We start from the raw sequence: 69,172 nt of genomic DNA on the forward strand, positions 1-69,172 counted from the left end.
TTATGGAGGACGCAAGTGCAAGTTTTTCTTCTGGGAAATGCTAATGTTTTAGGGAACTTGAAATGGATACCGCGAGAAACCCAGCAGTCTGTTCACAGGGCAGGGGAGAAAAGGTGTCTATCCATTAGAGGGAAAGCAACAAAGACATAATCCCCGTGACGGGGTGAGCTCCCGTTGCTCGGTCCCTGCTCCTGCCCACCTAGCGGTTCGGAAGCACATCAAAGTACAAGTAGATAAATAGGTACCGCTCCGTTGGGAAGGTAAACAGCGTTTCTGTGAGCTGCTCTGGTTCTGCAGAAGCGGCTTAGTCATGCTGGCCACGTGACCCGGAAGCTGTACGCCGGCTCCCTCGGCCAATAAAGTGAGATGAGCGCCGCAACCCCAGAGTCGGTCACGACTGGACCTAATGGTCAGGGGTCCCTTTACCTTTTAACAAAGACATGTGAAGCCAGCCAGCCTTTCCTCCGTACTTTATTGTACAAAACAGTCGTTACACACTAAATGGAGCAATATTCAACCAGTCCATTCCCAAACAGAGCCTCAGTCTTTGCTGAATTCTCTCAGGGCCCAGCGCCTGTTCTCGATGATGGCTTGCAGCCGGGCATATTCCTTCACCAGTTCTTCGAATTCTGGGCCCAGTGTCTCATAGTTGGAGACGATCTTGCGAGAAGTGGCCAGGTCTTGCTCCTCTTGGCTTAGTGCCGCCTGCAGTTTGTCCCTAGAAAAAACGAAGAATGAAAGACTGGCGTGTTGGACGAGCTTTTGCAAAATCTATGCCAGAGACACACTTTTCCAGCCTCCTAGCAGCTACCCAAAACCCAGCTTCTTTCCACAATCCGTGCCTGTCCGTCCGGAAAAAAGTCCGACTAGAGTTGTGTTACTGAGAAGGTACTTCCTTGCCTTTGGCCTATCTCCATAGGTAGCTGCAAGGAGCCTCTTCAGAGTTATCTCCTTGTGCCCTCCAAGCCTCAAGAACAAATATCATTCCTTATATTTCTGGTATGGCATATTGGTTAGAGCAGGGGTTGCCAACCCAGCGCCCGTGGACACCAGGGTACCTGCAAAGACTACCTTCTCAGCCTAGCCTGCCTCTCAGGGTTGCTGTGAAGATAAAATGGGGAGGTACACCACCTTAAACTCCTTGGAGAAAAGGAGGGATAGAAACATAATTATTTAATTACTGTATTATTTTATTGTTGTTAGCCGCCCTGAGCCCAGCTTCGGCTGGGGAGGGTGAGATATAAATAAAAAATTATTATTATTATTATTATTATTATTATTATTATTATTGTACTCAGGCTGTGAGTGCTATTGCTTTTGACAAAGCCAAAAATGGCACCACACACACACAGAAATGAGACGTATTGGCAGGCCAGGGGAACCCCACGGTGTACAAAAAAACCCCCCAACTAGAATGAAGACTAAGAATGCTCAGAGTCCCGGCTGACCTTGAGAGGTAGCGTATGGAGGAAGAAAGAGAATGAACAGAAAGCCAGCCAGGAGGAAGAATGGACTGGATCAGATGGAATCCTGAACAGCAACATTTTTGTTGCTGGTCCCACTTCTCCAATTCTCTATGTAGGGCTGGACAGAGACCACAAACAAGCAAGTTTCCTGCACTGCCGGGGGTTGGACTAGATGACCCCTGAGGTCCCTTCCGACTCTACAATTCCATGATTCAATAAGATCTTGGCATTACCCTCTAGTGCAGATGCGAAGTCAGCAAAAGCTCTGCAGCACAACTCGTCGTGACTTAGGGTACCTCAGAGATTTTTTAAAATAAATAAATAAAAGAGACATGCCTGCCAACAAAACACCATTTGCTGGTAATCACCTTCCAGCTGCTATCTGTATTCACACCTGCCACAGCAGTGGGACCCACGGGAGTCTCTGTGTTTAGCTTTACGGACATAAATAAAGACTGGCCGCCTCAACACACACACACACTTACCTCATCATCCGATGCACATCCACTTTCTCAGGCGTGTAGGTTTCCAAAAGGATGCTCAGCTCCTCAAGCCTGCGGCAGACAGAATTATTTGGAGGAGCAGGATTGACAGACAGAGTCCGCTTCCTATAATGCCTCCCATGTACAGCTTCTGCTCTGCCCCTCGCTCACAGATGACCGCAACACTCCTAACCGCTGAGCTGTATCCGACTTCCTACTCGCAAAAGGCCTGCTCAAATTAACAAATCCGAGTCAGTCACGTCCCTTTGTTTCAAAGGGTCTGCTGCAAGTATGACCGACGTTATGTGCAAACCAAAGTTGCAAAGCGTCTCCTGGATTCTAATTCTCTCTTGGGAACTACAGAAAACCTCCCATTATGTCCTTTAGGGACATAATGACTTGCCACCCTATGACAGACACCCCAGGTTGGATACAAGGCAGATCACTAAACCATATTCATCAGACAGATCTGTTCTGGGTGAGAATAGGAAGTTGCCTTACACCGAGTCGGACCATCGGTCAATCAGGCTCCATAATGTCTGCACTGACGGCCAGTGGCTTTCCAGGATTTTCAGGCAGGGTTCTCTCCGCACCCTACCCAGAGATGCCACCAGGGATTGAAGTCAGCATAGCTTACTTGTGCTGAGGAATAAACCTTATCAACAGAAGGGTGTCAGGCTTTGGCCGTAGATAAGCAGGACAAAGCGAAAAGATTCGCTTACCATTTAAAGAGTCTTTAATGATCACAGCAAAAGAACAAAGCAGCCATTCTCGGAGCGAAGGTGCTCCCAATTAAGGTTTTCACCCACTTTCCCCCTTGTCACTTCTGTGCCTTGCAACCTGATCTTGCAACCACTGTGCTTTTTGTGTAGCCACCTTATCTGCTCTACGTGACCTTGGACTGATAGGCTGGACACTTTCCAGTGAGAGAGAGTCTGTTAGCTCAGACTCTCTCCTTGCTGTTCACCCCTCAGTACGTCCCAACTTTTGTCTTCTGAACTATGCCCCTCAGCAAACCACTGGTCCAAATCTATACTGTTCCATTGCTCCTGAGCAGCTTCAGGATCCTGGTCAGGAGAAAGGGGAGACACAGGTAAGGCCTCACCGTATCTTGAAGAACATGGCATTGCACTTGGTCTCCAGGTACTGGGTGCTGAAATAGTCGAGTTCAGACTGAGCATTAAGGCGGAGCTCACGGGCCAAGCGTTTCAGGATGGCCAAGCAGCGTAATAAGACCTGCGGCACATGGGAGAGTGAAATTAGTGCTTAATCGATTAATCAGTTGCTTGCTACGTTAAGACTTTCTCAGCAACTTACGAAGCTTTAAAAACATAGGGCTGTGTTGGACTAAACCCTGATCAGAGCATTGAAATTAATGGACCTAACTTAAGTCATGATATATACAGGCAGAAGCGAAGTCTGAACAAAAAGTCCAGCTTGTTTTCATCAGCCAAAAATGAAGTGCCTCTGTTTGATATACAAGGGGTAAATATGCATATTTAGGCAATGATAAAGCGCAATGTTATCTGGCAGAGGCATTGATTTATTTTAAAGATTTGCTGTAGGGCTAGCAACACATTTATTTCCAGGTTATTTAATATTTACCTGGTTACTAATTATTCAAGAGAAACAGGGTATTTTGCACTTTAAAAAAATCAAAGCAGTCGGTTGTCTCTAACATTTTTGGAATGCTCAGAAAAAAGACTGGACTCATTGAAACATTCTGATTTTTTTAAAACAAGGTTCTCCACTTAAACAACAAGACTTTGCTTTCCTCTCCTCTCCCCATGTCCCCCAAAACCTGCCCCAAGGGGTCCTTTGTCCTTCAGGAGCAAATTTTGAGAGGGGGTGAGCACAAGTGAGAGGTGGGAGAAATTTCATTGCAAAATATTGTTTTTAACTGTGTTATCAATTTTATTCTCCCCGTTACACACACACACACAATGTGTTTTAAACTGTGCAAGCTGAGTGAATATATACCCCTTTTTTCCTTATTTGCACATTTTTCTTGGCAAAATGCACACAGAGACTTCTGGCACGCCTAAAGCCCACACTGGCAGACTTCCCTACTCCAGCTGTTACCTGGGGATAGGCAGCTTTCTGCTGCTCCAGCAACCCCACCAGTTCCTGGTGCCGAGCCTGGCTTTCTCGCAGGCGCCGCTTCTCTGCAGCCAAGCACTCTGCCAAGGTCCCCAGCATCGCTGCCCGTGCAACCTCTCCAGCGCCATCTGAGAAGAAGAGAGGTCAGGTCAACAGGCAGCCCCGACCCACACGGCACCCTTAAATCCCCCAGAATTGTCATGGGCTTTCCCACCCCACACACACCTGCAGGGGGCTCCCCCCTATTTGTATTTCAAGTATTTGTACCCTGCTCTTCAGCCAAAAAAAGGCCCTCGGGGCAGTTCGTACACAATCCATTAAAACTAAACGGTCCCTGCTGCCCACAGGCCTACAAACTCGAAAACACGACACGCGAGGGAGAGGGGACAGGGAGGGAAGAGGGGGAAAGCAAGCTCGGGCAGCGCTTCCTCCGATAATGACCAGCTGGCGCAGAAACAGCTCAAGGGCAGAAGGCGCCCGCTGGAGCCGGTGTCTCGGCAAAGCTGATGGAACGAGAGAACCTCTCCTGCTAAGGCAGCCTGGGGGGAAGAACAGCATCTCACCACTCTCAGGGAGGTAGTAACCGAGTACGGCAAGGCATTTGGACTTAAGGCGTTTCTCCAATTCCGCAGGGAGGTGTTTTCGCATTTGCTCCAGCTCCTGTGGCAAAGCGCAGAAAAGAGAGGACTATAAATGTGAACGAGCTTAACTGTCGCCGGGGTTTTTTTTTTTTTTGAGTGCTTTCAGGTAGCGTTGGGCACATTGGATCTGTACATCAAACACTCGCAAGCCACATGGACTGAAGTAACAGGGAGAGAGGAGATAAAAGCCCCTAAAGGCGCATCCCCTCATGCAGTGACCATACTAATAGTAATACAGTGGTACCTCAGGTTACAGACGCTTCAGGTTACAGGCTCCGCTAACCCAGAAATAGTACCTCGGGTTAAGAACTTTGCTTCAGGATGAGAACAGAAATCGTGTGGCGGTGGCGCTGCGGTAGTAGGAGGCCCCATTAGCTAAAGTCGTATTACAGGTTAAGAATAGTTTCAGGTTAAGAACGAACTTCCAGAACGAATTAAGTTCTTAACCTGAGGTACCACTGTAGTTTATTATTTATACCTGCCTATCTGGCTGGGTTTCCCCAGCCCCTCTGGGCGGCTCCCAATAGAATATTAAAAAAGCAATAAAATATCAAACATTAAAAACTTCCCTAAACAGGGCTGCCTTCAGATGTCTTCTAAAGGTCAGATAGTTGTTTATTTTCTTGACATCTGGTGGGAGGGCATTCCACAGGGCGGGCGCCACCACCAAGAAGGCCCTCTGCTTGGTTCCCTGTAACCTCGTTTCTCGCAGTGAGGGAACCCCCAGAAGGCCCTCAGAGCTGGACCTCAGTGTCTGGGCTGAACGATGGGGGTGGAAACACTCCTTTAAGTATACTGGGCCAAGGCCGTTTAGGGATTTAAAGGTCAGCACCAACACTTTGAATTGTGCTCAGAAACGTACTGGGAGCCAATGTAAGTCTTTCAGGACTGGTGTTACATGGTCCCGGCGGCCACTCCCAGTCACCAATCTGGCTGCCGCATTCTGGATTAATCGCAGTTTCCGGGTCACCTTCAAAGGCAGCCCCACATAGAGCATATTGCAGTAGTCCAAGCGGGAGATACCGTATTTTTCGCTCTATAACACGCACCCGACCATAACACGCACATAGTTTTTAGAGGAGGAAAATCCGTAGGCATGCCACCCGTAGGCATTCCCTCCATAACACGCACAGACATTTCCCCTTACTTTTTAGGAGGAAAAAAGTGAGTGTTATGGTGCAAAAAAATACGGTAACTAGAGCATGCACCACTCCAGACTAGTAGGCCTTTCTTTCTTGAAATATAGCTTCACTCACACCTAGTTTGGTGATAAAAACATGGATTGTGGGGGTGGGAGGGAATACCACTTGGAAGCATTTTTAATTTCTCAAAGGCTCTAAGAACTCCCTTAGAGAGCTAAGATTCCCAGGGTTTATCGAGAGAAAACGTGGCAAGTTAAGCCATGTTTTTTTCTGGTAAAAACGCACCTTTTGGGGGAGGTGGGGGTTTCACGTTGGCCCTGCCTGTGTCCTGGGACAGGATCTCTCATATATTAGCCCCTGCCCTACAGATGAATCTTCACCAGGCACCCCCAAACTCAGCCCTCCAGATGTTTTGGGACTACAATCAGGGCCGTCTATAGCATATGCAGCGCCGGGATGCAAAGATCTCCCCAGCGTCCCCAAATGTTCATTTTGCTGCTGACGCCGCCACCTCCAAAGCAGTAATAAATGCTACTTTCACAGAGGGAAGACAGGGGGTGTGGGGTCAGGGAGGGAGATGCTGCCTTCCCGCAGGGGAGCCTGGGGGTGTGGGGTGAGGGAGGGAGGCTTGGGAAGGAAGCTGCATGCCAGCCAGCCATATAGTTGGCGAGGCACAGCTGGCGGGCGTGCAGGGAAAGGGGAGGCTGCCGGCAAAGCCGTGCAGTTCCCCACTTGCTGGGGCGCTCCTGAGAGGCCAGTGCCCTGGCGCAACGAACCACTAAGCCCTATGGGAAAGACGGCTCTGACTACAATTCCCATTTTCCCTGACTCCTTGTCCTGTTAGCTAGGGATGATGGGAGTCCCAAAACATCTGGAGGGCCGAGTTTAGGGATGTCTGATCTTCATGCACATTAAGCCTATCCTGAACAGGAGGGAAAGGCCATTCGGGGAATAACACGCCCTCTTTTAGCAGTACATTATAAGTTTCGTAACACGATCTAAAAAGGAAGGATTGGGCCTCTACACTTGGGTCTCTCAACAGCTCTACTTGTGGGAAATTCTCCTGCTTATGCCCATCTTACTTGGTTAGGGGGAAGAAGCTCCTGTAGATCAGAGGCCTCCAAACCCAAAAGAGATGGTTGTGCGTCTTGCAGAGAAGGGCCGAGATCAAGCATCCGTTTCAGCTCAGCTACCGAAAGCTGTTGCTCCAGGACCTCAAGGAACTGAGGAACAGAAATGAAAGAGGTTGGGGGGAGAAGCAACACCCCCCCACACAAAGCCCCTCATCAGCGTCGCCAGACCTTCCACACACACAAGGCTGTTCTCTGAAGCTTGCATAACACCATCACATTTCACTGGTTCAAGGCTTGATGTTCCCGTTTATCACCCCACGTTTCTTTCCCCGACAAGAAGCAGCCAGGAGTTGACCTGCTCCTCTAAACGGCCAGAATCTACCCAGAGAAAGCTTCATCACTTCATTATAAGAACTGTAGGTTTAAGCTCGTGGGCTTGAGCTCGCTTCTCCTTTCCTCTCTCTCCCATCCCATTTTCCTCATATGTCACGGGTTTCTTAGATAGTAGACAGGCAAGATCATCTTAGTACTCATTTCTGTAAGCTACCAGAGTCTTTCTTGCTAAAGGGCACGGTGTAAATGCCTTAAACAAACAAACCGAGATCTCGCTGTCTGTTTCTGAGCCTTGTTAGAGCGCTCCACGAAGCCACTTCAAAAGCCGACTATAAGCACAACACCATTTTTCTTCAGTAATGCTTATTGCCAAGCGCTTTAGCCAGCCTTTCTCAAAGCTCTCTGCCTACTTCAAGATTCCTGCCGACAGCCCCTCACTCACCCTCCAATTCTCCCCCCCCCTTCCCACTGTTTCCCTTCAAGCGTTACTTTTTGGTCCCGTGGAGACAGGCCAGTTCCCAGTTCCCGTAGCGCCTCCTGCAGAAGCCGATGGACCACTTCCCATTTCAACCAGTTTCCTCGGCACCGCTGCAATTCCTTTCTTGCCTACGAAAGAGGAAATGTGTGGCCATGGGGGTGGGGGGAGAGAGACAGCAGTGAGGATACCTCCTTAATAATAAAATAAACACACTCTTCCAGTCATCCACTGCAGTACAAATCCTCCATTAGGCAATGGCGGAGGGAGAGAGGACCAATGCAGCTCAGAGCAAAGCCAAATCATGCAGCCTAAATTCTATATAGGGCAGGGCAAGCAGGTCTCATGGGGCTGGGCCACTGAGCCTTGCCATAATGGCTAGTAACCATCAGTAGCTATTTCGTCCCTGAATTTGCCTAAACCTCTTTCATAGCCGTCCAAGTTGACAGCCATCATTGCCTCCCCGTGGGAGCGAGTTCTATAGTTTTAACTATTCACTGCATGAAGAAATACTTCTTTATATATCTGCCCTGATGCGACCGAAACTGTGCACAGGATTCCAAATGCCGCTGCACCATAGATTTGTACGAGGGCATTCCTTGCTTAACAGCACAGCTGAGAGTCGGCATGTCAAATCCCTGCCACTTTCAGGACTCAAACGTCTGTCGCCATCAACCCTAGAATCTAACCACAGCAGAGCCAGAAGGGACTCCCACCCTTCTAAAAAGGAGAGGTCGGATTTGCAGTCTGACGGCTTTTCTTGTCCAACACCGTGGTCACGAAGCACAGACTAGCCTGGATGAGACAACCTGCTCTTACCTCCTCCATTTGTTGTGCCAAGTGTACACTGAGCCCACTGGAGTCCATATGGCTGGTCAGGCCCAAAAGGAGGTTAGCCAAGCCAGGGTAGGCAGCCAGGTCCTCATCGGTGAGTGAGCAAGGGGGCAGGCAGCTCCCACAACCTGTGGGGACGGGAAACGGCAAAAGAGAGTAAAGCTCTGTGCCAGGAGCAGAGAACCTTTGTCCCTCCAGATGTTGTTGAACTACAACTCCCATCAGTCCTGGAAAGAATAGCCAATGGCCAGGGATAGTAGGCGTTGTAGTTCAGCAGCATCTGGAGGGTCAAAGGTCCCCCACATTTGCTTTACGCCTCCGTCTCCCCTCAAATAACCCCAATGAAGTTACCTGGCTGCCGCAGCAACTGAACACCAACGGTCCCTAAGGCAGATGCCATTGGCCCTTTACCAGGGAAAATCAGCTAGAAAAGAAAAAGGTGAGATGAGAGCTGTTAGCAGGCAGAAAGATAGACAGGTCCCTCGGGGAAAATATAGACTTGCTGCCATACAGAAACAGCCCCTACTGTCTTGTGTGGCAACAAGCAAACCTGGAAGCACAGCTGGTCTCTGGCATATCAGTGCTGGCTGAAGAAGGAATCTATATACCTCTGCCAGCCAGATAAGCATATGTAAAAGGTGTCAGCGGAAGGGAGGGTTATGAGTTTGTCTCAGGCCAACTTAAGGAGATGCCTGTTGGAAGTGTGCCCCAACATATGTATAGGCACTGCTATGGAGGCATCTACTGCACAGGAATACATAAACTCCTCCCCTCCATCACCCCCAATTTCAGGAAAGTCATGCTAATCCCTAAAGGAGATGCATACATATGCCAAACTCCAACCTGACACTCTAAACTGAGGAAGACCATTTTTGTTCTCTCCTTACGGAATCGGATAGTTGTCAAGTTAGAAGGGACCTCAAGGCTTATCTAGTCCAACCCCTACTTAAAAACCTCCAAGGAAGGAGAGTTCACAACCTCCCAAGGGAGACAGTCCCACGGTCAAAACAGCTCTTACTATCAGAAAGTTCTTCCTGATGTCGAGTCCTAATCTCCTTTCTTGTAACTTGAACCAAGTTGGTTTGGGTCCTAACCTCCGGAGCAAGAGAAAACAAGCTCGCTCCAGCCTCCAGGTGTAAGCCAGGTGTCCCCCATCTTATATTTGTGCAGCTGGTTCTTCCTGCCTAAGTGCAGAACCTGTCATTTGTCCCTATTGAAATTCATTTTGTGAGCTTGGGCCCGGCTCTCCAATCTGTTAGGGTCACCTTGCATCCCAATTCTCTTTTCAGCGGCATTGGCTACCCCTCCCAGTTTGGTGTTATCTGAAAATGAGCATACTAGGTCATGCTAACCTAAGAAGCATCTTTGAACATCCTCATCGCAGAGATTGTGCGATCCTGAGGTAGATCTACTTTAAGGCACCCCGGTTCATTGGTCCTCCTCTTGCCAATCCCACGGTAAGCATGAGGAGGGTGTCCTTTCCATTTGCTCTCCCTCAAGGCATTGGGCAAGTTGAGGGAGACATCACTATATGTTGCTGCTGCTGCAGCCAATCACACTGACCCAAAACCAGACTCCTCATCCCATTGCCCCAGAATGCAAGGGGCACGCACCAAGCTAAACAGCCCAAACTTTGCACAGACCCACCACCGCCATCCCATGACACTCCCAGCCTGTGCTTGAGGCAACTGGTCTTCGACTGGCAGGCCAAGGAGGCCACAACAGCAGCACTGCCACCATACAAAGATATGGCAGAAGAAAGAAATGGGTCCTCCCAATGCGTATAAATAGGATTTTAGGTGCTTCTTTCCAGGAGGGTCATTGCTTTCTGTGGGAAAAGCTCCAGGGCCTTAAAAATCTGCGAGGCAGGCAGAAATTCAACTGGTGCAGTTTGCCTTTAAAACGAAGAGGGGAAGCTTCACTGGTTGAATGTCTGCCTGCCTGCCTGGTGTAAAACAGTCAAAAAGCATGTGCACCTTGCCATATATGGGGTTTTTTTAAACCCACAAACACCCCGCCTACTCACCCCAAAAGCCCATTTTCTTTGCGAAAAGTGAAAATTAGCATGAGTTAAACATCGAGGCACACCAAGATGCCCCCCAATTCCGCGCTCGTTTCTTTTTTAAGGGAAAAAGTGGGGTTCCGCCAGTGACGTCATGAGAAGCTTTCACCTTTCCCCACCTTTTCTTTCTGCCCCGAGGGCTCGATCTGCAGGCGGCCAAAACACAGCTTCCAACCGTCTCCCCCGCGCGCCCGACAAAGCTAAAGTTTGAAGAGGAGGCGGAGCCACCTACTTGGGGCGCGCCTTAGAAACCGGAAGCCAATGAGGAGCGCCGAGAAGAAAAGGAAGGCGGGAGGTTGGTGACAGAAAGGGCGGGACCTCGTCCGCTTATTTACATCCCGATTGGTCTGTGTCTGCAAACCGCCTTCGTCGGGCGCTTTGAATATTCATTCTGAATCTTAAGGAGGCCTTCGGCCGCTGGGGCCGATGGGAGTTGTAGTCGTAAACATCAGTAGGGGCTCAGGCTGGCGATGAGTTTTGCTTTAGTCTATTCTATTCTATTCTATATAACATTCTGTAGATTATGGTTGTAGATTTTTTAGTTATAATTTTATCTTTTTTTGGTAAACCGCTTTGAGTTCTTTTCTACAATCTAGCAGTGTATAAATTTTATGAAATAAATAAAAATTCCCAGCCAATGCTTTTGTGTTTTGCACAATTCCCAATGTTCTTTCTCTGCGTCCCAAGCATCACAGACGCACCTCAGGTCAGGTCTTATTGGGGGAGTGACACACAGACAACAGAACAAAGGGCTCCCTCTTTAATAGTTTATTTGCAAGGGGGAATTTTGTCCTGGCATCTAGTCATGTCACAGCACTGCAGAAGTGAAGAAAGCTACACTCAAAAGATTTCTCTCGCCTAGTATTATCATTATTATTCATTTTATTAGTCATTTTTTTATGTCACACCAACTCAAAGCAACTTACAATATTTTAAGCAAAAGCCGAATACCAACCTTTTCTAAATAAATAAACAATATTGAAACATCCCCACTTGTGTAAAAAGGCCACAGATAGTTAAAAGTTAAAGGACTGATTAAAAAGGAATGTTTTTGCCTAAAGATATGCAACAATGGCACCAGGCAAGCCTCCTTGGGGAAGAGCATTCCTACAACTATTAAAGGTACAGGAGTCTCTTTTTGTACCCAGCCATCATGGCAGGATATAGTGTTAGCCTTGAGACCAGATGGCTTAGTTCTTCCTCTGGCACAGACCGATTTTACCCGAGAGACTTTAGGAGAATCACTAGCTCAGCCTCAGCTTACCCTGTTTGTAAAATAGGTGTATTCTATTAATGTACCACCCAAAAGTTTTATAGCAAGCTTTTGTTTATTTTTCCATGGGGGGTGTCTTATGGGCTCATGTGAACCACTATGAGATTCAGCTTGGTAAGGAATTCGTTACAAAACTGTACAGCACTGTGTACACTAGAAACTGCTAAAAAGTAGTGTGTATACATGTAGTAGCAGGTAGTGGGAGGAGTCCACCTTTCCCATTATCTTAAATTTGCCTTGTGAAACCAGCCTAAAACTCAGTTGTTCCAGTATTGTTGCCACCCATACGACTAGGTGATGGCCATGCCTAGCATCTGCTATTTGAACTGTCTCTGTCCATGGTAGCTTCTTTTGATTGATAGGTTTTGCAATCTATAGATTTCAGTTTGTGTTTATCTGTGGAGCTGAGATTCTATCTGGACCAGGAAAACATAGCCAGGGGACAGCCGTTAGCCCAGATCAATTAATGAGGAGTTTTACAAGTGTGTTAGGTGCCTTATGCATACCTAAGATTTTGAAAATAAGAAGTTGCCTCTTAGACCACCTACCCCTGTGCTCTAGGTGGCAGCGTATCTCCATTCCAATGTTCCTGGCCACGTTATTTCCCATCACTGGAACCTGATCTTTACCAGTGACCTATTGTCCCATTCTTTCAATGCATTCTCTTATGATCAGAATGGAGTTTCTGATTATTGCTTGTGACTGTAAATAGAGACGGATGGATTGTCATAGAAACCAAGATACAGGGTCATGGGTTACAGGGAGCCGAGTGAGTGTCGAGGAAAGGAATAGAGGGCTGCAGCAAGCATAATAACACTGACCACTCTTACACTTTGCTTTTTTCTAGATCAAACAAAGACTGATAACAGGTGTCTGCCCAGCCAGAGAGGAAAAGGACCATCCATCCTTTTGTACTATCTAAAAAAAGCCACTAGAGGACAGTGATGGCTCAATAAATATCCAGTTTATGCTTTTGATACAGTAGTATGCATAAGGATGGTACTGTGGCCCTCTTTTGGGGGGCTGTTTTGTACCCCCAATGTCTCCACACCTGACAGCGCCCTCTAAAATATGTTTCTCATAAGTCCATCCATGTACATAAGAAGGTGAGAAGAGCCTGCAGGATCAGGCCAATGGGCCATTTAGTCCAGCATCCTGTTCTCACAGCAGCTGGCCGGGTGCCCATGAGAAACCCACAAACAGGATCCAAGCAGAAGAAGCATTACAGACTCTAGCTGTGGCGTCAGAGCATAGCCATCATGGCTAGTAGAGCCAGCAACAGCCTCCTCCATGAATTTGTCTAATCCTCTTTTACAGCCAGTATTAGTTGGTGGCCAACACTGCCTCCCGTGGGAGCAATTCCCATAGTTTAATGACAGATCAGTGGTAAGACTGACACATAGATAATTTGAAACAAATTATTTTAAAAACTTGAGCCAGGCAAGTCAACACGTACTTTTACTTGGTAAGAACAATGAAGAGTCTCGTGGCACCTTAACACATTTATGGCGGCATAAACTTTTGTGAACCAGAGTCCGCTTCATCAGATGCATGAAGTGTTAATGACTCTTCGCTGTTTTGGCTGCAACATTCTAGCACAGCTAATCCTCTGGAAATTAATTAGTGTACATTTATGTGAATTAACATATGCAAATGTTTTTTTAAAAAACAAAAAGCCCGGTGTTTTACTGCTGGTAAAAGAGATATTTTTTCTCTCCTGTTGTAGGGGACTTGGAGTTTGACAATAGAGAGCCATTCCTGAAACCTAGCAAAGGGGAAGTTATCACAACAATGCAATAATAAAAACCAGGAGTGTTGTTTCTTAGCTCTTCTTCGCGTTCCTACACAAAATTTTTACTCTTCCTGCAAACAAGAGGGAGGAATAGGAACTCTGCAAGTAGGAGGGAGGCTTATGAAGGAATAAAATACACACCTGCCTAATGTTTTCACAGATACAGGTAAGAACAGTCAACTTGGTATCACTAAATGTTTCTAATTTAAAAGCATTGCTATCAATAAAGAGTCAACCAAGAAGCACTCTAAGTGTTCTCTTAACTCTTGTGGTCCCAAAAGCAGTTTGACTAAGCAATGAGCAATCCCCATAATTTCAGAAAACATCTCAGACATTATTATCATTTTTTTGCGCTACTATTAACTCAATAGTATAACTGGAGTAGTTTTGCACTGTGAAAGGTTCTCCAAAGTTTCTGATCCACCCAGTCCACAATGTAGTCAGTTTTTATGGAAATTCCCATTTTTGTTTGAAGGTTGCTTTTATTGAAGGCTCAGAAAAGACTTAATTCCCTTTGCAACGTTGTACTCTTCATGTTCACATTGTCAACCTGTTGGGTATAGACCAAACAGCCACATCTTTGTCAAGGGCTCCTTTTCCCAGTAGTGTCCCTCTCTATCCCTCATTTCTTCTCCATCGTGACCTAGATGTAATAGCTCCTTATGGAGCGAAGATGCGTCTCAGCCCACAAATGCAACCTGGCGCATGGCAGGCAATTTGCTTCCCTCCTCCTCTTTGGGAAGATACTGAGTTCAGCTGGTGGTGATCCTGTATTCTCTCCTTGTCTTCCTTTTGGCTGCCATATTAAACACGATCAGCATTCTCAGGTCACTCATCCTTTTCCACTTTGATCTCAACGAATGAGCTGAGGTCAGGACAAAAGCCTTTGTGGCTGGGCGGCCTAGGCGGTGTGCCCGCCCTGGCTCCTTCCTCTTGAAAATGGGGGTTGTAGAGGTGCAAGGGCAGAAGCTGAGCTTCAGCGGAGGGCAGGCGGTCAGAGGGCGACCCATAAACCCGGTTAGCTTTGGTGCCATGCTTTGAGTTGGCATCAAGTCGGTAGCAAAGCTGAGTGAGGGGGGTAGCGCGGAATCGTGGGGGGCGTGCCACCCACACACCTGGCTCAGTTAGGCTGTCTTCCTCGTCTGACATGAGCTCCTCTGTCACGCCTTGCCACAAACGCTGCTCTTCAGGGCCCAGCAGACGCGCCACCCCTGAACGATTTGCAAAAAGCTAATGATAAGACAAAATGAAGCCTAATTAGTCATTCTAAGAATATCATCTTTGCCTACGCCCCTGCAATTACTCACCCCATCTGTCCTCACTGGTCTGTCTTTCCCAAATGTCTCTCCCTGCCCCCTAACTCCTCTATCATATACCTTCCCCCCATTTTGTCCTCCCCCTAGTGTTGGAGGACTCCAAAACTCGGCTCTACCTGGGCCTGCCATATTGCAGGCCCCCACCACCTTAAGAATTTGCTTGCTTGCTGCCCAGTGTCTTTTGAAAAGTGGAACCCGCTCTGTGGCATGTGTCTGAAAATCACAGCTTTCTGCTGCCCAGCATTTGACAAGCTAGCTTGGGACTCGTCTCTGCAGCAGAAATAGAACACATGCTCCAAGGCCTGCAGTTTATAATGCAAACACCTCTTGGCAGCTGTGGGTTGATGGGCTCATTTGCCCCACCACCCGAGTGTCTGCTCCCCTGGGTGAAGGAAAGTCTCTTCTGCTACAGGGAGGTCTCAGAAGAGAGTGAAGCTTTACTCTGAGGCAGGCTTCATTTTTCTTTCTTTTTAAAGGAAGACTAGCACTGCTTTGATAAATGATATTGGAAAACAAGTGGGATGCAGACATAATGATCCAGTTCCCTGGTTTTTTCTTCTTCCTTTTTTCTGTTTTAGGCTGCTGTCTTAGAAGCCGACACTTGCAAATAAGCCATATTGAACTCAATGGGCCTTATGTCTGAGTAAATACACTTAGGAACGAACTGCTAGGTAGGAAGCTAATTAGAATGAATAGTAGTTTGTTTAACAACTTTGATCAAGTAATTTATTTTTGACTGAGAGAATCCTCTCACCCTGCTAACAGACCAATCCTGTGCGTATTTATTCAGAAGTTACACTTTTTTCAATGGGATTACCTTATGTATGTTCATGAGACTGCAGTCTTTAAAAAACAACATTTCAGTTGCAATCCTAACCTATCCAGGATTATGCCATATTGGAGTCAATAGGACTTCTAAGCAGACATAGGATAGCACTACTCATTAAGGATTTTACCAGTTAAATCACTTCTAAAACTTCCATAACATTTTGTAAACCGTCTCCGGTTACCTTTGGCAACTTTCCATAAAGCATACGCATATTTAACTCAGATGTAAGTCTCACTGCAGTTCGTAGGGCTTATTCGCAAGAAGTGTACATAAGATGACAGCCTTAAGGAGTAAGCTCCATTGAACACAGTGTCATTTACCTCTTAGTTAGGATCAGGTTATAAAAAGGGGAATGAAATGGTGTTGTCTGAGGAAATGTCGTTATGGCTGGAATCCAAGAACAGTCAGAACTCAAATGTTATGAAAGTCACAGCTGAGTAGTAAACATGAACTTATTAATTAGGAAATCTGAGTTATTTAACACCTAAACTGCTTGATGAAACTGATGGAATGTCTTTGCAGCAGTTTGAACATATATTTACTTGAAGTAATTTCAACATCACATAGTTCACTGAAGATATATAACAGTTTCCACTACCTGTAGCCTGTTCTAAGCTGCCTTATATAATCAGGGTTAGAAAAGACCCCAAAGATCTATGAATAGGGAACCTCTGGCCCTCCAGAGGTTGTTAAACTACAACTTCCACCATCCATGGCCATAGGCCATGCTTGTTGGGGCTGATGGGAAGTTGTTGTTCAACAACATCTGGAGGGCCAAGTCAAATCCCTCTGCCAATGCAGGAAATTCTCTGCTATAGCATCCCTGATAGCCATCTGCCTTCGGCATAAAAAACAAAGAGTCCAACTTCTGAGGCAGGTCTGTTCCACTGTTAAGCAACCCATCCCATTCAACAACCGGAGTGTGCTGAGCAGAGATGAAATGGGCCTGGAGACCAGCCCTGTAATGAAAATTTGGAAGGAGTTGTGGTATGTTTAGCCTGGAGCAGAAGAAGCCATCTTTGAATATTTGAAGGTCTGTCATAGATGACAGAGCAAATTTCCAGGGAATAGGATATGAACCTACAGTTCAAATTGCAAGGAAGAGAATTCCAGCTAAATATTAAGAACTTTCTTAGTGCACCAAACCTATTCCTTCACCTGTCATATACAGTGTTGCTTCTTTATGTTTCTAACCAGAATATAAATGCCATTTCCTACTCCACTTCAGTGTGATTTTTGGAATTGATGGAGGAATGCATTTGGGCTTAAATAAAAAGAGGGGCAAAAAACTATTTTTGGTAGATAATGTAGCGTTGAGATAATACGGGAGAAATACTTCCTCAGAATAATGGATTGGTCCCTTACCCGGTAGCGTCTACTTCGTAGTTTCTTCTCCTCCTTCTCCTTGAGTCCTTTGAAGGGATTCAGAGAGTTGCGATACTCACGTCGTTTGGTTAGAAAGTAGGCCACACAAGCACCTAACAGAACAAAAAGTGGGCAAAGCAATTGCAGGCATGAAAAGCAGGAACTTGAAGCACACTTGAGTAACCAGAGGATATTTATGTCTGCATGTCTATGTATATGAACAGGCAGCATTTCGATGTCACCAGAAGGTAAATACTTTTCTCTTTACCTGGGATTTTTGGCTCCTAATTTGAAGGGTGGCGACTGTGGCCTCTTTTAGTGGGGTAGAGTTTGCAAATCCTGCCTTTTTTGTGCATAGCTGTGCTTTTACGTTGTCATTGGATATTCTGAACTGGTTCCAACATAAGTCACTTTAGTCACTGTCTGAGAAAAGTGACTGACAAATATCACAACAACAACAGCAGTAAGTTCCAGAGTGAACACCAAGAGAGATATTTATTTTCAGACCTGGAGTAAAATTTACCAGCAAAGTGTATAAGGATTACTCAACAGGTAAAAATGTTCTAGGTATGCTCTAACAATAAAATCCAGACATGAAACAAGTGAAGTGTTTTTATTCACCCTCATCTTACCTTTTAGTTCTTTGTCAGTGTAATTGTGGTGATTTGATACCAATTCATGCTTCAGTTTCTCCAGCAAGAATTTCACTACAGAGATATTCCATGAAGATTTAATGCTGGGGTGGGGGGGGGGGGAGAGAAAGAGAATGGAGAAACGTAAAGACTAGAACAAATCCATCTTCAAAACCCATGTTTTTAGCAATGCCTTCAGCACAACTTCCAAGTCCTCATACCATAATCTAACTAACCCTAAGTACATTATTCTCCCATCTTTACCGTGACTCTCTCCTTCTTCTCCTTCCTGTTGTCTCCCATGTGTTGCATTCTATATTACAAGCCCTTAAGGCAGAGACCTCTCCTCTTGTAGTTTATAAAGCACGTTGCAAACAGTTGGCCCTATATAAGCATTAATAACCTGAACGTTATTAAGGTGACTTAATACGGGATAATAATAATGAAGGTTGACTATTCAGGATGTTGAGATTAATTTCAGTGGGAACATGGGTTGCCAGATCAATAAAGGCGTTCTGGGTTCTATTAGCTATGCAGAAAAGACCGGCTTGATCCATGCAACTTCCTTCTCCCACCACAACGCAGTGAGAAGAGAAGCCACACTTGTTGGTTATCTTTCCTTTGCAGTTACTCTTCCTTATCTTATGTGCCAATCCCACCCAGAGCTCACCTCTCAGAGCCATCAAACCTCTTGTCATTGGTGATGTGGTTGTGGACATTATGGACCAGTTTCTGGGAGAGTAAACAGAAAGAGATAAGTGCCCCTCCACAGTAACTCTGCAAACCCCAAGCTATTAAAACAGAGCAGCATGCCCCAGAAAGTTAATTAAAATAAGCTTTGCAGTGTCTAAGCTGCTGGGCCCACGCCAAGTTCCTTGTGAGACACAAGCTCCAATATGTGGCAGTTATCTAAGGCAACTAACCGAGAGCACCAAGTCCCTCTTACGCCTCGCATTCTTCTGTCCCATGCTTCGGTTTCTACAAGGAAGACTTGCAAAGCCCAAAGAGAAACGTGGCTCCCCGTGCATGTTGTCCTCCAAGGTGATGCTGTTGGGGGATACCTCTGGGCAGGAGAGAGAAGGATCATCCAGAGGCTGAGAGGAGGGGGAAGGTGGTGTGGCATAGACCCGTTGAATGGAGACATCTACAGCAGGTGATTCTTCTGCTCCCTGAGAACAAGAAAAAGACTTGTACGACTTAATATGATATCCTTCATTCCAAACTGCAGCTACCCTTCCTATCGCAGCTGCTATTCCAATTCTACAGCTCTGGCTCAAAATGTGGGCCTTTAATTTATCTCTGCTCTACTATCCTTTAAAGTTCCTCCAAACCTTCTTTTGTGTGTTTTCACGCACGCACACAAAACGCATTGGCCTGCAAACACAAGTGAGTAATGGCCAAAACACATAGCTGAATTTTAAAGCCTCTTTTTATCGTTCACCGACAAAAGTTCACAGTTGGCTCAAGTGGTACGGAAGGCTCAAAGGCACTTCTCATAGCCCCATATATATGAAAACATTCTAACACTAACCCACTAGAACGTCTGCCAATCACAACGTTGCCAATGCCTCTTAATCATCGCAAACAGCTCCAGCCTGACTCCCGTACCAGCTTTGGTATCACATATACAAATACACATACACTTTTAGCTCTTGCCAGTGCCCCCCAACCCCAGGCCACAACAGCAGAGCAGAGCTTGGCATGGCTCCCAGAATGCATCTCTCCTGAGCAGGTCATTGGCAGAGGAGGCGAGAGATGCCATCAAATATTCATGAGCCCATCTGTGTCTGACCGGAGGGACATGGGGACTGTGTGTATTTTGTGGGGTGGGAGGGACAAAGAGCTCTTAATCTTCAGCCTACATACCCCGCCAAGCCCCCCAGGCCCCAGATGCACAGGCGAGAAACCCAAGTGTCCAGGTGGCCCTGCCGCCGCTCCCAGCTGCCGCAGCTCTTCAATGACCACCTGGACGCCACTTCTGAAGCCTTCGGCCTCTTGTTCCTCCTCATTCTGCTCTTCATTGTCCTCTTGCCGCTCCTCAGGACCACTCAGGGGGCTGGCTTTGACGACAGGGGCCATCCTTCGGCGCAGTGTCCCCATTTCCTCCTCCAGCCGCCTCAGGGCTTCATTATTGGCCTTGGCCAGGCTCAGCGCCACCTCAGCAAGGCCCACTGCCTTCTCTACACGTTGATAGATGACATGGAGCAGTTGCTCTGAAGACTGTACCGCTAGCCCAGTGCCTGTAACCGTGATGGGGGTGCTCGATGAAGATGGTGGCGGTGGCGGCGTAGTCGCCTGAGCCCCCGGCTCCTGCTTGCAGGTGCAGCAGCAGCATTTTGCCTCTTTGGTGTTGGGAGGGGAGAACAAAATTGTGGCACTGAATGACATGACGATGCAGGTTTATGAGGGATTCTTGGTGTTCCCCAGCTAGTTCTCTTGGAGGAGGCAAGGCGAGCTTCAGATCTGGCCTTGAATGCTCTGCGGTGGAGGCATGCCCATGGCACTGCTCAGAAGGCTGGGTCTCAGCAAACAAGAGGAAAGATATTAAAGAAATATTTCTAAGAGTATGACTGGAGCAGACAGCCATGTTGTAGTACATCTGAACCTACCTGCTTCTGATCATCTAAATTGCTTAGATTTAGGCTCTAACCTCTGTATACAGATCTGCTGTTGCCAAACCCAACAGGGCAGGCCATTTCATATTTGCATTCAATCTGTCTAAATCTGTGGTTCGGAAACTTACCCCTCCCCGACCCCTTGATGCAGTTGTAATGCCTTTTGCTAGATGCTGTATTTTAAACTGCATTTTCCTTTGTTCTTTTATTTCTTATATTGTATCAGGCTGAATTACAATTTGGATTCCATAGAATTCAAATTATAATTCAATAAATTTGAGAAATAAAAGAAGCAATTAAAATACAATCAAAAATCATTATATTTAAGGCAGACACGCCACAGAACACCTGAATAAAAAACAACCTCAACAGACTATGAATCAGTTTGTGAGCCCCAATCTAGATTTATGCTCAGTGTGATTAACATTAGGAGGGATTCAGCACTATCTTCCAGCCACCCGACTTGTCCATTTGGATCTATATTAACCCACAGCTGACCTCTTGTAAATCTTATTGCTTTTACAGTCTATATCTATTGATTATTTTGGCAGTCAAAGTCCTGCAATGAACTCAAGAGCTGAACTAGCAGTTCAGGTTTTCGCTACCTCTTTCCAATTTCTTTGTAGAAGCACTGAGACCCTGCCAAAAGAAAAAAGCTGAGGGAAACCTCTGCTTTGTTTCAGTAGTTCACACTGTGCAACGTTTGTTTCTCCTCCTCAACAGTACAGTTCGCTTTTAACCAGCAGCGCATTCAGCTCTTGCAAAGCACTTGCAAACAGCCCTTGAAGAATGTTTTTGAATCTCCGTAACTAGGGACGGAGGAGGGGACCGAGTCTGAGGTGATAATGGAAAGTAAAGCGGAGAGGGGAAACTATCCATTCCCATCCCTAGGAAGCTGTTCCGCTTTTCCAATTTCAACTGCTCGAAAGTGGTTTTAAAGTTCATGCAAGGCATCTTTTTGCATATTTAAAATTCGCAACCCCCAAGGCGGGAAACGTGTCCGGGGCTTCTCCTCGTTTAGTTCTGCGGCCCAACGGAATCCTACGCTCCCCAGCATTCCATCCCGCGTGTGCAGCGCCCGGGGGGAGGGGGAGGCGGCGGGGGGGGGCAGGAGAAGCAAGAGCGCCGCAGTCGTGTACGAACGGCACAGCCCTCCGTCCGCCCCGCCGCTCTCCGATAGGCTATTGCGGAAGAGCAGGAGGGAGCCGATTGGTTGTAGACGGTGGCGCCTAGGCCCGGGGATAGGAGCGAGGGGCGGGGGAAAGGAACATGGACGGGGGAGAAGGGGGCTCTCTGAGGAGGTCCGCGAGGCTGGGCCCTTTTCAAGGCCGCCTTCCCCACACTGGGTGGTCGAGGCCTTTCCTTTCCGTGGCCCCGCGAAAGGCGCCGGTCATATTCTACGTTTTAAAATCCAATATAAGGACATGTCAAATACCCAGTAATTACACACCAACGACAACAGCGTATAAAATAAATGATTTCCAAAAAAAGAGTTGCCTTGACTGGGGTATCTTCGAAAATGGCTGACCAGGCCCAAGGTCATGTCAAGACTTACGCACCACTGGCACAAGTCCTGGCACACAGGGGCACTGACCATGGCCTTGAATAAGAAACCCACCACATTTAAATCCTCATTTTCTAATAATATTGTTTCTCAATTTATTGTTGGGTTTTGTTGCCCCCCTGTCTACCCAGTTACTGGGTATCTGATAAGTATTTTCCCCATAAGTCCTCCCTCAGCTGGTATCCCCTAGCAAAGCTGTCTGTCCCCAATGGGCTTGTGTGTCACACACAATTTTAAAAATTACGTGGCCAGTCTTTCCCTTCTTAATTTACCCTTGCTTTCAAAGTGAAGGTTAATTTATTACTTGGGGGAGGGGAAATATTGACAGGCCTCACAGCGCCTGCTTCCCAAGCACCTGACACAACCCTTCCACACAAAATACTATACAGATCCTCCAATTTATTAGCTGCCATGTTCCCACTGCAATGTCAGGGCTAGCACACCCCCAGGGTTATAAACACTTAGAGTACTCTTTTATTCCAGGGAAGACAGGCGAGCTAATGTCAGTGTACTGGAAGAAGCAAAGATCAATAGTGTCGAAGCAATGATTCTTCAACATCAACTTCGTTAGACTGGTCTTGATGTTTGAGTGCCTGATTATCGTCTTCCAAAGCAACTACAGTACTCTATTCCGAACTTAAAAATGGAAAGCGTAATGCTGGCGGTCAACAAAAGAGGTTTAAAGACTCTTGAGGCAAATCTATAAAAATGTAGAATAAACACCGACAATTGGGAAACACTGGCCTGCGAGCGCTCCAATTGGAGAACAGTCTTTACCAAAGGTGTCCTGGGCTTTGAAGACACTCGAACTCAGGACGAAAGGGAGAAACATGCTAAGAGGAAGGCATGTTTGGCAAACCCTCACCGTGATCTACTCCCACCCAGAAACAAACCTATGTCTCCACTGTGGAAGGATGTGTGGATCCAGACTTGGCCTCCACCATGTTCATGGCAGGCAATCTTACTCAGTTACGAGTGATTACCAAAGAAGAAGAAAACCCTTTTATTCCAGGTTAATTTAAGTCCAAAATGATTCCGCAGCCAGTCACTAATGAAAAATTGGGCCAAAGGAAATTCACCGTTTCACTGCTTTACAGCAATCCTGACAGGGTGAACAAAAGAATTAATAATGCGTGTTAGCATATTTGTCACCCCAAATGATATTGAATAAGCCCCCTGTGCCTTTTCTAATCACCCTCTTGTAGAAACAAAAGCATGATTAGATTGAGACGAGAGAAGGTATATTTGATTAAAAAATCCAACGCAGATGCATGCATTATTCCTCTGCAAGCCTGATCATGTAGACACACATCCTGTGTGCCTAATTAGTATACTCACAGCCTCACCTCTCCACTTATTTTCCTATCCGCTCTTCTTGAAACACCATTTACCTCTACAGCATCACAGCCAAATCACATTACTTTACACAGCGTTAAATAATCCAGACTAACTGCCTTGTTATTAATGACCACTACTAATTCCCATTAAAATTCTCACATCATCCACAATAAAATGAAGAAAGGTATTCCCCCCCCCCCCATTCTTTAAAGCCCCATAGCAGTTAAAGGGCTAGGAGGGGTAAACTAATCTTTGATCTATGATATCTGAGTGTTCCCTATTTTCCTGTACACTTATCCATTCCTAAGCATTACTGTATATAGACCTCTTTCTCCCTCTCTTCGCTATATCCATGTACAAAAACCTCCAAAGCTACTCTGTTCCTGCATGTACATATATTTTCTGCCAAGCATATCCCTCCTCTCCTGCTTTCCCCCCTCCCACATTCTGCCACATACAAGCCTCTCTCTCCCCCTTGGCGTATATTTTCCCTGGCAAGGCCAAAGAAGGGATTGGGGTGCCTCCCTTTTCAATCCCTCCCCAGATCCTTTCCCCCCCACCCCCACCCCACCCCCAATTCCATCCCACACGTCCCTGGGAAAAGGATACTGGAAGGTCGTGCAGCTCTTTGTATTCGTGTGTGTGCAAAGGGGGAGGATGTGCACCCTGCTGCCAACCGCCACACCCCCATGCTCCCCCCTTCTGCCCTGATTGGCCAATCTGCTGTACGCACACAAACACACACCAAAGCTGCACACGCATTCCTGAGCAGGGCCCCAGCAGGGGACACCTAGACTAGCTGGGCACTGCCAATTTCCCCCTTTCCTGGACATGTACAATCAGGCTGTTTTTTATTCCTCCAATTTACACTTCCCTTTGATCCTCGCCACCCTTTACTTCTGCATGCTATTTTGTTTCTCAAAGCCTTCCTCGCATGCTCCTGCTAGTCCCTCGTGTTTCTTCTTCTATATTTCACTCTGAACTGTTTCTGTTACTGCTCTCCCCTTGGCTCCTGTGTACACACAGCTTTCATCTCATTGCCTTCCTCCTTCTGTTCATCCTTCTTGCCGGCTGTTCCCTTCAACCTTTGCAGCTGTACCCCCCGCCCCCGACCCAATCCAGGAAACCCCATGGCCCATGCTTCACTCATTTTGTTGTGTACTGTAACCCTAATTTTCTTCCTCTCCACCCACTAAACAAGCATGGAGGGGCAGATTTGGAAAAGGAAAGGCCGTTTACCCAGGAAGGTTTCTTTTGTTTTCGTCTCTCTACAAAACTACGCCTCCATCTTGGCTGCTTTGTTCATTCTATTCCTGGTGCCCTGCAGCTGGCAATAACCTTTTCTGTTCACATTAGGTTCTACGCACTGCACACACATCGCTCGCGTCAATTGGGTGGGAACCAGAAAATCCAACAGTGCATAAAAGTACTTGGGATGGCTATGCTTGGCGAGGCCAGCATGGGTTAATATTGGCATGCACTTCTTCATCTGCGACTGTCAACATTCAACAAGCATAGATTTGGGGTGGGTGAGGGGGTGGGATCCCTACGAAAGGCAAGGGACTGGTTTGCTCAAACGTGTGTGAAGATGCAAGTGAAGGTAACGTGGGCTATCATGGGGGAAAGGAGCAATTATTTAACAATCGTTTGACTTCCTCCCTCCCTTGGTATCGGCAGACACGTATGCTTCAGTGCCTGTGGGAACAGCCGACCTTCTGCTTTCTTGCCTAGGAACAATGAATTTCAAGAGACATTTATCTCCCACCTCCTGTGCCCAATCACTAACGCCCACAGAGGCAGCCAGCATGTTTGCCCCTCCGAGGCATCCCTCCGTTGGCAGGAATCCAAAGCCAACAACACACCTCTGACGGGACTGGAGTAGCCAAGATTTCCCTTGCCCACTCTCGTTTTTCAAGTGAAGACAAAAAACAGTTTGGACAGCAGAAGTTTAATTCTGAACAAGGGAAAAAACCAAATACTATATGAAACATGGGTTACAAACATGAGACATCTTCCCAGACAGCGGCATCTGTGAGTCCCGACCTTCCTCCAGCCAACAACCCTTAAAAGACCCCAAATCAGCACCCCAGCTTTCTCCCAAAGTCCATCATCTCAAGCTACTGTTTCTGTAGCTTTGTCATTATATAATTCATGCAGTTTGGACACATCATCACTGGAGACACGGACCCAGCCATCCTGGCGTACGTGGTAGAGGTTGACTGTGCCCCCAGAGTAGGCATCGCGGTATGTAGCCTGGTAGATGGCGCGACGGGCCAGATCGCAGGCTTCTTCGACGGTGAGATCGTTAGAGTAGCCACGGTCCATCACTCCGTAGGCGTAGACAGAACCGGAGCCCACCGAGAAAACTTTGCCCGAGATGCGGTTCCCTTCACTGTCCACGTAATAAAGGCCTGAAAGGCAAGGCGGGGAAGTTTGTGTTACTGGGGCTTTTCACAAAATGATTACAATTATCGTATCAGCACCAAAGGTTGCCTTGCACACCCTTCTCCCCTCCAAAAATGATCTCAATTTCTATACCATCATGTATAACACCATGTTTTTAAACAGGTTGATGGAAGGGAGCATTCAGCCCTCTGAGCTTCTTCCAGCAACCCTCTCCAAGTTTCAACACCCAAACGCTACAGTTTCTGATGCTGCTGCAAGTGTCCCAACATGGGGCTATGCAACATCCAAAGGAAATGTGGCAACTGGAATGCTAGGTTGGGGGGCGGAGTATGTTTATTGGGAGGAGCTATAGCTATGCATTTTGTACCAAGCTCAAGGATAAACTTGGCCACAGCTCCAGGCATCTTCTGCCCGGTATTCCCTGCTCTAATCAGCCTTCCTGGACCGTTGACAAAACCCAAAAGGATTAATCCTTCAAGATCAGTTTCCTAGCCTGATGGAACAAGCTACACAGATACCTTCACGGTGAAAACACTGGGGTTTCCCTTTCTATAAAAAGAGCTGCAACACACAGCTATGTGTCCTGTATCTTACACCAGAAGTAGGGAACCAGTATTCCTCAAAATGTTGCTGGTCTCCAACTCCCAACAGCTCCAGCAAGCATAGCCTATGGTCAGGGATGATGGAAGTTGCAGTCCAACACCTGGAGGGGAAAGGTGGTTCTGGGAAGAATGTGCTTTTAAGTGTTTTGGTGGGGGATGGAATCCTTTGCGGAATGTTAAATGAAGACGTATTTTAGGATATCCTGAAATTGTAGCCACTGATTTAGAAAGAAGGCGGCGGGGGGGTTTGCACTGAGAGCACAGCCTTGGTGACGGAAAGGGTAGAATATGATGTAGAATATGGAACAAGATGCCTAAGTCAGAGGAATAAAGGAAAACAGAAACGTTTATATCCTAGTCCTTTGCATACTTGGATGCAAAGTATCACAGATTTCAGGGGAACCAAAGACTGCAGCTTCTCTCAGCCCCAACCATATGTAGACATATTGGGTATTCCACATGGAAAGACAGGATGTAACAAATAAACATATGAGAAAGAGATTTATCAAAGGGACTAGTCAGTGCAAACATTGAGGAAATTAAAAATGTGCAGAGCCCATGTAAATTCTTTAGATTTTTTCCTCAGGAGAGCAGCCAACCTGGCCCAATGGTCTGCTATGCAAATATTAAAAGTAGACAAAACCATTTTAAATAGGATCACCACACTGTGATTCTACGCTAGTGCAACGAAGTGCTTCCAGAGGAAGGCCTTCATGGGCAACAAGTACTGGGTACCAACAATCTAATTGGGGACTGTGGGGATTTTCCTGCTGACAACTGCAAGCCCAGTCAACTTAGTACATACACCCTTTCCCTGGTATCCTCCAGAATTCTTGGACCGCTGCTCCCATCAGTCCCAGACAGCACAGCTGTGGACTAAAGTATCTGGAGGAAACCAGGTCGGGGAACATTTAGTAAAACCCATGTGCATGGCACAGCTAGCTGTACCAAAGCAACAATGGCTGTACCAAGCACACTCTACCTGGAGATACCACCTCCCTAGTTAGCATATTCAACCTGGAGGCACAACCACCCTTGCTTCTAGACACATTTTTACACAGCCAGAGACTTTGAAAGAGTTTCTAGCAGCAGCCCTGCAGAAGCTAAATAGGTCGGGGTCTGATCTGTGCCTGAATGGGAGACCCCTTGTGAGCCCTACATGCATCATCTTAAGTTTCAAGATGGAAGAAAGCAGGATATAAAATAAGATACTTAATTGGTAAACTGTAATAACCTCACCACTAGCAAGTTGGTTGTAAAAGTGCAGCTATGACTACAAGTGAGACATTGGCCCCAACTGTCCTATATATTTGAAGCAGCATCATACAATTTTAAACAGTCATGGCTTCCCCCAAAGAATCCTGGGAAATGTAGTTTGTTAAGGGTGCTGAATGTTGTTAGGATGCTCCTATTCCCCTCACAGAGCTACAACTCTCAAGACTTCCCAGGGAAGAGGGATTGGCTGTTCTGTGAACTCTGGCTCTTGTGAGGGGAATATAAGCCTCATATCAACTCTCAGCTGTTCCCAGGATTCTTTGGGAGAAGCCACGACTGTTTAAAGTGGAATGATACTGCTTTCAATGAATGGTGCAAATAGGGCGACAATCAGTCACTTCTCCAACAGTGGATGCTCGGGTTGTGAACGTGATCCGTGCGAGATACACGTTTGCAACCTGCAGAGTTCTCAACCCACAGCGGCGCGTCTGCACACACACGGATTGCGATTCGGCACTTCTGTGCATGCGCAAAGCACGGTGTAGCACTTCTGCGCATGCGCGACCACCGAAACCCGGAAGTAACCCGTTCCGGTACTTCCGGGTTTCAGCGGGTGCGTAACCCGAAAAAATGCAACCTGAAGCAGCTGTAACCCGAGGTATGATTGTAATTTATCCAGGTATCTGCCAGGTATTTTAATCCAGCTAGCAGGGCAGTATGTTTCCTGTTACTGGCTCCACCTCCCTGCAGAATTGAACACTTACCTATAAAGAGTATTAACGTGCTGTAGTTTCCCAAGGAAGTAGAAACAAACAAAAGTGAGCTAGAGAGAGCAGGAGCCAAAGAATCACTTGAGATGCACAGCAGAATTCAGAACCAGTGCATGTTCTTTTCCCAGTGTCAAAATGCAACGTCAGAAAACCCAACACAAAACTCAAACAGCATGTGAGGTAGGGGTACAACCTTAATTAGTCCTAAACCAATGCAAATGTAAAGGTTGGGGAGTCTCAGAAGGTAGTTTTGAGTGAAGAAAGCAAGAACAGGAAAACACCGGACCCCAGAAACGTAATCTTAACCATCATTAATTTTTTTATCCTGCCCTTTCTCCCAAAGGAGCCCAGGGTGCCAGATAAAAAAAAATATCGCATCACATAATGGATTTATCACCGCCTGTATAGCACTTCCCACAGCAAATGCCAATGTAAATACAGACAAGGATTGTGGAGTCACCAGAACATAGGTGTGGGTACGGGCATGATCAAGGGAAATAGTGCAAAGGCTAAATCTGTTTAGAATTTAGTAAGACAGGGGAGTGGAGAAGACATTTAAATCTTATGACAGCTCCCCCCCCCCAAGAAAAATGTGGTGTCCTCACCTGGCCCTCGCTTGTCCCAGCCACAGATCATGGTACCCATAGAGAGCCCCATTCCCTTGTACTGATACACCATGTTGGCCAACAGCTTTGAGGCAGCAGCCACCGATATCCGCTCCTTGTTGCGGAGTTCATAGATGCGACACTGCCGTGCCAGCAGCCGCTCCCAGAAGCTGCAATCGGCTGCACCACCAGCCATGGTGCCCAGCAGGTAAGGGTTAATCTCGATGACCTTCTTGACCGTCTGAGAAGCAATGTAGACACCTGCTGTTGCCCGGGAATCCACGGCCACTATCACACCATGCTGAAACTGGAAGATCAAGGAATCAAGAGGTCAAGATCATGATGAACAAACCACAAAGGATACACACAACCAGAATGAATGGCAATCCAAAGTGTGCCCACCCTGCTTGAAGGCACCAATGCAAGAGGGTTCCTCACACCCTATTACATGGTCCAGGTGATAAGATAACATCCTGAGGCAACATTCACCTGCCAATCCAGTATGGGATTTGCCAAAGCAGCCTACCTTTGTCTCAACCTGAATCACCAGTCCAAAAGTACACCAGGGTTTGTGAGGCCAGTATCCCTCTCCCTCAAAAGTGCCCACAAGACATTGAAAGCCCATTAATTCTATTCTGGAAAACCCAGGTGATAATCTCAAAGTGACTTTTGAAGACAATGCCACCCTTTGCCCAACTTCTCAGGTCTTCCGTTTCCTGAAGCCTTTCCTTCAAGTGAATCCCTCTCTACAAAGTGTGCCTTCCACTTCCCAATTTTCTATGCCCCCAACTGAACCAACCTATTCTCCCAAATTATCCCAATATGGACTCCAGTATCATTCACACATATCTGAACACCCGGTTCAGGCCTCTTATTTGCCACCCCCAACTAACTACAGCCACCACCAGCCAGATATCTTTCTTGTCATCCCTACTCCCAGGAGAGCTTATATATTTTAAGTTATTAACATTCTGTACCACTTGTTCTGTAAACCACCTTGTGATCCTCAGATGAAGGGCGGTATATAAATTTAATTAAACAAACAATTATCAATATTATTTATTAAATTTGTATACCACCCTTCATCCACAGAGCTCATGGTGACTCGCAATCATAAAAACACAGTATCAAAACACAAATAACATCATAAAAACAGGAATGATAAAGCCCAGAACGAACTCGCAACAAGCACCCACCACCCTGTGAGGCTGAGAGATGGTGACTGGCCTAAAGTCACCCAGGGGGGCTTCATGGCTGAGTGGGGATTCGAACCCTGGTCTCTAGGGTCCCGAGTCCGACACTGTAAACGCTGCACTTTGCCTTTCACGTGCAAATAATAAAAACAGCGAAGAGCAGCTTTGAGCAAACAAAGATAAAGGTTTCAAAACCATGGTTTGTAATCAAGAGAGGACTCAAGAGAGGACCCAACTCATTCGTCTCAATGAGTCTTCCCCAAGTAGGGCTCACCCCCCCCCAAAGCGATGCATCCAACCCCCCACCACTCGCACCCAAAGCGCCCCCTCTCAGCCCCCAAGGGGCGTGCCCCCCCACTCCCCGCCGCCCACCTTGAAGGCCAGGGTGGTGGTGCCGTGCAGCAGCTCGATCTTGGCATCCCCCGCGGCGGTGCCTCGGTCCAGGCCGGGACAAGGGGCCGCCAGAAGCAGGGGCATCCCCGAGGCCTGGGCCTCCGCCCCATGGCAGGTGCCGAGCGCGGGGAGTCGGAACTCGTTGCCGGCCCCGAAACCGAAGAACCCGGCCCTGTTCACGGGCTGCTGCGGCTCCAGCAGGCTGGCTAGCGCCATCTTGGATAAGGGCTAGTCACCGTGACTCAGGGCCTACAGCCTATATAGGCTCCGGGCGCCATGTTTGGTGTGGGCAGGGCTCGCGGGAGCCGCACGCATACAGTATAAGCAAGCGGCGGGCGCCATCTTGGTTGCAGTCTCGTTCTCATTTCACGCCGCGCGTGAGAGGTTGGCTTCGCCATTTTTAGTGAGGGGGCAGCGCCGTTGCATGAGGCTTGCTGCTACGAATAAAGGGCCGGGCGCCATCTTAGGTGAGGGCAAGGCTAGACCTGAGAGACCGGGTGCCCCGGAGAAAGCAAATAGGTCAATGGAAAGGAAATGTGTCAGTCACCGTCTTAGAATCATAGAATCATAGAATCATAGAGTTGGAAGAGACCACAAGGGCCATCGAGTCCAACCCCCTGCCAAGCAGGAAACACCATCAGAGCACTCCTGACATATGGTTGTCAAGCCTCTGCTTAAAGACCTCCAAAGTAGGAGACTCCACCACACTCCTTGGCAGCAAATTCCACTGTCGAACAGCTCTTACTGTCAGGAAGTTCTTCCTAATGTTTAGGTGGAATCTTCTTTCTTGTAGTTTGGATCCATTGCTCCGTGTCCGCTTCTCTGGAGCAGCAGAAAACAACCTTTCTCCCTCCTCTATGTGACATCCTTTTATATATTTGAACATGGCTATCATATCACCCCTTAACCTCCTCTTCTCCAGGCTAAACATGCCCAGCTCCCTTAGCCGTTCCTCATAAGGCATCGTTTCCAGGCCTTTGACCATTTTGGTTGCCCTCCTCTGAACACGTTCCAGTTTGTCAGTGTCCTTCTTGAACTGTGGTGCCCAGAACTGGACACAGTACTCCAGGTGAGGTCTGACCAGAGCAGAATACAGTGGCACTATTACTTCCCTTGATCTAGATGCTATACTCCTATTGATGCAGCCCAGAATTGCATTGGCTTTTTTAGCTGCCGCGTCACACTGTTGGCTCATGTCAAGTTTGTGGTCAACCAAGACTCCTAGATCCTTTTCACATGTACTGCTCTCAAGCCAAGTGTCACCCATCTTGTATTTGTGCCTCTCATTTTTTTTGCCCAAGTGCAATACTTTACATTTCTCCCTGTTAAAATTCATCTTGTTTGTTTTTGCCCAGTTCTCTAATCTGTCAAGGTCGTTTTGAAGTGTGATCCTGTCCTCTGGGGTGTTAGCCACCCCTCCCAGTTTGGTGTCATCTGCAAATTTGATCAGGATGCCCTTGAGTCCATCATCCAAGTCATTGATAAAGATGTTGAATAAGACCGGGCCCAAGACAGAACCCTGTGGCACCCCACTAGTCACTCTTCTCCAGGATGAAGAGGAACCATTTCCTCTTCATTTCCTGAGGGGGGGGGGGAGGGATGTCGTTTGGGGATGGAAAGGGACGAGTGCTTTTATCCCTTTACATTCTGAGCAACTAGTGAAGTTAGGGGTTGGACTAGATGACCCACAGAATTCCTTCCAACTCTACAATTCTAAGATTCTAGGACAAGGATGACACAAAGCAAAGGAAATGAGTTTTCCTTGTACGGTGCACGATGTGCAAAGTGCTAGTTTCGTTTCCTATGGAACTCACCGCCACAAGGTGGCATGCAGGCCAACAACAAATACTGGGCTAAAACAAGTAAATAAGATAGCCCCTCATTCATGATTGGACAGTAGTAGCTGGGGAATCCAGAAGCAGAATTCAAGTACCCTGAAGTGTCTGATCTTTGCAAGTGTGAAAAATAGGGGTTAAAGACTCATGTGCAAGTGTGCCGCTCTTCTTCTGAACTATTATTATTATTATTAAATTTATTTTCAGCTTTTCACCATCTAGGTCCCAAAGCAGCTTATAACAAAAAAATGACAAAAACAAACAGAATGTAAAGAATGAATTTAACCCCATAAATTTAAAAAAATAAAAAACAAACCTAAAGCATCAGAAAATGTAAAACTTCAAAGATGCAGTCATGTTGCAAAGGCCTCCTGAAATAAAGCAATGTTAACCAGGCACCTGAAACTCAGCAGGGATGGTGACAGACTAACATCTGGTGCAGGAATAGCATGGTCAGTGTGTCTGGAGGTCCTGGGCTGCCCAGTCGATGAGACTCTCTTTTTTTTAATGAAATTTTTATTGGTTTTACAGAATTTTAAAGAACAAACAAACACCTAAAAAGACATACAAACACGTATAATTTCATAACCTTTTTTCATAAACCTCTTTTCTGAGACTCCCCCATACCCCCCCTTTCTGCATCCCAATGTCCATAATTTTATAGCAACTCCCAATTGTTCCTTTCCAACCTCTGTCATCTTAGTCATCTCTGTATTCTGACCTTATATCACTGTATCCCTTTATTCCTAAAAACCACAACACTCTAACATTCATCAAGTTTATAATAGTCCTTAAGATAACTTTTGAATTTTCTCCATTCTTCTTCCGCCGTCTCTTTTCCTTGGTCACGGATTCTGCCTGTCATCTCGGCCAATGTCATATAGTCCCAGTCGATGAGACTCTCAGCCTCACTGATGCAGTCAGTGAAGTTATTCAGGGCTTTATACACTAATTCAATAACTTTGATAGGAAGCTGGTACAAGTCTTTTAACACCGGTGTCCTATGTTGACGATATGCAGCTCCCATCACCATACAGAGCCACAGCACCCTGTACTGGCAAAAGCTTTGACTGGAGAGGTCAGGGAGCAGCCAGTGTCCTCACATCTTTGGTATCAGCCTCTTCACCTCCCTGGCACCATCAGGGTGGGGTGGGGTGAAAGCCTCCAAGATGGAGCGTGTGCATTTACACATGGGCTTCCTAGAGATGGCACTGCTCTCCAACGAGCCTGAACGCTCTGCCATTGCACAGCACTTGAAGGATGCTGATGCACTGAGACAGGAGTCCCTTCTACCATCCATCGTGCCCCAGCAGCTGCCTGTTAGTGGGGCAGCTGGCTCAGCCTTTTTGCTTCAGGCGGTGGAAAGGGAAAACTGCAAGCCTGCATCCGTGGTCCCTGGCAGCTGCCTGCTAAAGCCCAGAGGAATGCAAGAAGAGCCAGCTGGACTGAGCCAAAGGCCCGCCTAGTTCAGCACCCTCTTCTCACAGTGGCCAACAAGATACCCAAATGGGAAACCCGCAAGTGGGACCTGCGTACAACAGCTCTCTCTGCTCCTGTGGTTTCCAACAGCTGGTATTCAGGAGCAGCCATGGAGGCAGAGCATAGCCACGAGAGCTAGTAGCCATCAATGACCCTCTCCCCCAGGAATTTGTCTAATCCTCTTTTAAATAATAATCTAATAATAATAATTTATTATTTATACCCCGCCCATCTGGCTGGGCCTCCCCAGCCACTCTGGGCGGCTTCCATAAAAACCAAAAATACAGTAAAATATCACACGTTAAAAACTTCCCTGAACAGGGCTGCCTTAAGATGTCTTCTGAATGTCAGGTAGTTGTTTATCGCTTTGACATCTGCTGGAAGGGCGTTCCACAGGGCGGGCGCCACTACCGAGAAGGCCCTCTGCCTGGTTCCCTGTAGCTTTGCTTCTTGCAATGAGGGAACCGCCAGAAGGCCCTCGGCGCTGGACCTCAGCGTCCGGGCAGAACGATGGGGGTGGAGACGCTCCTTCAGGTATACTGGACCGAGGCCGTTTAGGGCTTTAAAGGTCAACACCAACACTTTGAATTGTGCTCGGAAACGTTTAACGGAAACGTTAAAGCCACGTTGGTGGTCATCACGGATTCCAGTGGCAGCGGGTCCCTTAGTTCAACTCTGCATTGCATGGAGAAGTTCCTCCTTTTACTGCACAGTCAGGGGAAAAACAATGCTTTCCAGGGTTGTAAAGACTGTGGAGAGAATAACTGGGTGTACTCTTCCCACCTTGGATTAAATATATGCTTCCAGGTACCATAAGAAAGCTGCAGAGATAGCGCAGGATAGTGCGCACCCCGGAAATGATTTCAATCAGCTTCTGCCTTCTGGAAGAAGGTACAGGGTTATAAAGACTAGGACTAGCCGCCTAGGAAACAGTTTCTACAATGCGTTTTAAACGCATTGTAAGGAGTCTGTATGGGAGTATATTGTATTTAAAAATGGGATATCAGAGTTTTTAGGGGGCTAACCAGGTTGGGATAGCTGGGATAGCAGGCTTGTTGGGTTCTGAATGTCTTATGTAGATTTTTCAATTTCATTGTTCTGTATGGGACAATGACAATAAAGATGATTGTATCATATCGATTATCATACCTGCCCTGAACCTTCCAACATTCAGCTTCATTGAACATCCATGAGTCCTAGAGTTACGACAGAGGGATGAAAACTGTTCTCTGTCCACTTTCTTCATGGCAGACATCATTTTATAAACTTAACTGTGACTTGAATTTACCAGACACACACACGCACCCCGTGCCAAGTTCGGAATGCATTCACACTTACCTTTTCTGCTGCAGAGTTAAGTTCTCCGGATTGTACTCCTCTGATTGTTCCAGTGATAAATGCTCTGCTTCCTATTAATGCAGCGTAAGCACTAAACATCTTCTGAAAAGGAGCTTCTGCTTCCCATTAACATGGGTGTCTCTCGTCCTACTTTTTTCTACTGGAAATGCCTGCTTGCTTTGTACACCTTTAACGGCACTGAAGCCGTTTTGGTCTTGGAGGACAGGGGACGTCCTCCAAAAAAAGCCAAACCGCCTGCACTCCCTCTTTAAGCACCACTTTCTCGAAGATGTTTTGCATGCAGAGGGTCTCTGATTCAGACCCCAATGGCGTCTTCAGCTAGGGCTGCCCAAAATCTTGCCAGTCAGTGCAGGCAATACTGAGCTAGGCAGACCAACTGTCTGAATTAGCATAAGGCAGCATTCTGCAGTTGCTACCCATAGCAGGTTCATCCAGAGGTCTTGACTATCACTGAGCTAACTGTGACCCCACCCCCGGCAAAGGTCAAGGCATTTCTGGAGAGAAAGCGGGGACGAGCCATTAGTGCAAGGCCTGGTGACAAAGTGTACAGGATCGCCCCATCACCATGTAACTGGATTACAACCCGGACTGCCCTTTGAGGGTCTTCTTCACACACCCCTCCCATTCCCTCCTGACTCCCACATTCCCCCACTCACTCCCCACAGCCCCCCAAGCACTAGGTGGATGCTGCTGGGGGACTCGGCATCACGTTTCGGTGGAGCACGCGGAAGGACGCATTTGAGGGTGACAGATGCTGACAGGGCAGCGTCTCTTTTAGGTCAGGGCGGGAGGGAAGGGAGAGGTAACCCTCTCGGTGCTGGGGACCAGTTTGGCTCAGGGTCCCACTTTCGCTAGGCCAAGGTGTCTGGGCTGCACGATGGGCTACCTAATCGAAGCTGAGTTGGTCGATGCCCGTTTTGCACTGATGGGCCATCCTTGCCAATAACTGGTGGAGACGAGAAAACGAAGCAATATTTATTATGAGCTAAATTGCAAGCAGCAAAAGCATATTTGATGTGTCTGGTTGTATAATTCCAGCTGCCAGTTTGCTCTCTCAGAGACTGTCCTAAAGCAGCTTCCCAGGAGCCAAACACAAAAGCAGATTGCAGCCTCTGCCAAGAAAGAACCCCATCGCTTTTGCCTTTGACGTGGCACTGGGGACGCGGCAAGGGTGAAACGTGCTTTATTGGTCTGACTGGGCTTCCACTCGGCCCCCGACCCAAACGCTTGGGGGAACAACAATACCTTCACTCGATTGTGATGGCTCTGGGTGTAGTGAGGTTTTGTGGTGGTGGTTGCTTTACAAAAAGAGGGACCTCGATGCCAAAGTATATGGGAAGTTCTCCTTGTGAAGAAAGGAGATGGTCCCAGGCTAAAGTCCCCACATCTCCAGGTAGCCCTGGGAGAGACTCCATGCCTGAAACCCAGTGTGTGATGGGCGAGTGTGTCAGACTAGGCCCTGGGAGACCAGAATCCAACGCCCTGCTTGACCATGAAGCCATTGCTTCATTGCCTAACTACCTCCCAAGGCTGGCTCAATAAATGTTGCCGCTTGAGGCAGAACAGAAAATGGCACACACAAACACACCACCTGAAGCAACTAGACATGGCCTGGGGAAGCTCTGGCATGCTGAGGGGGATGGGAGGGAAGGGAGGCTAGAGAGGTGGTGGTGGCCCTGCTCTTTGCAGGAGGGGGAGAACAGCACACTCCTTGGGGGGCTGGATTTGCCACCCCTCTGGGCTGTCCCCACCTGAGGCGACTGTCTCACCCTGGCGAACGGGTCATTTGTGGGGATTGAATGTGGGGGGAGGGGGAGGGACCACGCACACCACCTCGAGCTCCTTGGAGAAGATGGGTTGTCAATGCAAGAAATAAGAGTAAATAAAATACACCCAGTCAGCGTAGGCTTATCGTGGGCTAGATGGACAAATAGTCTGACTCAAGTCTAGGGCAGCTACTTCGGTCTCTCTGGGGACCCAAGAGACGGGAGAGGGAACAACTGTGGGACACTAACTTCTGTTATCTGTGTTCTAGTAACCTCTAGGTTAGATCACTGCTATGCATTACACATAGGGCTGCCTCTGAAGACGGCTCAGAAACTTCAGCTGGTGCAAAATTCAGTGGCCAGGTTGCTCACCAGGGCAAGATGGTTTGAGCGTATACAGTGGTACCTCAGGTTACAGACGCTTCAGGTTACAGACTCCGCTAACCCAGAAATAGTACCTTGGGTTAAGAACTTTGCTTCAGGATGAGAGCAGAAATTGCGCGGCCGCGGGAGGCCCCATTAGCTAAAGTGGTACCTCAGGTTAAGAAGAGTTTCAGGTTAAGAATGGACCTCCAGAACGAATTAAGTTCTTACCCTGAGGTGTTACTGTAATGCCAATCCTGGCCCAACTGCACCGGCTGCCAATTAGTTTCTAGGCCTAATTCAAAGTGTTGGTTTTGAGCGATAAAAGCTTAAATGGCTCAGGACCTCAACACCTCAAGGACTACCTCTCTCCATATGAACCTACCCGGGATCTGAGATCACCATCTGAGGCCCTTTCTCATGTGCATTCTCCATGAGGTCGAGGGAGGCCACACGTGAACGGGCCTTTTCTGTGGTGCCTCCCCATTTGTGGGATGCTCTCCCCAGGGAGGCTTACCTGGCACCTTCATTATACACCTTTAGGTGGCAGGTGAAAATGTTCCTCTTCAACCAGGCCTTGGGCCACAAAGAACCAGGCCTTCTTTGTGGAAGGTGGGGTTATGGGTTTGTTCTTGCTCTTGTTACGTACAGTGGTGCCTTGCAAGACGAAAAGAATCCGTTCCGCGAGTCTCTTCGTCTTGCGGTTTTTTTCGTCTTGCGAAGCAAGCCCATTAGCGGCTTAACGGATTAGCGCTATTAGTGGCTTGGCGGGCTTAGCGGATCAGCTGATAAGCGGTTTAGTGGCTTAGCGGATCATCTGATAAGTGGCTTAGCGGATCAGCTGTTAAGCGGCTTAGCGGATCAGCTGTTAAGCAGCTTAGCGGCTTGGGAAAAAGGGGGGGAGGAAAAAAACCCAGCAGGAACTCGCAAGACATTTTCGTCTTGCGAAGCAAGCCCATAGGAAATTCGTTTTGCGAAGCACCTCCAAAACGGAAAACCCTTTCGTCTAGCGGGTATTCCGTATTGCGAGGCATTCGTCTTGCAGGGCACCACTGTATTTTTGCGTTTTCATTTTGTATGTTCATGTTGTGAACTGCCCCACGTTCTTCGGAGGAAGGGCAGTATACAAATTTAACAAATAAATGAAGAAGACGCACCACGGGGTGTGAATGAGACCCAGCTTTTCTTGCTGCATCATTCACCGCTCACTGTTTCAACCCCATTATGAAGTACTCGCACACCCGCTTCTGAGGCTGCAGTCCTAGACACAGGCTTGGGAGCCTGCCAAACTGAATACAATAGAATCCACTGCTCATAAACGAAGGAAGCTTCTCCCACCTGCCTTTAGACTAAAATAAAAAAGGAAAATAGTGTCAAAAAACAGGTCAGCGCCTGTCACATAGAAGATGCTTCCTGAAGCTTTTCGTCACCCTCCTTTTCCCACCATTAAACATGCAGCTCTACCTGACCCATCGCACCTTGTCTCCAGCCCCGCCTCAATCTTCTACCTGATCCTTCCTGGAATCTAGGCCCCCTCCCTCCTTTTATAAGCTCTCTTCTCCCAGTGTTTCCAGAACTCATCCCAAATGGCTCTCCAGAGCGTCCTGGGCCTGGACTGCCCACCGCAGGCCCCCAGCTGGCCCCTGCCACCCCCGAGCAGGAGAGTGGTGCCCCTGCCGTTTCCGCTGTCCCACGGCACCACCACGCTGGCCTTCCGCTGCAGCCATGGGGTGGTGGTGGCAGCGGACACCCGTGCTTCGAGCGGGAACCTCGTCTCTGATCCGTCAGCCCGCAAGGTCATGACCCTCCACCGCCACCTCCTGGCGACCACGTCCGGGACATCGGCCGACTGCGCCTCCTGGTTGCGCCTGCTGCGGTGCTCTCTGCGCCTGAGGCAGCTCCACGGCGGGCGCCAGGTCAGCGTGGCAGGGGCTGCCAAGCTGCTGGCTTTCCTCTTGCGGGGCTGCCGCCACAAGGACCTGTGCGTGGCCACCGTGCTGTGTGGCTGGGACGACGGCGGGCCTGCTCTGCGCTACGTCTACAGCGATGGCACGTGCCTCCAGGGAGACATTTTCGCAGTGGGCTCCGGGTCTCCCTACGCCTACGGGGTGATGGATGGCTCATACCGCTTCGACCTGCCACGCGACGAGGCTTTCCTGCTGGCCCGCCAGGCTGTGGCTCACGCCGCCCACCGAGACGCCTACTCCGGGGGGAACGTGGACCTCTACCACGTGCGGCCAAGCGGCTGGGTGTGCGTCTCCCGGGAAGATCTCAGCCAGGTCTATCGGGGATTGGGGCCACTGGGCGACGGAGAGGGCGACACTAAAGAAAGGCACCGTGGAATTGACTAGATACCAGCCTAAAACGGGACGGGTCTGTCGGTTTCAGCAAGAAGCAGCCATAACCCAGATTCAGAAACCATTCATTTCAGCAAAGTAGTGCAGAGAAAGCAAAGCACAGGTTGTAAAATAAGGAGTGGGAAGGCCCAAGTGGACTAAATTGATTTTTTTTTTAAACCCACCCCAAAGCTGCAAAGGTGGCAGCCTGGACCAGGGCAAACCCAACAATTTGGGACAATTTCGTAGCAGCAAGACGCTTAGCGGAGAGGGAAACCAAACGGCGAATCAGAATCCCAAATAATTCACAAATATGGTGAAAAGCAATCAGCGTGGCTTATTAAAAAACAGCTTGATTTAGCATAGGGCCAATTACGGAGCAGATGGTAGCGCAGTGTACATTAGATGTGGGGCGGCGGGGGGAGCCTTGGGCCAGTGTAAACCAGTATGGAACGGACTCTGCTGGTTCTGATGTATGGAACTGATCTGTGGAGGCCGAAATGACACCCAGGATCCCTTTGGACCGGCCAGGATGGCGCCTAGGAACCCTCCCAGGCCTGGACTCATGTTTGTGCAACTGGGTCGGAATAACCTGCGAGTCTCCTTGGATGGACCAAACATGTTCACCCTCCTGCCTTGGAGGAAAAAAACCAGACGCAGCCGGAACCAAGGGGGACCGAGCCAGGGCTGCTCCATTGTTTGAGAAAATAAATGGGGGGCGTCTGCTGGCCGGCGCCTTTCCTCGCCTCATCTCCTCCTCCATCCGCCGCGCTGCGGAACGTGTCCCGGCGACGGTGACAGATAGGCGCTGTTATCTCTGCCGTCTCGCCGCCGCCTGCCTCCTATCTTGCTGCCATCTCCCCGCTTCAATGTCCTTCTCGCCCGGCCCGCGTCGCCGCCCGTCATCTCATTACACTCCCCCCGCCGCCGCCGCCCTCCAACAGCATTGTCTGCCGCCGACGCCGCCGGGAGCGCAGCCTCCTTCTCCCTTATCGCGCCTCTCCATCTCCCCGGCGCGGCTGCGGCTGCTGCTGGGGAGAAAACAGCTCCGCCGAGGGAGGAGGAGGACGACGGCGATCGAACCTTCGGCAGCAACGCGCCGCGGGCCGGATCGCGGCCCCCGGGTCCCTAAAGCGCCCCCTAGCGGCTGCCCCACCCCCAAAAAACCAGCCGCGTAAACACAGCTCCTTGCTAGGCCTGGCGCGTTCTGGGGACGCCGCGCTATTTGCGCCCTTATCTTAATTGGCATCTCCCGGCCGCGGTACTGGCGGATGGCCCACTTCCGCGCCCCTCCTGCCTCGCCCTGTCGCTCCCGATCCGTCTGCCTCCTGCCGCCGCTCCACCTTCCCCTTCTCTTCTCCATCTGCCCCTTTCTCCTTCTATCCATCACCCAGATCCCCACGTCCCCTCCTTCTCCGCGCTCCCTCCGCGGCGGCGCCTGCCCCCCTTTACTTCCTGGGCCCATAGCTTTCTCCATTCTCCTGCTGCTGCCGCCTCTTTCCATCTTCTCCAGCCCGCCCTCCGCTTCTTTCCATCCCTCTTTCATTATTTCTGCCTTCCGTCTTTCCCCGCTCCCTCCCACCCCCATCTTGCCTTGGCTCCTGTTCCCCCTCTCCTCTCCTCCCCACGTGGCCCTCTGCGGGGCGGGGTGGGGGGCGCCCAGGCCTGTCCATCAGCGCTCTGGCGCCACGGGGTGTCAGTCCATTAGCAAGCGCCGCGGGGGAGGGGGGCGCCAATTATCAGCACTTTAGCTGTTTCACGCCTGGGTGGAGGCTGCACCTTGAGGCGCAGAAGAGAGCGAAGGAATGAAAAAGTGGCTGGGAAGGAGTGCAGATGGGAAGGGAGAGGCAAGGAGGGAGGCAGCGTGTTTGGGGGGCACGCCGAGAGGGGAAAGCGAAGGGGAATAAATGTCTGGGGAGAAAGGGTGTTAGGGGCGACGGCGGAGCGAAGGAGTGTGAAAGTGATGCGAAAGGAATGCAGAAAGGGAGAGGAGGAGGCCTGTGAATTAATGGAGGGAGCGAAGGGAATAGGGAGGTGAGAGAGGAGTGCAGAGAAAGACGGCGGAAGGAATGAGGAAAGAACGGCAAGGGAATGGGGAAAGAGGAGGGAGAAACAAGGCAGTGAAGAAGGGACAGTAGGCAGTGGCGTAGCGTGGGTTGTCAGCACCCGGGGCAAGGCAAGTAATTTGCGCCCCTAACCATGGATTTGCACCCCCTAACCCATGGATTTGCGCCCCCTAACCCATGGATTTGCGCCCCCTAACCCTAACCACCAGATGTTGCACCCGGTGCGCCCGGCCCCCCCCTGCACCCCCCACACTACGCCACTGACAGTAAGTGAATTGTGGAGGAGGGATGCGGAGAGCCCTGAGGAGAAGGCCAAGGAAAGCAGGAGGTGGCTGAGGGATGCAGAACGAAGGAATGAGAAAGTTAACAGTGCCAGTGAGCAAAGACAGAAAGAATTGTATTTTATTTTAGGTTTTGTACCCTGCCTTTCCCTCCAGGAGCTCTCCACGCAATCCTCACGACAACCCTGCGAGGTACGCTAGGCTGAGAGATAGCCCCCCTCCCTCCCCAAGGTGGGGATTCGAACCCTGGTCTTAACACCCTAGCCCACTACACTGCAGTGGCTGTTTTGTAGCCGGGAGAGCTAGCGCTGGCCTCAAAGCTCAGGCAGACCTGGAACGGATGGCTGGCCAAGAAGGGAGAACATGGGGAACCAGCCTTCGTTTTATTAAAATATTCATATACGCCGCCCACTCATAAAATATCAAGGCGGTGTACAGCAGCGTGTGTACCAGACACAACAGAAGGTAGAATGCCATTAAAAAATGCAGTGCAGAATTAATCGTAAAAGTTGATTGGCTCAATGCAAGGAGGGGTGAGGAGGAGGAAGGGAATGTGCCTTGTTAAGTAATGAAAAGGGACAGTGGGCCAAGTGTGGAGATCAAGAGGGAGGAGATGAATGGAGGAACAAGAGGGGGATCAAAGGAGTGAAGGGGGGAAAGGGGATTGCAGATGCATACAGACAAGGGGAGAGGAAGCGAAGGAATGAGAAAGCAGGAAAAGGAGTCAGCCGTGTGGATGTGGCCAGGGATGAACTGGAGGAGGAAGAGGAGCATGCCTGTTTGCACTTCAGCTCTGCACTCCCCTTGGAAAGTAATTAATATTCTTGTAGTGCTGGGCACAGAGGGGGCAGGCCCGCCCTCCTCATTTGCATATAAATTAAACGACAGACAAAGACACTGGCAGCCAGAAAAGCAATCACAGCCCCAGCTCCCTCCAGCCCAGGGGTACCACTGCCACCCTCCAGGCCTTCTGCCCCCGACAAGCCCAGAAGTGCCCAGATGGCACTTGTCCCTGCACCAAATCATGGGAGCGCAATCCCACCTCGAGAGAGTCCTTGGACAGACATGAAATCTGTCTCGAAACTCCTCCGGAAGCTAGATTCCTTCTCCATGCTGGGATGAGAACCCAGGAACTGCCCACCTTTCCAACCAGCTCTTCAGGGACGCTCCAGACCCAGGAGATGTATCCCCCTCTCTTCTAAACCAGTCGGGTATCACACCTTCCTTTCCCCGCTGCTGCCGTAAAAACCATATTGTGAGTGTGTGGGGAGCCAGGGAAATCCAGATGTATGGCAGCCCTAACCTACAGCAAAGAGAAACGTCTTTTTAAGTTGTAAGAAATAAAGAGATTTCCTGCAACATAAGGTCATTTGTCTCTGGTTGTTTTGTTTGCTTGCTTGTATTTAGCATGTAATTTTCACCTTGCGGGTGTGATATATGCAAAATCCTTATTGATAGATGGTACCAGTTCTTTTACGGAGCCCAGTTAGTTGTAAACTGGTCAGTTTGTGCCACGATGATACACTTCCAGCCTCCAGTCAGTTCTCCTAGGTGCTGGGTGGTTTGGAGGGGGTCTAGAATTGGGCATTCCCACTATACAATTCAACGATCTTAAATGTACAAAGTATGGGACACGGGTGGCGCTGTGGGTTAAACCACAGAGCCTAGGACTTGCCGATCAGAAGGTCGGCGGTTCAAATCCCCGCGACGGGGTGAGCTCCCCTTGCTCGGTCGCAGCTCCTGCCCACCTAGCAGTTTGAAAGCACGTCAAAGTGCAAGTAGATAAATAGGTACCGCTCCAGCGGGAAGGTAAACGGCGTTTCCGTGCGCTGCTCTGGTTTGCCAGAAGCGGCTTAGTCATGCTGGCCACATGACCCGGAAGCTGTACACCGGCTCCCTCAGCCAATAAAGCGAGATGAGCGCCAGAGTTGGTCACGTTGGACCTAATGGTCAGGGGTCCCTTTACCTTTAAGCGTACAAAGTTTTGTCCATGAGAGGAGCTTTATAGGATCAGCCTAAAGGCCCATCGAGTCCAGGATCCTGTTGCGGCCAGTGGCAGACCAGACACATCTGGGAAGGCATCAAGCAGGGCTTTGAATGCCATGTTCCTTCCCTCTTGATGCTCCTCAGCACCTGATAATCGGGCATATCCTGCCTTTGCATGAATGTTCTCTCTATAGGCGCCACTCCCCATAATTGTGAACTCAGCTGGTGAGTAATAGAAGTCAGAATAGGGTAGCTGAGGTCCCACTCTGCACTATACCTTTAAAGCAGTATCACTCTTCTTCAAGCAGTCATAGCTCTTCCCAGAGAATTCTGGGAAGTGTAGTTTGCTAAGGGTGCTAAGAGTTGTTAGGAGACCCATCTATTGCCCTCACGGAACTACATTTATTAGAGCAGCATAACAATCCTTGCACAGAACCCTGGGAACTGTAGCTCTGTGAGGGGAATAGGGATCTCCTAACTTCTCTCAGCACCCTTAAACTACATTTCCCAGGATTCTTTGGCTGTTTAAAGTGGCATAACGCGGCTATAAATGCATAGTGCAGATAGGGCCTGAGAAACAAGAGTACAGTGGTATCTCGAGTTAAGAACTTAATTCGTTCTGGAGGTCCGTTCTTAACCTGAAACTGTTCTTAACCTGAAGTACCACTTTAGCTAATGGGGCCTCCCGCTGCCGCCATGTGATTTCTGTTCTCATCCTGAAGCAAAGTTCTTAACCCGAGGTACTATTTCTGGGTTAGCGGAGTCTGTAACCTGAAGCGTCTGTAACCCGAGGTACCACTGTATTGGCCTGAAAACCAGGGGAAAAGGTGGGATAGCCTTCTTGTGCACTTTAGTATTCTGGGAGAAAATGTGGCTGAACAGGAAGACTCATAGGAAGGTCCATCTACCTCAGTATTGCCTACACGGACTGGCAGCAGCTCTGCAGGGTATCAGGCAGGGTATCTCTTCCAGCCCAACCCAGAGATGCTGGGGATTGAACCTGTAACCTCTGGCATGCAAAGCCACTTCCCCAAATGAGGAGAGGCTACACAGCTGCATTTTCTTTCAGGTCCCGCTTGTCTCAGCCAATCGCCTCTGATATATGTCCCCTCCTCCTCTCTGAACTTGGCTAAACCATTTTAAAAGCCATCTACGTTAATTGGCTATTGCCGCATCTTTTGGCAGCGGCTTCCGTCAATTAATTCTGTGCGGTGTAAAGAAGGGCTTTCTCTTGCGCCTCCTGAATTTATTGCCAATCGCCTGGCGGACCCTTTGGCCTAGTAATATCAGAGAGGATGGGGCGCGTGTGAAAACTCTCACAATTTTAACCGCACCTTGCATAATGCAGTATTATAAACCTCTCGTCAAGCTCTGTGAGAACATGCTGGAAAAGCGGAATACGGACCCAAGTCCCCCAGGACATCCTGTCTAAACCAGGACTTCTGAGCTTTCGGTTGCCACATCCCCAGCCAAGATGATTTGGAGTTGCTCAATGGCGGAGGGGGATCTGTGGCCCTTCCAGCCCCAGGCAACATGGCCAATAATCAGGGGTGATGGGAATTGTAGTCCAGCAAGAGCAGGCGCCCCCATCCTGGCTCTGTGGGACTCCCACAAGTCCCTCAGGACCACTTACAACTTTTCAAGCAGGGGTACAAATCCTGCAGGACTTACCGTCCCTAGATATTTAGCATGGCGGCTGCTTTAAAAGAGCTGAAACTTCACATTTCTTTTGTTCGTTTGTGTTTTGCTTTGCTGGGCAGCCGGAGGCGTCCCGATGCATTTATTACCAGGCTTAAGGGGGGGGTGTAATTATTTGGGGTATGCGTTCGCCTGTGTTTTCAATCTCCGCCTCACTTTTAATAATATTGCAAGCTGTTTCTGAAAAGTGGTGTGTTTGTAGTATAATATTCACCCCCTTCCGGTTGACCTATAGGGCCTGTGCTTTGCAGTAGATTTCTGCAAAAACAAAAACAAAAAAACAAAAACTCCAAAGCTGCTGAACGTTTTGCTTTTATTTATTTATTTTGCCAGCCCGAGGCGGCAGAGTGCGCCAAAGTTGCCAGCCCAGCACTCCCCCCCCCCCCAGGTGGAGCCCAGATTCCAGCACTTTCTGAAAGGAGGGGCGTTGTGACTTTGGCTCATTTGCTTCCCTGTGGCATTTTGATTTCGAAGCAGCAGGGGGAAATTTCAAATACCTGGGCCTTAAAAAAAATAAAAAATAAAAAGTGATGAGAAGGCCAGAGAGTTAAAAAGAAAGAGAGAGAGATTACTTTGCCAGCTTCCTCTGAATGGGCCTGTCTCCTGGTGCCAGCAGAGATTGGAGGTGTTAGGGGTTGGATGGGAGGAAAAAGGTAGAAAAAATGTGGGGCAGGATATAAACTTTGCCAGTGGGAAAAGGAATGGATGGACCTGGCACTAGAGACTGGAGGTTGTGTCTAATGCTAGCCCTACTCGGATCAGACCCACTGAAAATAATGGGTGCATTATTAGAATAAAAGAATTGCAGAGTTGGAAACGGGTTCGGAGGGTCATCTAGTCCAACCCACTGCAAGGCAGGATTTTTTTGCCCAACATGGGACTTGAATCCACAGTCCATTTGTTTCAGCGGGTCTACTTTGAGTTCATTTTAGTTGGAAAGAAGTAGTTGGAAAGAAGGAGGGCTTAGCCTTTTTCAGCGTCAGGACTCTGTCGTGGAACGTGTGGGTGTTCTACAATGAAAGGGGAGGAAAGCCTCTGAGCACGTGCAAAGTGTTTTCCTCTCAGGACAGAGAAGGCCTAACCAGTCCACACAAATCTGGGATTAAGGAAACCGGGTTGGCCTCTGTTATTTTCTCCTACCAATAGGGAACCTACGTAAGGACTCTATACGGGCTCTTGGATACCCCATAAGGGAAGAAGGGCAGGTTTTGTTTACAACAGAGGGCACAATAGTTCAATATGAAAGAGCAAGAGAGTGCCTCTGTGCCACGTGCAGATTGCCTTTCAGCACCAGATTGGGGGACCAGGACTTTCCAGAGCAGAGGGCGCAAGTCCTAGGCAGGCTTTGAGGCCTAGCAGCCTCCTGACTTGGGATGCCTGGGTCCTGAGCCTGTTTTCCACAGAGCCGCTCCTCTGTGTGGGAGTGAATCCAGAAACTATCGACATTATTTTGGAGGCCGCCGTTGTCTCGGCATCAGAGACGGCGACGGCATTAACAGCAGGTGAGCCAGCCTTGAGCTGCGGACGAGGGGTCAGGCGGCTGTGGAAGAAAGGAAACAGAACGAGCGGGAATAACGGGGGAAATGAAAAGAGGACCCGGCCTTTGAAACGGAGCGATGCGAATGATAGAGAAAGGAGGCAGCGGGAAGGAAGACACCCTTTTGAAGAGGAAAAGTTGCACAGAGAAGAATGGACGCTTTTCTCGAGAGGAAGAGAGGGGAATGGAGGGAGATCAGCTTGGCTGCTACGGCTGCTTTCAAGATGGTTACTAGATGATCAAAGAAACAAGGATTTTCCCTTATTCCATCCTCTATTTCTGAGCCCCACCCGGGTACCAGGATTTTGAGTTGAAGGAGTGGCCAGCATTCAACATCTAAATTCTCTGTCTCGCCCCACATTTGTACCATTTGATGCCTTTGCGGCATCAAAAACACCCACGTGAGACCACCATCTTCCACATTATTGAAGTGGGCTTCAGCAGCTTGGGGTAGTGGGTGGAGTGCAAAGTCCTTTTTGAAAATTCTCTGTGTTAATCCATTAGGATCAGGGCTCAGGATCCAGCTGGGTACAGTTCCTCTGGGGTCCTCACTCCTGCCCATCAGCCGTTAAGCAGGGATCCGCTTAAAGGTAAAACGGCTTTGATGTTGTGCAAAGTGTGCAGCGCATCTCCTGCCTCAGCAAAAAAAATATCTGTTGCAAGAATATCAATGCAGAGGGGTTGGAAATGCCTCAGTACAGAAGCAGACTTGCAAATATGACATAAACTTGGAAATTGCACGCATGCGATTTCCAGATGCAATTGCATTTTGAAATTCATGGCTTTGAGTAGTTGTTAAGGCAGGGCTGGCAGTTCAGCTGTGCCTTGGAAGGTTTTTTTTTTTTGCCATTTGCAAAGTCAGGATAGATAAGAGGTATTGGATAAGTTTCTTATTCATTCTTTTTCCTTTGCACACTAGAGTGGAGTTAGTTGCTAACAATTAAATAGATGTCTGTTTCCGACAGGAACATTAGTTATTTATGTTGTTTATTATTAGGATTTGTATTCCGCGCTCCCTCCAAGGGCAGCAAAGACCAAGGGGTTTAAAACAGTGCCACTTAAAATCAAACAGAAACGCATTTAAAACATTTAAAAACAACTAAAAACCACCTAAAAACTAGCTGAAATACCTGTCTGTGTGATTGTGTGTGGAATGTGGCCCCCTAACTGCTTTCCAACAGGTGATGTGGCCCAAAAAGTTTCCTCACTCCTATGCTTGAGGCCCACACAGGTACATTACTTAAATAATTTTTCTTTAAAAACATGGTTAGAAATTAACATTCTCAGGAAGTGAAGCGGTGGGGGAGATTGCTTCCTAGTCCATATTGCCAGAAGTGGAATCTATTTGAAATGTGTTGCTTAGGGCTTGGTTATCTGCATATGCTTCTGATAAGGCTTAATTAAATTAAATTAAAATGTTTAAGGAAGATACATCCTTGGTGCAGGGAGGGGCCCAGGAGTTCTCCTCGCTGTTCCTTCTGGTGCCAGATACGTCCTCTTTCTCAGCAATGGGCCACAAGGACACAGGAAGCTGCATTGCACTGATCCATCTAACTTGGTGGCCGTGGCTGTCCAGGAATTCAGCAAGGAACATTCCCAGCTTTACCGGGAAATGGCATTAGGGACAGACGGTGTTCTGCACCCGAGCTACAAACCTGCACCTAGAACATGAAGGCAATAGGCTTCTTTTGCTTCTGGGTAACGCACAGGTAGAGTGCCTCTGCTCCTGGAGGAACCGATTATTGCCATTGTGTTCAGCGGCTGATAAAGACGGTCTCTTTACCAATAGGCAGTGCCTCTGCCTTGTCGTATTATCTGCTAAGTGATTGGAAATGAAAGGGACATCGGTATTCAGACCAGGAATGTAAAAATCAGGCAGCAAAGTTTCTTAAAGAAAAAGTTTTTATTTGGATTTTTGTCCGACAAAAAGCAAATAGGGTGCATTCAGGAAAATGAAGAATGCCCGCCCCCCCTTTGGGGCAGTCAACTTATATATCTTTCTGCAAAGCACAGTTCAGCCCCTTGGCATCCCTTTAGCCAATGATTGACAATTTCCTATGGTCATTGATACATATTCATTAAAGCTCAACCAATGAATAAATTTGGTGTGTCCTTTTGGTTCCAAGTTGCCTATTCCACTAGGTGGCGCTACTGGCTTATAATCTACTTAACCTCTGTACTAGTTCCAGGAAGTGCCCCTGAACCCCCCGCTTCCAAGAAATGTCCTTGTGGTTTAGCAACTTCACACCTAAGCGTTATATCTGGAGCCTGGCGGTCAGCAGACATCCTGCTACTTGCCTTTGTCAGGGGTCGTTTCTCAGAAATGGCTTAACCTCAACTAGCAAACTTCCTGCAGGGGCAATCTAGCTGCACCCACAAGCTTGCATGCTTGCTGCCTCTGCAAAAGGTGGCAAAGTGACAAACATGAGAAAGAGAAATAGTCTTTAGCTTTCTAAAATGGCTTTGTGCTTTTAGCTTTTTAGATGGCCCTATAATATGGCTTCAGAGGTTCTTAGCCTGGCTCTCTATTGGTCATCCTGACCTTCACCCCTGCATTCCCCCCTTTCCATCACGAAAATGCTGACCGGTCACGGTTCTCCATTTTCGCTTGATGGACCTATAGGTGCAACATCATAGAGAGCCAGGATATAGGTACGTGTTGCTGCATTAACTGAGCGGCTCACCATTTGGCGTACAATCTGAATAAGGCAAGGCAAAAAGCATGATAAGAATAATACGGTAACGAAGAGAAGTAAAATCACAAGCAAAATCTCTTTTAACCATGACCAACCTGGGAGTTAAGAACTAATTCAACTACATACACTGGGGAGACCTGCACCATCTAGACTAATTTTGTGGTACAAATCAGCCTGTAACACTCAGACCTGTTCAGGCTCTCAGCTACAGCTGTTGTCATATTCAGGAAGGTGTTTTCCTCCCACCCTGTGGCCATTTGAGAGGTGAGAACCATCAGGAGGCAGGGTATGATCCACATCCTGATTCGAGGAATGTTCGGTGGCCCAGAACGAAGAACTGTACCACCAACACAGAAATACCACAAAAAGGGTAATACCACAAGCCAAAGGGATGGTGGCCCACGAAGGCCAGGTCATGTGGGCCTCTAACTCCTGGCCCTACTGAGGCGTGAACAGCGTCTACACACAAAACATTCCCACTCTACACAGGGAAAAGTGGCCGCCTGGCACTGATACACTGTTAGGCCTCGGGAGCTATAGGGATGGCAATAGACTCTGTAAAGTTCAAAGGCTGGTCCTACTGGGTAGCGGTCACCTACGTGGTCTCTGACCAGGGCCTATGGAGGCTGAAGCCTGGGGTGGCAACCCTTATGCAGCCACAAGAATACCCTACCACATTCAAGGGTATTATGTGTGGAGTTACCAGGCCAGGTATTCTTCTGGGATTATGGGAGGCTCGAGCCACCACGACAACCACAGGTGGGGCTGCAGGATTTACTGGCACTTGTTCAGCAATTTCAATGCGCACCTGGTTCAGGCTCCCTCCCCTGTAATATTTGCATTAAGATAGGCTCTGACCCATGCAACACCTGGATTAAGATTAGGACCTGGTCTACCAGATGGGGTTGGTACAGTGCTCTACCCCCTGAGTGACAGTTGGTTCCCCCCCCACAACAGCAAGAGCGGTCCAGAACTCGATAGATTTCGACCGTCTCTGCAACTTCCCGTAGGAGCAGTACCCATGTGCGCTGGACAGTGGTGTGGAAGAGAAGCCACAGTGGGGTAGTGGGATGTTTCAATACGGCAACCTCATCAAACCCCTGTTCCCAATAACCAATGAGCACGCCATTTCTTACCACTGGCAAGACGAACCAGTCATAGCAGAGGTCCGCAGGCCAATAGGGTTGGTATGGCTCAGTGGGGTCAGGACAATAGGACATAGAGCAAAAAGGGCAGTAGGACATAGAGCAAATCAATACAGAACATAATAGAGAAAAGGGGAAAGTCCTTGTGAAAGTCCTTGTGATGATCAGTCGCAGGATCACGTTGCCCGTGGCCCAACGCGTTTCCGGTAGCGTCAGACACAAGGTGATGATCAGACGCGTGTGATGCACCCAGGGAGTCACGTCGGCTACTCTCACCGCAGTTGGGATGGAGAGGAGGACGGTATATGGGCCTCGCCACTTAGGGATGAGGGGGTTGCGCTTCCACGCTGTCACCCAGCTGGAACTGGTGGACCGGCTCAGCGAGACTGCACGGTGTAGGCTCGAGGTAGTACCTGGAAAGGGAAGCAAACACACACGGGGACAGGAATTGCACTTGTTCCTGAGTGATGTGATCTCCCACCCGCCCCAAACTGGCGGGGATGTCTCAGACGAAAGGGGGTGGCCTGCCATACAAAAGTTCAAAGGGTGATAGTCTCAGTCTCTTGGTTGGAGTGTAGTCCTGACTCCTGGGTCAGCTTGGCCAAGTGGGTCTTCAAGGTGTGATTCATACGCTCAGGTTTCCCCAAACTCTGGGGTCTGTAGGCTGTGTGTAGCCTTCAGTTTATCTGCAGCGCCTTGCACACTTCTTGCACAACTTTATCAATGAAGGCAGGGCCATTGTCACTGCCAATACTTCTGGGGAGGCCAAATCGGGGTATGAGTTCATGTAACAGTTTCTTGGACACTTCACAAGGTATCTCTGTTCTAGTGGGGTATGCCTCTGTCCAGCCCGTCAGGGTGAAGACAAACACAAGCAGGTATTTGATGCCCCTAGTTGGTGGTAGTTCAGTGAAGTCCACAATCAGGCTTTCCATAGGGGTAAAGCCCACGTGTTGTACACCCGGTGGGGGGAGGTGGCCTTGTCTGGGGGTGTTCTTGGCGCACAGGACACACCCCTGGGATATAGCAGCAACTAGTTGAGAAAGGTTAGTGATATAGAAAAGTCTCCCAAGGTGTGGTCTGGCAGCTGGACCCCCTAGATGAGTGGACTCGTGGTAATTCTTCACAATCACGGTAGCCAGATGTTGGGGCACAAAAACACGGTTTTCTGGTAGACGGAACCATCCCTCCTGGAGTGTTGCTCCTTCCTGGCGTGCCCACTGTTGCTCCTCCGGTGTGTAGCGTGGTTCCACATCGTCTGGAGTGAGTTGTGGGATGAGGGCTGCGTTGAGTGCTGGTGGAGGTTTCAAAGCTGCTTCACGAGCTGCGTTGTCTGCCTTCCGGTTGCCCCTAGTGACCATGTCCCGGCCTCTCCCATGGGCTTTGCAGTGCATCACGGCAATCTCTTCGGGACCCATACTGCTTCCAGTAACGTCTCAACTTCTGGACATTAGCCTTGCATCCTGCTGCCAATTGCAGGGCAATGCCTTTTGCTGTTGGACTTCGCCTCAAAACACAAACAACTCTTGGAGACTTTGGCTTTCTTAGAGCTCTTGGAACGGCTTGCCTGCCTTGCACCCCCCACTTCTGGGTGCTCTGCTGCCTGAGGAACAACTTATTGAAGCGTAGAAACAGCTTCCCAAAACAGCCTCAGCCCCCTCTGGGCTTGGTACTTTTTCTGGGCATCCTCTAGCCCCCTCTGGGCTTTCTGGGCGTCCCACAGCCCCTTCTGGTCTGGCTGCCACTGTGGCCTGACATGCTGTCTTCAGTGGCTGCCACGCTACCCAGGACTTCCTCCCTTGGAGTATTGCCAACAGCCAAGAATCAACGCTGGCCCTTAAAATGACTAGGACCCTTTGGTCTCTCTAGAACATCAGGCACGTCTGCTTCACAAACTTCCACTGCGCCTGTAGACTCCTCAATGGGTTGGGCAAAGCCTGTTTCAGTCTGTGTACCCCTTATATTCCATAAGGGTGAGAACCGAATGGGGCACATTCACATGCATCTCCTGGCCAAACATGAACTTGTCTGCTTCTTCCACTAGTGTGGCGGTGGCAGTGACAGCGCGCAGACAGGGTGGCCAGCCTTTCGCTGTGGAATCTAATTGCTTGATAGTCTCAAAGGCTTCTTGTTGGGCCGGTCCCCACTCAAAGGGGTCACTTTCCCTTCCTCTGGTAACTTCATTTAGAGGTTTTGCTAAAATACTGAAGCCTTGGATCAGGATTCTGCAAAAGCCTGCTGCTCCACAACTTTAAACTTGTCTTTTAGGAATATCACAATCTCTGCCTTTTTTGCAGTGACCTTTTGACAATTTCTAGATGGTCAGTATGTTCAGCAAGTTGTCTGGATAAATTAGCTAAATCTTCATCCCTTTTTTGCATTTTGTAAAGTGAGCTGGTTGTGTGAATCTTTCACTGATTTCAGCTCATTCACAAAACTTTGTTCTTTGTTTTTCTTTTAATTTTAGTAACTTGTTCAATTTCTCCTTTACAGAGATATGTTCATCGACCTGGGATTTAAAATGGTCTGTTCCTCCTTACATTCTATTCCTGTTTCTTGCAATTTTTTTAGCTGATTTACTTATTTGTTCTTTAAGCAATTTAATTTGTGACTCACACTCCATGAGTTTGTTGTTTTAAGTAACATCACAAGTATTGATTGTAGAATGAAGATCTTTAACTGTTTGGCTAGTCTCTTTGTTTTGCCTAACAAATTCTTCATTCTCTTTTGTTTTACTAACGTTTTCAATTTTTTTTTCCTCAGCCAGTTCTGATTTTATTGCACTTAACTGGTCAGAAAGTTCTGAAAGCTTTCTGCCTCCACTGTTCACACCTTTGGTTTGTAGATCTTTCAGTAACTGGACTTCCCTTTCAGCCTTAGACAACACTATTTCCCTGTCTTGCATTTCATCCTCTTTGCACTTGATCTGACATTTCAGAATATTAATCTGCTCAGAATACACATTTGTATTTGAAATAATAGCAGAAATTTCTTTGTCTTTCTCAGTTAAAACCTCTCTGAGGTTGTCAAATTCTCTTCCATGCCTCTGGAGGTCTTGAATTAGTTGAGACCTCTCTTCTAAATGACTTGTGTTTAATCTATTAAGTCCTTCATTTGTCTGTTCAAGATCCTGTTACATTAATTCTATAGCAGCATCCTGTTTCATGCTCTTTTCTTTTATTTTCCTCTGTTAATGCAGTAATAACTGCTTACTGTTCTGTACACTCTTCTCCATAAACACTGCACTTCTTCTGTACATCTTCCCTCTCCAAAACCTAACATGAGGGAGTGACTTTGCAATGTTCAGTCCTGCATTTCTTCAACCAGGGGGGGAGGGTTGTCATCTACCACCTTCAGCCAGTTGTCTATATAGGGAATCTGGTCAGGATGTCCCCCCCTGGTCTATGCCATAGTCTCCTCTGAATCTTTTCTTGAAGTTGTTTAACATGCATTGAAGGGGAATTACTGGACCTTTCAAGGCTTTCGAGCCTCCCCCTCCCATTTTCAGTATGGCCCTGTACAGCGTCCCCACACCAAACACTCACACATTCATTTCGCAACTTTTCTCACCCAGGTGCTGTCGCCCGACTGGGAAATGGAGTACTTGTTGGTACGACCCCAGGGGAATGCCCCGGGGTAACACACATACATGCACAAAATGCCTCTCTCGTTGGACGCTTGCACGACACACTAACCACCCTGTGCCCCCCCTTTTTCTCCTTCCTAATACCAAAGCGTGGGTGGTTGTCAGCAGTCAACCCTTCTACTTAATGCCACTATCCACGCTGGAGATGTGATCAGTATCTCCCTTCTCCTTAATTAAAAGGAGGATTTCCTATCCCCTCAGGGCTTATTGCCATGTACTCACCCCAGCCGGCTTTTCTCTGTCCTGTCCTCCCAACCTCGGCTCTTCAAATCCGTTGTCCTCTGTCCCAGGATACAGCAAGAGGGTCAAGTTGCCTTCTGTCCCCCTCCGAAGAAAAGGTTCGGTGTGCACTTGGAAGCCAGGAGGTCTGTTGACCCTCCCCTGTCTCTGCCCAGAGGGCAAGGGAGCTGCCTCCTGGTCTCTGAGGACACTTAAAGTCCTTCTGATCCGAGTCACTTTTGGCACCAGAAATGAAAGGGACATCGGTATTCAGACCAGGAATGTAAAAATCAGGCAGCAAAGTTTCTTAAAGAAAAAGTTTTTATTTGGATTTTTGTCCGACAAAAAGCAAATAGGGTGCATTCAGGAAAATGAAGAATGCCCGCCCCCCCTTTGGGGCAGTCAACTTATATATCTTTCTGCAAAGCACAGTTCAGCCCCTTGGCATCCCTTTAGCCAATGATTGACAATTTCCTATGGTCATTGATACATATTCATTAAAGCTCAACCAATGAATAAATTTGGTGTGTCCTTTTGGTTCCAAGTTGCCTATTCCACTAGGTGGCGCTACTGGCTTATAATCTACTTAACCTCTGTACTAGTTCCAGGAAGTGCCCCTGAACCCCCCGCTTCCAAGAAATGTCCTTGTGGTTTAGCAACTTCACACCTAAGCGTTATATCTGGAGCCTGGCGGTCAGCAGACATCCTGCTACTTGCCTTTGTCAGGGGTCGTTTCTCAGAAATGGCTTAACCTCAACTAGCAAACTTCCTGCAGGGGCAATCTAGCTGCACCCACAAGCTTGCATGCTTGCTGCCTCTGCAAAAGGTGGCAAAGTGACAAACATGAGAAAGAGAAATAGTCTTTAGCTTTCTAAAATGGCTTTGTGCTTTTAGCTTTTTAGATGGCCCTATAATATGGCTTCAGAGGTTCTTAGCCTGGCTCTCTATTGGTCATCCTGACCTTCACCCCTGCAGAAGGATGCTGCCAAGAGGGAAGGAGAGCTTAGCTGGGAGGGGAGTCCGGGGTGGGGTGGGGTCCTTACCTGGCCTGGCCGGTAGGAGACACAGCAACTTAGTTTATCCCAGCAGTGCTGCCTGGAGGCTGATGGGAGTCGGAGCCTGACATGCTCCAGAATGACACAGGTGCTGTACCTTATACAGTGGTACCTCAGGTTAAGTACTTAATTTGTTCTGGCGGTCTGTTCTTAACCTGAAACTGTTCTTAACCTGGAGCACCACTTTAGCTAATGGGGCCTCCTGCTGCTGCCACGCCACTGGAGCACGATTTCTGTTCTCATCCTGAAGCAAAGTTCTTAACCCACAGTACTATTTCTGGGATAGCAGAGTCTGTAACCTAAAGCGTATGTAACCCGAGGTACCACTGTAGATCTTATTCTCCAGGTTGAGCCAACAGGTGTTCATGCATAGCTGTCAACTTTTCCCTTTTCTTGTGAGGATTCCTATTCGGAATAAGGGAATTTCCCTTAAAAAATGGGAAATGTTAACGGCTATGTGCTCATGGCACCCAGGGCCTGTGGGGGGGGGGCAGCCTTTTCACCCAGGGGAGTTGAGACCCAGCCCTGGGGGAACGCTACGCCTTAATAAGCCAAGGAAAGAGACCGAACGCCTTGCAGCACTGCTTTCGCCACCCTTTTTTGCCCCTCCATCTGCTTCGCACAGCAGCTCCCGTAACAGAGCCCGGCAGCCTGCCCTCCAACACACCCTTTCCAATCTATTATACTGCCCACCCTGCTCCTCCTCTAGACTAGGCTAGACTTTCACCTGCAAAAGCTCACGCCAGCTATGGCAAACTCATAAAGAGGACCGTGCCAGATCAGATCAAAGACCTTTCAGTCTGGTCTGGCGTTCTGTTCCAAGAGTAGCCAGCCAAATGCCTGGGGGAAGCCCACAAGAGGAGTTGAGCCCAGTCTGTCTGAGGGTGTTTCCAGATGACTCGTTTACCGAGCATTTAACCTGATCTGTTTGCAGGGAGACTAGACGGCAGTTGGCCATTTAATAAGCACTCCTGATTTGTTTGTGGGGAGGCGAGGCAACTCTGTCAGAGCAAGCTACCTCACAACCACCAGTACGTTGCAAAAAGCCCAATATTTTGGGGAGGTGGAGGGTTTGTTTTTGCACAAGACCGCCTAATGCGCTATGATCGCACAACCTGAATTTGTCAGAATCCTATCCCCAAATAGAGACAATCTGGAAGGGCCCAAAGTTTTATTGGTTGTCATGGTATCATGGGGTGTGGGAGTTGTTGGGGGGGTAGTACCTCTGCGGGGGACACACACACACACATTGTGCTCCTTCTGGGGTAGTTTGTCCACCTTTGCACTCAGCTCTCACCTGTGGCTCCTGGAAGCTGCCAGAATGCGACAGCAGCCACACCCTGGGAAACAGCTTCAACTGGCCAGCTAAATCAGGTGAGGGCAGCCGATGGGTCTCAAACCCTCCGTGAGTTAGGGACTTCCTCTGCATGTGAAGACAGGCTCTGGCAGACTGAGTGGATGAGAGCAAGAGTAGGCCCAATGGTTGCAGCACTTTCTGCAAATGCTGTAGAGGAAAAAAGGGGCAGGTGGAAAGGTAGCCCATCTAGGAGAAGGAAAACTAATTCTAAACCTCTGCTGCCTTGTGGGATATCTTCACGAGTAAACCCTACACAAATCCAGTGCGGAGACCCCAAGGCAGTTGGATGGTGCCTTGTACTCCTTCCTGCAACTCTTGAAGAAGAGAAGAAGAGTTTGGATTTGATATCCCGCCTTTCACTCCCTTTAAGGAGTCTCAAAGCGGCTAACATTCTCCTTTCCCTTCCTCCCTCACAACAAACACTCTGTGAGGTGAGTGAGGCTGAGAGACTTCAGAGAAGTGTGACTGGCCCAAGGTCACCCAGCAGCTGCATGTGGTGGAGCGGAGAAGCGAACCCGGTTCACCAGATTACGAGACTACTGCTCTTAACCACTACACCACACTGGCTCTTGCAGCCAAGCTGGTGCCAAATGTCTTGCTCCGCTTTCTTTTGGACTACATCAGCGAGGCTGAGAGGGGAGTCTTGTCGTCTGGGCAGCCCAGGACCTCCAGACACACTGCCTAGACTTGCGTATTGGGGAGGTCACCGCTAATGAAGTGGTTTGACTTCACCCCCAGAGGCACACTCCATTGTCTCTCGAGACATACGGATGCCAACGACAACATGCCAACTTGTTCACATCTCGCTCAGGCAGACGCACAACTGAAAATCCACAGTCATTTTTTTTTTAGAAAATAAATTGTTTATTACGAAATTATAACATGGATGTCCCCCACCCAACACCGATTATATGCCTTAGCTCCCTAGAATAAAATTGTCCTGGCTATAGAAAGTCCCTTTGCGGTATCAGGAGAGGAGGGCTTTGTCCAGAGGTCAGAGGCCAGATCTCATCCTCCGCCCTCGCTGCCGTCTCCTCGCATTTTCCTGGGAGCCCATGCAGGGGTGCTGGTGGTGAGGTCAGAAGCCCTGCCCTGGCTGGGGGGGCTGCAAGTTGAATGAGAGGTAAATCCATGCTGGCAAGACTGGATTGTTAGGGTCCAGGTAGGGGGGGAGTTTGGTACCAAAGGATTCTGGGAGAAAATGAATGCATAGAGTTATTTTGTACAGGAGAAGGGGGAAAGAAAAGAACGGAAACCAAAAACAGAATAAACACGGCACAGGTAACAGCAAAATGAAGAGAAAACAATGTGAATTACAGAGGGGACCAAAAAAACCCAACCCATAACATTTTTGTTTAAAGACTGAACAAATGACAAAGTTGCAAAATGGAAAGGAAATCGAGGACGTCTAAAGGAACAGAGTAAGGAATGACGGAAGCTGGAAGTGCAAAGTAGCTGAAGAAAGGAAGAGAAGAATCCGAAATAAAATCAAAGTAATTTAAACATGAAAGATTTGGGGAGCGGGAAAACCGCGAGAGAATGAAAGACGCACTGAAAGAATAATTGGGGTGGCTAACCTGTGGCCCTGCAGATGTTGCACAACCACAGACCCCCCCCCAATCATCCCTGACTGCCGGCCATGCCGGGTGGGACTGATGTGACTCAGAAACATCTGGTAGGCCACAGACCAGCCGCAAACAAGGACAGGAGATGTCTAGAAGACAAGCTGAAACCGAGAGCGAACCAAAAGGGAGAAAGCAACAAGCAACACGACAGGGACAGAGAGGACTGGAGGGCCGCGCTGTTCTGTGGATGTGACCCCTTCCCGGTTCAAGGTCCCTCAGGTTGGAGGTGGCCCTTCTGGGGTGCCGTAGAGCTCAGCCAGTGTTCGGAAGAGTGGCCCCCATTCTTCCAGGTACTCGTACCCTCCGGCGTCGCTGTCGCCCGCGCAAGAGGACCCCGGGGAGCTGAGGGAGCCGGCCGAGGAGCCCTGTCCCTCATAGCCATACACCTGGATGGAGTCGTAGGGGGGGACGGAGGGGTCGGCGTCCACTTCGCTCAGGCGGGCCGCCAGGAAGCTGGCCACGTCGTGGGGCTGCGGGGGCAGGCGGGTCGGCAAGGAGGGCGGGAAGTGCAGGCGGGGGAGCACGTCCCGCCGGAAGAGGCGGCGCTGCTGAGGCGGTGGAGGGGCAGCGTCGGGGTTCTGCAGGGCGGCCATGTCGAAGGCCTCTGTGTCCTCTTCGCCCCCGCCCTCGTCGTCGTAGGTGATGATGTTCTCGCGGACGTCCTCTTCTTCGAAAGGCAGCAGCGCCGCCTGCTTCTGCCTCCGGAGGGCGACAAACAACAGTACCAGGGCTGGAGGCAGGGAGGCGGGTGGTGGGCACGGACAGAAAGAAGCAGGGGAAGAAGAAGAAGAAGAGTTTGGATTTGATATCCTGCTTTATCACTACCCGAAGGAGTCTCAAAGCGGCTAACATTCTCCTTTCCCTTCCTCCCCCACATCAAACACTCTGTGAGGTGAGTGGGGCTGAGAGACTTCAAAGAAGTGTGACTGGCCCAAAGTCACCCAGCAGCTGCAGGTGGAGGAGCGGGGAATCAAACCCGGTTCACCAGATTACAAGTCTACTGCTCTTAACCACTACACCACACTGGCTCTCTGGGGAGAAGGACAGGCGTTAGCAAGGCACAACAAACAGAAGGGCTTTCATCACCACACACGCCCATACGCCTTGTTGGACGCTTCTTGTGGAATCAGAAGGACATAACACAATAAGAGCCTTCCCAGGCCAGGTCAATGGCCCATCGAGTCCAACATCTTGTTCTTACAGCGGCCAGAAACCCACAAGGAGCACCGGGGTGCAGCAGAGCTGTTCTCCACTCCATCTTCAGTGGAGGTAGAAAAGGCTCATTCTCAAAAGTTCACCCTCCATAATTACAACAACACAAGATGGAAGAAGTAAAAATTTTTTGACATCACACATGGGTGAAGGGGAGTGGGGGGTATAGGGGAACTTCTAATATAATATTTTTAATTGTGCTGCATTTATATACAACAAAGGGAAGTCTATAGCAATAGGTATATTTTAATTTAGTCAGCTATGAGCTTATGTTACAAAACGAATATGGATTTTGAATTTGATGTTTGTAATTCTTTTTCGGTTTTGGAATAAAGTTTAAAAAAAGAAGTCCACCCTCCATGTTTCTAGAGGTCCTCTGCTCAGTTTTGACACCCATCCTTGGCACCCAGCCTCTGCTCTCAGATCTTTTCGGTGACTTTTTCTGAGCTCGTGATCTGCAAGGCGCACATTCTTGGAATACCATAAGAGTGGCTCACTCTACTGCTTTGCTCTTGACCACAGGATTCTGTCTCAACCCTGGCACTGTTAACAGAAGCCCACGTTCACATTTCAAGCTGTTGGTTTTTTTTTTGTTGTTGTTGTCCGAGATCCATCCTTAGATAAACATTGGAGATTTAGATAAACAGCCTCTTCCTAGTTTTGAAACTCCATCTCCAGGAATCATTGATTCCACTCATTCTGAAAATCTACCCCTGCCCTGTCTGGGTATTCGGTGGGGATGGGCAAATCGATCAATTGCAGTTACTCATTTTTAAAAAAACGCTCTTAAATTCACTTCTCAACATTTCTGCAGTAAATTGCAATTTTAAAAAATCCTTGCGAAAATTTGTTCTAGCGCAGATTTCCCATAATTACATTCTTGCACGCAGTTTTAGCTAAGATGCAAAATTTCGCAAGCAATTTCCCCCCAACACAATGCATTTCTGTACGTAATTTGCAGTAACATTTTTTTCGCACACTTCCCCCTGACATAAACATGTTTGCACCAGTTGTTTGTTTGGTGAACTGCGTCACAAAATTCTGAAAAGCGTGAACTCTGAAGTTTAGCTATGTTTCAGTTTGCGTATTGGTGCAGAAGTGTGAATTGCCGATCTTCTCACTGGAGTGTGGAAGGAACCGAATTCCTCCCCCCTCCCCAGTTCGCAGCCCCCATTTCTGCCGCCTGAGTGCAGCCCCTGTTCTTTCTCACCAAGCAGAGTGCCCACGCAGGCGAGGATGGCAAGAAGGGCGCCCGTGCTAAGGCCTGCCGGGGAGCCCAGGGCCTCGGCCCCGCAGGAGTGCATGGCCCCATCGCGCCGACACCGGCAGATGCTGACGGTCAGGGTGGGGGAGCCTGTGCGGGTGGGAGAGCCCCCGTCCACCAGTTCCAGCGGCACCAGCAGGGACCCGCCTTGGGTGGGCAGGCGGGCGGCACGAAGTAGCAAGGAGGCAGAGTTATCTGGGGAGGGAGAAGATGAAAGGCGGTTAGGGGAACAAACTTATAGACTGCAGCATAAAGCGGTGTTAAGACTCACAGAGAGAGAGAGAGAGAGAGAGAGCTCTGAAAATCATAATATCAACAAACCCTTCAAAACAGTAAGGCCACCCTACAAACATCAGAAACAAAACAATTTTCTCAGCTATAAAATTGATATTCCATAAATGATTGGGGTACCCCTTGGGGAAAGCGCTCCTAAACAAAAATGGATTCAGTAGGCACCTAAGCATCCTGGCACTAGGCGATGGTCTTATTTCAGCTGGTAATTGATCCCAGAGAGCTGGAGCTGCAACACTAAAAGTCTAGTTTGTACAACAGGCTAAGCACACAACTCTCTGCAACTCCCCATCTGAGAAGCGCAGTTGCTAGGCAGTGGGGTCCCTCAGATATACGGTGGTACCTCAGGTTACATACGCTTCAGGTTACATACGCTTCAGGTTACAGACTCCGCTAACACAGAAATAGTACCTCGGGTTAAGAACTTTGCTTCAGGATGAGAACAGAAATCGCGCTCCTGCGGTGCGGCGGCAGCAGGAGGCCCCATTAGCTAAAGTGGTGCTTCAGGTTAAGAACAGTTTCAGGTTAAGTACGGACCTCCGGAATGAATTAAGTACTTAACCCGAGGTACCACTGTACTGGTCTCAAGTTAGAACCACAGAACTGTAGAGTTCAAAGGGACCCCAGGGGTCATGTAGTCCAACCCCCTGCAGTGCAGGAACTGCAGTCAAGTTGCTTAGGGCTTTAAATGCCGAAAGGCAAATCTTGAACTGCGCCCGTGTTGGCAGCTTGTGTGGCAGAGGTGCTGATGGGATGCCCTGGGTCAACCTAGTTTCTGTATCCTGCGCCGGCTGCCCCTTCTAGGGGAAGCCCCACATAGAGACCACGTTGTGGAAATCCAGGCTTGAGCTTCTCAGCGCCAAAGTCATGGCAGCCAAGCTATGTCAGCCGAGGAGCAGCTGCAACCAAATGTGGTCAAAGGCACTCCTAGACTTTGGCTAATGAAACAATCTATGGTCTTTGAAGCTGTGTGTCAAGGTTATCATTTCCCTTTGTTGTTATGGTATGTTTTTTGTGTGTTTTCATATTGCAGACTGCCCTGTGGTCCTCGGACGAAGGGTAGTACAGAAATTTAATTAGCGACAAACAACAACCGTGACAGCTACTGGTGCCATCTGTGCCTTGAGTGACAAAGATGGATCCAGCGCGGCCCCAGGCTATGTACCTGTTCCTTCCTTTACTGTCTGCAACAGGTAACTGAACTACGCCCTGGACGTGGGCAGCACTCGCACACAGGGCCTCTGTCTTTCCAGGGTTTAAGCTCCGTTTGTTGGCACTCATCCAGCCCTCCACTGTGGCCAGATGGTGGTTCAGAGCCTGCCTGGCCATTCTCAATTCAGAGGCTACATACTGTAGGTACCAACCGCCTGGTGAGCATTCCTAAGGGTTTCATATGCTAAGTAGCATTAGGGGGGAAAGGGTGCCCCACAGCACCCCAAAACATAGATGCCAAGGCTGAGGAGCATTTTCTCCAATGCCACTCTCCCGAGATGATCCTGCAGGGGGGGACTGGAACTGCTGTAAAGCAGTGCCCCCAACACACATCCCACAGAGAGGATGCCACGGTTGATGGTGTGTCAAAAGCCACAGAGAGATCAAGCTAAAGAAGCAAGGTTGCAGTCCCCTTTTCCCTCTCCTGGAAGAGCCCAAGGCCAACTCAGACCTGAAACCGTTCTGAAATGAGTCGAGATCTGTGGTTCCCACCACCCCGCTCCTTGGTTCCATAAACTCATGCCCAATGTCCCCTGCCCTACAAAAAGCACCATTCAGAATAGCAGTCGGCACGACCCACTAAGGAAGATAATAACACAATAAAATTAAACAGTAACGATTCATTGCACATGTATTCAAAATCCAATTAAAACTATTTAGTTTAATTAATTCAGCAAAGTTGATGAACTAGATCCAGGGATACCAGCGTTTCAAGGTCTGATTGTCATTTACACCTCCAGCCGTCACCACCACCAACCAGCCCCCCAGCCCTTGCCTCTTAGTGCCCCCCCCCAGATTACAGTGGTGCCTCGCAAGACGAAAAGAATCCGTTCTGTGATTCTCTTCGTCTAGCGGTTTTTTCGTCTTGTGAAGCAAGCCCATTGAAGGATTAGCGGATTAGCGCTATTAGCGCTATTAGCGGCTTTTAGCGGCTTATCTGCTGATCGGATCAGCTGATAAGTGGCTTAGCAGCTTAGAAAAAGGGGGGGAAAGGGGGAAAAACAGCAGGAACTCGCAAGACATTGTCGTCTTGCGAAGCAAGCCCATGGGAAATTCGTTTTGCGAAGCACCTCCAAAACGGAAAACTCTTTTGTCTAGTGAGTTTTCCGTCTTGCGAGGCATTCGTCTTGCGGGGCACCACTGTATCTCACTACCTCCCAGGCCACTGGACTAGATGACCAGCTTTATCTGAGATTGCCTGCCAACCGCCTGGGATGTTTGAGAAAGCCACACCTGAGAGCAATCCCTCACCCTTGTTGTCTCGCACAGTGACGTTCGGGTCCCTGGCCCCAAGGGGGGAGCGGATTATGATGCGGCTCACGTTCCCGTCCTCGTCTCGATCCACCGCTCGGATCAGCTGCACCAACTAGCAGGAGAAGGGGAAAGGAAAGGGGTGACGGAGCCAAGCTGCGACCCATAGCTGTCAACTTTCCCCTTTTTTAAAGATAAATTCCCTTATTCCGAATAGGATTCCTTGCAAGAAAAGGGAAAAGTTGACAGCTATGCTGCAACCTCCTCGCCTAGCTCCATCCCTCCCCCCCCCAGTTTTATTTATTTAACATTCATATATTACATTGGTAAACAAATTACATTACAGAGCTTATTATAATATATTTTCCAACATGTATACCGAGATTATATACAAATTTTATATATCTGAAAAAAGAAAAGAAAAACAAAGTGAAAAAACAAAGACAACCCCCCCCCCCAAATCATATACCTACCAACACATTGGACTACACGTCTATCCCGTTGTATATTCCTTTTTTTACAAATGAATGTACTCATACTACTGTATATTTCTTTTAAATTTTATCTAGTACATTCCTATAACAATATGTGCCGCCTAGCTCCACCCCAATAGCCAAACCGGTGGGCGTTATTACCCGTAGCAGGTCCCAGGTAGCACTTACGTGGCCGGGCGCAGCATTGTCACAGACAAACGGCTCATAGCTGTGCTCCAGCTGGGGTGGGTTGTCGTTGACATCCAGAATCTGGATGGCCACTTGGACGTGGGAGGCCTGTGTGGGGCTGTCTGGGGGCAAGAGCGGGGGGATGGGGAGAAGCACACAGCCCACACACAGCGTGAGGCGGCCGAGGAAAAGCCACGCGGGACGTGCCGGGAATGGAATGCAGGCGACACGGAGGGACACACAACGGGAAATTCACCAGGACCCCCCAATTGAAAAATGTTTAAGTTGCAAAGGGGGAAAGCCGTACAGATCAGCAGCCCCAGGCCAGGGCAGTTCCATGTGACAAGTGTGCATACGAAGCCATAGGACCAGAGAGATTACAGCAGGCAAAGAGGGGGCATAGGAGCGCATGCCAGGCGGACCATAAGGTGGGGTAGTTAGGAGGTTGCACAAAAATGAACACAAGGCAGGTACACAGAAATTGTCACCCATGCAAATACAGCATTTTAGAGCGTGCATACACACAGCCCCATAAGATCCAAGGAGAGGGAGGGGCCAGCGCATGGCGTGCCGCGTTTACACAGGGGTAGGGAGATGCACGCGATCAAGCAGCCGCATTGCGCCCGGCGTATACAGCCATGCAAAAACGGAGCCACAGCAAGGCGCGCAGGCCACAGAATTGGCACGCAGAGGAGTGCGTCACCGCCACATCAGACGTGCGCGGTGATCACGACAAGCAAGGAGCCACACGGGACAAAGATGGCAGAAAGGAGCAAAGTGCGCGAGGCAGGTGGCGCAAAGGAGGAAGTGCATCCCATGCAAAACGATGCATGGAGAGAGAAAGAGAGTGAGAGAGACAATGAGTAAATATTTGCCCATTGGGAAATAGGCATATATATTGCACACTGTGGAATAAAAGCATTTGTTGCGGTGTCTGTCGACGGGGGGGGGGGGGAATCCAACCCGCAAATGAATACCCCAAACCCAGCCACCACATCCCAGAGCCACCCACCTGGCCCTCCCCAAACCCACCTGTCCCTTACCAAGTTCTGTTGCCACCACGGTCATGTTATGCCAGGGCAAGAGCTCCCGGTCGAGAGGCACAGAGGTCAGGATGGTCCCGTCCTGAGGGTTGATGCTGAAATAGCGCTCGGGGTCTGTGTGCGGCAGGATGGAGTATCTAGAAGATGGGGGGGAACCTGGGGCATCAGGTTGTCGTGGCAACCAGGTACAAACGGAGCAACTGTAACTTTCACACACAAGGCAGGCAGATGCTAATCTGCACAGTCCCCACCCCACCCCTGCTCCTGCGGCCCCCCGTTTGCCGTTACCGGATGGCGCTGCTGGGGGAGTCGAGGTCCACGGCTGTCACCTTGCCCAGCAGGGTCCCCGGGGGGCTGTTCTCGTAGACGGCGAGGTGGTAGTCGGAGCGGGAGAAGGCCGGGGGCTCGTCGGCGTCCTCCACTGTGATGCGGACGGTGGCCATGTCCTTGAAGGGGCCTTTGCGGATGTACTGGGGGTCAATGAGCGTGTTGGTGGCTTCCACGCGGAAGGTGTACGAGTGGCGCGATTCGAAGTCGAGGGGCTGCGGGAGGGTATGGGCAAGTTAGAGCGGGGAACCAGAGGGAAAGAGGGAGGGGAGCTCTATGGGACGGGGAATCATAGAATCATAGAATCATAGAGTTGGAAGAGACCACAAGGGCCATCGAGTCCAACCCCCTGCCAAGCAGGAAACACCATCAGAGCACTCCTGACATATGGTTGTCAAGCCTCTGCTTAAAGACCTCCAAAGCAGGAGACTCCACCACACTCCTTGGCAGCAAATTCCACTGTCGAACAGCTCTTACTGTCAGGAAGTTCTTCCTAATGTTGAGGTGGAATCTTCTTTCTTGTAGTTTGGATCCATTGCTCCGTGTCCACTTCTCTGGAGCAGCAGAAAACAACCTTTCTCCCTCCTCTATGTGACATCCTTTTATATATTTGAACATGGCTATCATATCTCCCCTTAACCTCCTCTTCTCCAGGCTAAACATGCCCAGCTCCCTTAGCCGTTCCTCATAAGGCATCGTTTCCAGGCCTTTGACCATTTTGGTTGCCCTCCTCTGGACACGTTCCAGTTTGTCAGTGTCCTTCTTGAATTGTGGTGCCCAGAACTAGACACAGTACTCCAGGTGTGGTCTGACCAGAGCAGAATACAGTGGCACTATTACTTCCCTTGATCTAGATGCTATACTCCTATTGATGCAGCCCAGAATTGCATTGGCTTTTTTAGCTGCCGCGTCAAAAGACGGCAGTGGGGATGCTTGCGGAAGCGGAATAGTGAAGGTCAGGGTCACTTCTTAGAGTGGGTCAGGGAAATAAGAAAAGCAGGCCGTGAAGCTACAACTCAGGTGCAAGGCTGGAAGCCTCAGTCGTCGTCTACTGAGTATTCAGTATCACTCAGTCCAGGCTGACAGTTTAGCAGCCAGTTCCAGGTCTCATCAAACCCACTTTCCTGAGCATCCTGTTGGTGACCACATTTGCTGGGACATTAGGACTTATTCCGCTGCTTTAAAGGACATCAGAACATAAAAATGGTCTGCTGGCTCAGGACTGCAATACCTCAAAGACCATATGAACCTACCCAGACCCTGAGATCATCTTCTGAGGCTCTCCTTCGTGTGCCTCCTTCTCGAGAGGTCCGGAGGGTGGCAACACGAGAACGGGGACTTCTCTGCAGTGGCTCCCCATTTGTGAAATGCTCTCCCCAGCAAAATTCGCCTGGCGCCTTCATTATACGCCTTTAGGCGCCAGGCAAAAACGTTCCTTTCTAACCAGGCCTTTGGTTGACCTGATTGACATAATATACCCTTTTAAAATGTGGCTCTTTTGGGGGGCAGGCGTTACTTGTTCTTATTTTGATTTTATATATTGGGATCTTTTCTGTGAACTGCCCTGAGACTTCCAGGTATAGGGTGGTATATAAGTTCAATATATGAAATCATTATCCTCATCATCAGTGGTCTTCCCCTCCATGAACTTGTTGAATCCTTCAGAACCCACAGCTCCCATCTTTTGCTGCCTGAGGGGCAAATGGAGGGGGTGGTCCCTGGGAGGGAGGGAGGAGGATCATAGCCCCCCTAATTCCAAGGTACCCCCAGATTGGGGGCGCCTCCACCAACCTTTTTCACTGTGATGATCCCATCCTGTCCCAGCGCATCGGTGTGGATAGCGAAGGCTTCGGCCCCGTCTCCTCCGTCCAGAATGCTGTAGGCCAGCAGAGCATTCTCCCCTTCGTCGGGGTCGTGCGCTCGCAACCGCCCCACGGCAGAGCCGGGAGGTGCAGTCTCTACCACGGAAAACTGGTAGGAGCCTGGGGGATGGGAAGGAAGTGCAGAGAAACAGGCGTGTGTATGCGAGAGAATGGGCGGCAGCCAACAAAGCAAGGACTTTTGGCTAACCAGCAGAACCTTCCCACTCCTCTCCCTCTATGTCCCCCTAAATCTATCTATCTATCTGTCTGTCTGTCTGTCTGTCTGTCTGTCTATCTATCTATCTATCTATCTATCTATCTATCTATCTATCTATCATCTATCTATCTATCTATCATCTATCTATCTATCTATCATCTATCTATCTATCTATCTATCTATCTATCTATTATTATTATTATTATTATTATTATTATTATTATTATTATTATTATTATATTTTCTGTTTTTCAGTTTAAATACTCATTTAAACATCCTTAAAACATCAATGACTTCCCTTCTTCTCTTTCCACGGCTCATTTTGCATATCATAAATCCCTGCTTATTTTACAGAAACTAAACCATTCAGTATCCCATTATTACATCCGTGAAAACTTACTCACACAGTTGAATTTTTCTTAATGCTGCCAAAGTTTTCAAGTGTACACAATTTGCCCCCATATATTCAATAAACATTTTCCAATCTTCTCTAAACGTATGTTCTTCTTGTTCTCTTATTCTATATGTTAAGTCTGCAAGCTGCGCATATTCTGTCAGCTTAAGTTGCCACTCTTTAGCTGGGAACTCGCTTGTTTTCCATTTTGGGGTTAACAAAACACGGGCCGCAGTAGTAGCATGCATAAATAACCTTTTTTGACACCTGGGAATCTCAGTCTGAATTATCCCCAACAGAAAGACTCTGTCTGGTTTAGGGGGGGAAAGCACTTTAAAACATTGTTTTCAATTCGTTATGGATCATTTCCCAGTACTCTTTTGCCCTTTTACAAGTCCACCACATATGAAAGAACGTTCCCTCCACCTCTTTGCATCTCCAGCACCCTAAATCCTAAGGGCTGCCTGAACCT

The 69,172-nt window shown here is 48.7% G+C and overlaps 5 protein-coding genes across 14 annotated transcripts in view; 1 reads left to right on the forward strand and 4 right to left on the reverse strand.

Annotated features, from left to right (window-relative positions):
* Positions 1-455: 455 nt before the first annotated feature.
* On the reverse strand, positions 456-10,852 carry HAUS4 (HAUS augmin like complex subunit 4). 4 transcript variants are annotated; one of them, XM_081168064.1, is made up of 10 exons: positions 10,728-10,852; positions 8,898-8,970; positions 8,532-8,674; positions 7,727-7,843; positions 6,914-7,054; positions 4,612-4,708; positions 4,031-4,176; positions 3,054-3,184; positions 1,952-2,020; positions 456-718 (listed from the first exon to the last, which is right to left on the reverse strand). In XM_081168064.1, exons 2-10 carry the CDS (start codon positions 8,944-8,946, stop codon positions 541-543), a joined length of 1,071 nt encoding a protein of 356 aa, XP_081024190.1. In that variant the 5' UTR covers positions 8,947-8,970; positions 10,728-10,852; the 3' UTR covers positions 456-540. The 4 variants fall into 4 exon arrangements, with proteins under 4 accessions (XP_081024190.1, XP_081024191.1, XP_081024192.1 ...); XM_081168065.1 differs by having other exon boundaries at positions 10,573-10,803; XM_081168066.1 differs by having other exon boundaries at positions 10,718-10,785.
* Positions 10,853-13,321: 2,469 nt separating this feature from the next.
* Positions 13,322-24,840, reverse strand: LOC308572390 (uncharacterized protein C14orf93). 2 transcript variants are annotated; one of them, XM_081168374.1, is made up of 7 exons: positions 23,942-24,840; positions 19,682-20,336; positions 18,739-18,984; positions 18,486-18,547; positions 17,816-17,919; positions 17,184-17,296; positions 13,322-14,903 (listed from the first exon to the last, which is right to left on the reverse strand). In XM_081168374.1, the coding sequence occupies exons 2-7, from the start codon at positions 20,201-20,203 to the stop codon at positions 14,502-14,504; spliced, it is 1,449 nt and encodes a 482-aa protein (XP_081024500.1). In that variant the 5' UTR covers positions 20,204-20,336; positions 23,942-24,840; the 3' UTR covers positions 13,322-14,501. The 2 variants fall into 2 exon arrangements, with proteins under 2 accessions (XP_081024500.1, XP_081024499.1); XM_081168373.1 differs by lacking the exon at positions 23,942-24,840 and having other exon boundaries at positions 19,682-22,030.
* Positions 24,841-25,264: 424 nt separating this feature from the next.
* On the reverse strand, positions 25,265-30,763 carry PSMB5 (proteasome 20S subunit beta 5). The gene is made up of 3 exons (XM_081168378.1): positions 30,496-30,763; positions 28,931-29,237; positions 25,265-25,743 (listed from the first exon to the last, which is right to left on the reverse strand). The coding sequence occupies exons 1-3, from the start codon at positions 30,730-30,732 to the stop codon at positions 25,445-25,447; spliced, it is 843 nt and encodes a 280-aa protein (XP_081024504.1). The 5' UTR covers positions 30,733-30,763; the 3' UTR covers positions 25,265-25,444.
* Positions 30,764-33,520: 2,757 nt separating this feature from the next.
* PSMB11 (proteasome subunit beta 11) lies at positions 33,521-39,669 on the forward strand (the record flags this gene model as incomplete). The annotated part of the gene is made up of 2 exons (XM_081167479.1): positions 33,521-33,670; positions 38,884-39,669. The coding sequence occupies 2 exons, from the start codon at positions 33,521-33,523 to the stop codon at positions 39,667-39,669; spliced, it is 936 nt and encodes a 311-aa protein (XP_081023605.1).
* A 19,358-nt stretch (positions 39,670-59,027) lies between these two features.
* CDH24 (cadherin 24) overlaps positions 59,028-69,172 on the reverse strand; it is a 33,832-nt gene continuing 23,687 nt past the window's right edge. For all 6 annotated transcript variants that reach the window (XM_081167644.1, XM_081167647.1, XM_081167645.1 and 3 more), the window contains 7 exons: positions 68,019-68,209; positions 66,189-66,442; positions 65,901-66,037; positions 64,858-64,979; positions 64,196-64,310; positions 61,388-61,636; positions 59,028-59,695 (listed from right to left, as the gene is read on the reverse strand). In XM_081167644.1, coding sequence (XP_081023770.1) covers positions 59,181-59,695; positions 61,388-61,636; positions 64,196-64,310; positions 64,858-64,979; positions 65,901-66,037; positions 66,189-66,442; positions 68,019-68,209 — 1,583 coding nt within the window. In that variant the 3' untranslated portion in view covers positions 59,028-59,180. The remainder of the gene's footprint in view (positions 59,696-61,387; positions 61,637-64,195; positions 64,311-64,857; positions 64,980-65,900; positions 66,038-66,188; positions 66,443-68,018; positions 68,210-69,172) is intronic.

This window comes from Podarcis bocagei (assembly GCF_964188305.1).
Source record: "Podarcis bocagei genome assembly, chromosome: 13".
NCBI classification, from domain to species: Eukaryota; Metazoa; Chordata; class Lepidosauria; order Squamata; family Lacertidae; genus Podarcis; species Podarcis bocagei.

What these genes read in the sequence shown, in the direction of transcription:
- HAUS4 (XM_081168064.1), bottom strand. Translation starts at nt 8,946, where the DNA reads ATGGCATCTGCCTTAGGGACCGTTGGTGTTCAGTTGCTGCGGCAGCCA. An exon ending in AGAAAGCTGCCTATCCCCAG is followed by an intron (nt 3,185 to 4,030) that starts GTAACAGCTGGA and finishes CATGTGCCGCAG; the next exon opens with GTCTTATTACGCTGCTTGGC. An exon ending in GATGTGCATCGGATGATGAG is followed by an intron (nt 719 to 1,951) that starts GTAAGTGTGTGT and finishes CGTTTTTTCTAG; the next exon opens with GGACAAACTGCAGGCGGCAC.
- LOC308572390 (XM_081168374.1), bottom strand. Translation starts at nt 20,203, where the DNA reads ATGTCATTCAGTGCCACAATTTTGTTCTCCCCTCCCAACACCAAAGAG. An exon ending in GGCCTGGGGGGCTTGGCGGG is followed by an intron (nt 18,985 to 19,681) that starts GTATGTAGGCTG and finishes TCTTGTTCTCAG; the next exon opens with GGAGCAGAAGAATCACCTGC. An exon ending in TACGAAGTAGACGCTACCGG is followed by an intron (nt 14,904 to 17,183) that starts GTAAGGGACCAA and finishes TCTTATCATTAG; the next exon opens with CTTTTTGCAAATCGTTCAGG.
- PSMB5 (XM_081168378.1), bottom strand. Translation starts at nt 30,732, where the DNA reads ATGGCGCTAGCCAGCCTGCTGGAGCCGCAGCAGCCCGTGAACAGGGCC. An exon ending in CCACCACCCTGGCCTTCAAG is followed by an intron (nt 29,238 to 30,495) that starts GTGGGCGGCGGG and finishes TTGATCTTCCAG; the next exon opens with TTTCAGCATGGTGTGATAGT. An exon ending in CTGGGACAAGCGAGGGCCAG is followed by an intron (nt 25,744 to 28,930) that starts GTGAGGACACCA and finishes CTTGCCTTTCAG; the next exon opens with GCCTTTATTACGTGGACAGT.